Raw genomic sequence first — 71,394 nt, forward strand, 5'->3', positions numbered from 1 at the left:
GTTGTTGAAATCTAATAAAGTCTGGGACTTGGTCGATTTATCGTCAAGACGAAGATCCATTGGAAATAAACGGGTTCTTAAAATTAAATGTAAGACAGATAGGTCAATAGAACATTATAAGACTTGACTAGTAGCGAAAAGCTACACTCAAGAAGAAGGAATTAATTATGAAGATACATTCTTACCAGTTATGAGGATTACTTTAGTTCACCTTATTTTAGCTATATTCGCACATATGGACTTAGAGTTATATCAAATGGATGTTAGAAGTGCATTTCTTAATGGAGAACTAAATGAGGAGATCTATAAGGATCATCCTTTAGGATTTGAGACTAAAAGACAAGAGCGTAATGTTTGCAAGCTTAAAAGATCCATATATGGTTTAAAGCAAGCTTTTAGACAATGAAACATTAAGTTTCATTAAGCTATCCTTAATGATGGTTTTACAATGATGGAAAAAGACCATTGCGTGTATTTAAAACATTATAATAATAGTTTTATAATATTGTCATTATATGTAGAAGACATCTTAATAGCTGGAAATAACAAGGATGATTGAAACTACTAAAAGATGGTTATCATCAAACTTTGAAATGAAAGACATGGGTGAGGCCAGCTATGTTCTTGGTGTGAAAATCATAAGAGATCACTCTAAAAGGCTTTTTAGTTTAACTCATGAGACTTACATTAAAAGAATATGAGAGCACTACCACATGCAAGATAGCAATCCAATGAACACCCCTATTGATAAAAGTTTGAGCTTGAGCCGTGATATGTGTCCCAAAACTCTAGAAAAAAAAAAGTCCAGAGTACCTTATGCCAGTGTCGTCGGTAGTTTGAGGTATGCAATGATATGCTCACGTCCTAATATATGTTATGTCATTGAATTGGTTAGCCAATATCAATCAAACTCTAGTCGGAAACACTAAATGATAATAAAAAGGATTCTACGATATCTAAAACGAACTTTTAATTACATGCTATGTTACCAAGCAAATAAAGATTTACGATTGATTTGTTACTATGATGCTAATTAGGGAGGAGATGTTGACCAATCCAAATCAACTTTGAGATATGCTTTTTTTGCTTAATAATAGTGCAATACTATGGAGGAGTAAGAAACAATCTTGCATAGCCTTATCTACTATGAAGGTTGAGTATGTAGCTTGTTCCGCAGCAACACAAGATACTGTTTGGTTAAAAAGTTTTCTGTATCATTTGAAAATTGTCAAATCAGCATCAGACCTAGTGATAATTTACTAGGATAACACTATTGCAGTAGCTTTGACAAAAGATTCAAAATACCATAGAAAGACCAAACACATCAAGATGAGATATCACTACATTAGAGAAGCAATTACTGAACATGACGTGATCCTAAAACACATTTCTACAAAATCTATGGTTGCAGATCCACTCACAAAACCAATAACAAGGGATGTATTTGTTAGACATGTGAGATCCCTTGGCCTATGTAAAATGTAATTAGCAATATAACTAATTTTAAGGATCATACAAAAGTTTACAATGATTGAATAATGAATAAATGCCATAAGTATATCATGTTATTCGTTGTTTTTTTATGAAATAAATTATGAGTATCGTATAGTATAATTTGTTAAAGTATGTCGATAGACTTAGATTGGCTCACTCACATGAGCAATCACCTCTAGCGCTTGTAAGGTGAGTAAAGATGAGATTATTTGAGTTTTAATGCTCAATAAACAACTTGGGTGTAGTGAGAGCAATTTTAACTCAAAGAAATTATTAAAAAGTCACCTTGGTTGTGACTAAGATGAGGTTTTTAAATAAAAGAATCAACATGAATGAATTCCCACAATTCATGTGTTTATTATGATTGAAGTTGAGTATGAAATTATTCATCTGCCACTAATGATAGTAAGCAAATGAGAATTTCTGATTTGTAGTCTATGTTTTTTTGGCGACAAGACTAAGACTCGTATTATGTATTTCCTCTAACAAGGAGAGCAACGACATACACTATTTATCTTCAGAAAAGAAAAGAGTAAGCTCCACTATAACATGTATTTCATACTACATGTGCTAATGACCATTACAGGAATAAAGAATGGATCCCTACTTCTTTATTATGTGAGTCCTGAAGATCATATCTAAAATTTCAAAACCTTACCCTTTGTGTTTAATTGTGTCATGAGGTGATGTATAAATGATTATTACTTTAGAAGTATATCCTATGGTCATGAAATGATTCAACTTAAAGGGACACTTCTGAGAAAATGACTTAATTCAGATCTGATTGATATGAATGTCGCACGTGTGCGACGTCGTGACAATCGTTCCACCCTCATGTATTGTGTCTATTCGGGCAAATATAGGTTATGCGGTGATCGTTCCACCCTCATGTATTGTGTCTTTTATCACACATGTGCGGAGTCGCCACCTAGTATTTTGGTCACTTGGAACCCTAACTAGTCTCAGAGATCGGGTACGGGGACTGTTGCGTAAAGGAAAGGTATTAACACCCCAAATACGCTCTACGTAAGGTAAGCTGCATTGTTTTATTGTCTGATATATGCTATGATTTTGTCGTATTTCTAATTATTGGTCTGTCTACGGTTTAAGAAAAGTTTTCCTCGGTAAGAAGATCCTTATCTTATCGGGTAAAAATTAATCGTTCTAACATCAACAAAAGAACTATCTTTTTAATATCGGAAATACGTTTTATGTATAAATTCGTAATACCTGATACTAAAACAAAGCAAAATATATTTTTTGGATTTTTGAAATATTGGCCAAGTTCTCGTGACTTTAATAAATTGGTCATTAAAACTAAAATACATGCTAAAACATTTTTGTTTTTTTGAATTTTTGTTGTATGAAAATATGATATGATTTTTTCCTTTGAGAGACTTGGTCGTATGCATGAAACAAAAACATTTTTTTTAATGTTTGGATTAAAACCGGGTATTTTAATACCAGATTTATATTTTTACGGTATAAAAATACAAACCCATATTAAGAAAAATTCAGTAGAAAAATACGCGGGAAAATCACAAACTTTCAAAAAAAATTGAATTTTTTTGGGTTAGGATGGGCCGAACCCGGCCCAAAAGGAAACTGAGCCACTTTCTACAAAATGAAAGCGGCCCAAAAAAGAACCCATTTTCTACAAGGCTGGACTCAGCTCAGCCGTGTGGGCTGGACTGTCCAGCCTAAAGGAACAAATGGCTGGTTACTATGCTGAGCACAGTAACCAGGTAATTATAATTAGCTGGTTACTGTGCGTAGCACAATAATGAGCTAATTATTCTTCATCTTGGCTGCAGAACGTGAATTGCTCACATTCTGCATGCAAATGAAGAGAACAAAGAAGAGGGGACAGAAAATTACCTGGAGTGGCTCACATTCTGCATGGCAGTGGTGTTGCGGCAATGGTACTGCTTCAAACGTTGGAAAGAGAGAGCGAGAGAGATCGAGGTTACTGTTCTTCTCTTCCCTTCTATCCTCCTTCCTTCTTTTCTACCGTGTTTCTCTCATTTCTATCATCTCTGTTTCCTCTCTTTTTTTTTTTCAATCTCCTCTGTTTTATCAGTTCATTTCTCTCTCTGTTTTCGTCTCCTTTGTTGTTCTTTCTTTTCTTTTATTTTTCTCTCTCTGCCTCTCCCCCCTTTATTCTTATCTTCCCTCCTTTTTCTCTATTTTTCAAACCATTTTTGGTCCTCTCTCCCATTCATCCTCCCCTTTTGTTCTATTTGGTTTCCCCCTGTCTCACATTTGTCCCCCCTCTCCTTTTTTTCTTTCCTTTTTCTCCTCTATTTATAGGAGGCCAAGGGAGAGAGAGGAGCTACTTGACACGATCAAAGAGTTGATGTCTTTTCCCAAGTGTAGGAATGTCGAAGTAATAAATAACCCGGCAAGACTGGGGTCGAACCATAGGGAGGTTAACTATATAAACTACAAATAAAGAAATAGATAATAACAGAAAAGGAGTTGAAAAGAGCTTTGAGATGTGATATTGATGTAAGGATTTAAACAAATATAAAACAATTGTCAAGGTTAAAGGATCCACTAATGGTATTTCAAATAAATATAGTATAAACTCTTTTTATTACTCGACTGGAAACCACACACAAAGGAGGTTCCAATCGGATTATAAATTGTTAACATGATTACATTAGTTATCTTATTCGAATAATGCTAATACTTGTAAATGTTGTCAGGTATTCATGATGTTAATTTATGTTAACAACAAATCAAGTTCCTTTCATAGCACATATGTCGGTTATACCATACAGTTGGGCTATGAAAGTGCCAAGTATTTGTTGTACTAAGGGTTATACAACATAAATCTAGATTAACCATTTAACAAGCAAAGTATTAAGAGTGAATAAGATAACAAATACAAAACATGTTAGTATCAAACATTAAAGTCCATGTTGAGTTTATATTATACTTATTCTTACAACATTAGTGTACCCTTATCATCTTGACATGATAAACTTAGCTAAACATGATTAAGAAGAGAAACATAAACAAACTAGATAAGAACATAGTTATGATGAAAAGCATTAACAAGAGATTAATGAGAGCAAAACTTAAATATTACAAAAATACAAAGAAAGAAAGCAAGAATATGATCTTGATTTGAAAACCAAGATGCCTAAATGCATGAAAAATGCCTCCTTTTATAGGCCAAAATTCAGAACTATTGATTTGATGACTAATTATTGAGTGGGTGACCACATCTTGACTTGGTGACAATCCTTATCTTCTTGTCTGAACAAAACATCATTGCTAACATCATAATTTAAACAGATAGTCCCCATGAAAGTTCTGGGAAATTGTCTCAGCTTTCCAAAAAAAAAAAACAAGAATCAGTGCATTTGGACTTCTAGAACTCGAGATATGGGCTGAACACTGAACAATATCTGGGCTGCAGGACAGATTCCGACTTCTCCGTTGATGCTATGATTTGGACTCTCAAACGGCATAATTGAGTCTTGGACTCTCATAAAAGTTTTAGGCGTATGTATTAGCTTTCCATCCATATAAACTAGACCTAAATCCAATTTCTACAACTCCAGTTATGATCCAATAACCGAATAGTGTTTCAGTTTGAATTGAACCATCATCTCTTCTTTAAGCTTAGCCCTCTCTTTGTCTTTTCACTTTCAATAGTTAAATAAATCAATCAATCCTTTGAATTATGTGATAAGCCTGCATTTAAGATGAACATTTACCATAAATTAAAGGTATCTTATATTATTAGACATGTTATTATAAACATGCTCTAGTTAAGGAGTTATTGATACTTCAAGTGCAAAATGATGATACAAAACCTTGATAAAAATAAACTTTTAAGTACCAATCACTACCCTGCCTCTGTCCCATCTTGGAGACAGGGTAGGGTGGCTGAGGCGCCTCTGTGCAGTCGCCTCAGCCGCCCGTAGGGCTCCTCTATCTATTCTTCATCATGAGAGGTGTGGGCAGTACTTACATACAAGTGGGGGGCTCTGTCGGGTTTTTTTTTTGGGTTTTGGGAGAGAGAGGGAGAGGAGCAAATGCAGGGGGACAAAATCTTCTTCTTCACCTGTCCTCTGCGCGTCCAAGGGAAGAAGAAGACTTATGGTATTGTTCAAAACGACACCGTTTACTTCTTTCTTCTTTCTTTTTCTTTCTTTTTTTCTAGTGAAATGCATGAAACGTCGTCGTTTTTACCAAAACGCGCCATTTCATTTAAACCGAAATTGGCACTAAAACACGTCAGATTCCAAATCAGTCCTTCAATTTGCGTGCTTTTTTTTTTTATTTTGATCCTTGGTGTTAGATTTCTTCAATCAAGTCCCTAATTGGTCATTAAACTTCAATATTTATGCAATTAAGCCCTTGATTTGACCAAATCAACTCTAAAAAATTATAATTTGACCCCAAAACTTTAATTTCTTCCAATTAAAGCCCAAATTGACTTAAAAATCAATTTTTCTTGTAATCAAACCCTCCATAAATTCAATTAAACCTTCAATAAAATTTAATTGAGTCCATAAACATCTGATTTTGTACTTTTCTTCCTCAAATCAAATTTTCTTCATCAATAAGGCTCTCACCGATCAACGATATAATATCAAATTCCAATCTTTATATTTTTGAACCTCCTTAACCAAATTCTTACCATTTTCAGGGTGCTCCAACATCCTCTTCTCACTACTATTGTTTTTTTGGATTTTTTTGTTTTTAGTTCGAATATTTTTTTGATTCTTTGAAAGAGAAAAAGTGAATTTGGGGAATAACCCAAAAATAGGTTATGACAATGAATACGAAAAAAGAAGTAATTTTAATTCTACATCTATTACTTGTATTCACCAGTCATGATCATATCACTCAAATAAATTTGATATGGTTTAGAATACTTGTAATTGTAAGGATGGATTGAATATGAAATTCTTGAGGGATTGAATTATATTTAGTCATGTGTAACTAAAAATATTTGGGGTATAGTAGTACACTTTAATGAGTAACTAGTTATGAGGTTGATGTCTCTCCTATATGACCTGTATTAGGTTTCTATATTGGAGCTCCTTTCACTATGTGATTGAGGTCGTACAGTCTGTTAATCTAGTATGAAATTCTTGTGCAAGTTTAAAATATAATGTATTAGATAGATCCAGTCTTTCATGGGCAAGTGAAAGATGTTGGTTATTGGGTTAGGCTGGGTCCGCCTATAAGGAATGAGCCTGGTCCAAATGTTTAGAGGAGTTATTAGAAGAAGTAACTGCTTCCTCTACTTATATATATAGAGACATAATCTATTAAAGAAAAAAAAGTTTTACTTTGAAAAAAAAAAAGTTTTTCTCTTTTTTCTTTTCTCACCTTTCATTTTTTACTCATAAAATTAACTTGATAAGATTTATAAAAGTATTTGTACCGTGATAATATTACTTTGATACTAGTAATTAAAATAACACTAAAATAATTGATCATGTATCAAAAGGCGAATTAAGTTTTCTTAAGATCTACAATCAGACTCCACATGTTTGTTGTCAGCTTCCATCTTGATGACATACACGTTTTCCCCCGGACCATGTTGCCGTTGGATTCATTAAGTTTGTCACTGCATTGAACAGGATCAGAATTCTTAATCTTGAGCTGCTTAGCATTAGTTTCTTTAGTCCGAGGTGTGAGTTTCGAGCCCCTGTGCTTCTTTGCATTTAGGCTTGCAACTCTAATAAGAGAAGGTTTACGGGACAATGAAGCTCGTGGGGACGCTAGTCCTCTAGCAACACCACTGACTGATCTTCTAGGAGAAAATGAAGCCCTTGGGGATGCTTGTACTTTCTTTGCAGCTATTTTGGAGGTCCCTTACTCTGTTTGATATTGATGTCACTATTCCTTCTGCCACCTAAAACTCTTGAAGCATCAGGAGAAGACAATTTTGGATTTTACTTGCTGATCTGGATCCATATTTTCCAGGGATAGGTTTCCTCGAATCCAAAAAAAAAAAAAAGTTTAGCCGACGAGTTCAGTTCTTTAGATTTTGACAACACTTGTTTCAGAGAGACCTTCGGTTTTTCAGAAGATGATGCTAAATCCTGCATCGTGATGCTTGGGGGTGACTTGACCTCTGAATTCTTCTTCCTCCCAACGGCTGAAGTCTTCGTCTTTGTCTGAATTTCACTTAATCCTGAACCTTGGATGCCAACGGATTTAGGTGATGACTTGACCTCTGAACTCCCCGCAGCTGATGTCTTCTTCCTCGTCCAAGTTTCACTTGACCCTGAATCTTGGCTGTCAGCTGATTTAGTCGACCCTTCCTGTGTCATTGTTTTTTTATTGACCAGAACTCTTCTTGAAACAGGACTTTTCCCATCGAATGATTTTGTCAGAGACAACACAACTGATGAATTTTTCTTAGCCAGAACTTCTCTCAACATTGAGCTTCGGCTGTCAAAAGACTTTGCTAATAAACCTGTTGGCTTCATCCTCTTAGCCAGGACTTCTGTGAACAGATGAGTTTGGCTAAAAACTGATTTGGTTGACACTTCTCGCTTGATGATCTCGGGACTATTACTTGGAAATGGGGCTAGGCTTGGCCTTCAACCACTGATGTCCTCTTTTCCTCTGTCGGAGACTGCCAAACTTTGGTCATCTGGGGGTTTCTTTATTATCCTTGTTGGAAATGGACACCTTGCCTTCTTCTCGAATCGAATGCATGTTGCCTCCCGTATTTACAAAATCATAACCTGAATAATTTTCTTTCTTATCTCCTGTTAAAATAAAAAAAATTATAAAAAATAATTAATAGCAAACACTCTCCTCCTCTTGAATCACCTCCATCAACCTCAGCAATTGTTGGGGTCACTGCCAGACTGATGCTCTGCTCAGCCATAGATAGGACACATACAGATGAAGAGAACAAAAGCTACAACCCTGCAAACCAAACACATCTAGTTATGATCGATGGTGGTTTATGAATAATGCACCATGCAGAAAAGAATTTCCTGATATCACAGTGAGTGAAAAACTTCGAGGTGGGGAAATCTCAATCTTCAACCCTGAAAAGCGAACAACAGTCCATTTACCTTTTATCAGTATAAATCTCTTGTAAACCATGGAAAAATGTTATCGAAATCCCACATGAATAGTGAAGCCAAATGGAATAATATAATAATAATAATTTTACGAATTTCAAGTAATTGGATGAATTTTAAGATAAGGATTGATTTTATGATGAAATTCCATCCTTGGATAATGGCATTTCTGCTTGTCTCTCTCGCTGCATAATAAAGCATTCTTGGCGAGAAATAATAATAAAAGGTTAGGAGACAATGTCACCTAAAAACCTACTTTTCATCACCAAAACAAACATATAGGCGGTGATCGTTTATCACCTATCTATTTATTATGTATGTTATCGTCATTCAATATAGAAATTTAAGTTTATTCTCGCTGTTTGTTCACTAAAAAATAGTTTTTTTTAGAAAATAAATTTTTTTAAAAATAAATTTCTGAAAAGTAAAATTATTTTGTAATATTTAATAGTGTCGTAAAAAATAAGTTGGGAAACACTTTTCAATGTTTGGTTATGTCATTGAAAATGAGCTGAAAAATAATTTATTAATGTTTTTTTTTTTAATTTATTAAAATAATAAGTAACAAATCTTACAAATTAAAAGGTTGAATGAGAATGAAATTGGAAAAAATAATATAATTTCATAAATGATCTCAAATAAAATAAATAACAATCAAAATAATAGAGATCAAATCTAACAGATAAAAAAGTTGAAAGATGATGAAATTAAAATAATTATAATTATAATTTCATAAATTATTTTAAATTAAATAATTAACAATCAAAAGAATGCGGATCAAATTTGATAGATAAAAAATTTAATTAAAAAAATAATAAGAGAAAAGCAAATAACAATTATAAAAATAAGAACCAAAGTTAATTAAAAAAATAATAAGAGAAAAGCAAATAACAATTATAAAAATAAGAACCAAAGTTAATATAAAAATCAAATTAAATCAAATTCTATAGGATGAAATTGAAAAAAAAAAGATTCAAAACAAAATATATAGCAATTAAAAGTTTGAGGACCAAATTTGATATAATCAACAAATAATAAGACATTTCTAAATTTTTCACAACTTCTGAAAAATATTTTCCGTCCAAAATAAAAGGAAAATACTTTTCTGAAAACTAAACGGATTTTTTTTAACTAGAAAGTATTTTCTATTAACTAATTTTTCTAACTATAACTAAACATTGAAAAGTTTAAAAAGTTATTTAAAAAAAATTACTTTTCTTGAGAATTAAACTAATTTATGGATGTGTCAAATCTCAACTCTAAGCTTTCTTCAATATTATATAATGTGTCACTAAACTCCTACGTTACATCTTATCCATTATACTAATTTATGGTGTGACAAATCTCAACTCTAAGCTTTCTTCAATATTATTATATAATGTGTTACTAAACTCCTACGTCACATCTTATCCATTATTCTTTGTTCCAAGTTTAACATAAGGTATTGATTATTACTTCTAACAATACTTGTTATTTTCTTTAACAATGAATCTCTTCAAGTAAGTTTGTGTGTCAGTCAAGATTATATTTTTTTTTAAGATGTTTGGTGAAGTATACCGTATTAACTATATAGGTATTAATACCATGTTTATTTTTGTATTTTAAAAATGTATTTTTAAATAATTTTTGTTGTTGTTTTTATACGTTTTAATATGCTGATATCAAAAATAATTTTTTAAAAATAAAAAAATATTATTTTAATATATTTTAAATAATTATTATCATACTTATAGACAAAAATAACTATGGTGCTCAGGTCACAAATTTTGTGAAGGAAACAAAAGAAATTTTACTCTCCTTTCGAAGCAAAAGCAAGAAATTCTTTTGCAATTGTGTAAAGGGTGAGTTAGTAACTTGAAAAAGACTAGTTGTACAGGCAACATATTGGCTCAAAGCTAGACCATTATGCTTATCATCCAGGCTAGCCATCAAGATAAAGCTCTCCTTTGGCTTTATAATCTGGTTGCTTTCTACTCGAACTCATGAATTTCTTCCCTTAATGGAAAACACACAATCTGTAAAGTATTCCCTTTTTCTATATAAAGACAAGTAATTCAATCAATCTAGAGTATTATCTATAGTTAATTCATCAAGATTTATGGAAATATTGTGATACATGAGATTTCAGATTTCATGATGGCAGGACAAATCAATCACGATACATCCTAATTGATCAAGCTCCAATATATTCTGGTTCATACAGTAACTAGCTTAGTTCTTGTTTGTTGGCTAGCTGCTTCAGAGAAAGAAAGGAACAAGTTTTACAGGCTTAAAGGCCGAAGCCCTTAATTCCTTCGTGGGGGAAAAGCAATGTTTGATGAATGATTTCTGAGATGAGATGGGCAAGGATGAAAAAGAGGTGAGTATTGCTTCTCTCATGGTCCCCCATGTTCTAAGATTCAGAGCATCTTCTTTTAGTGTTCATCTCTCTCGCTCTACCCCATGAAATGCTTATTCATGTTGATCAATGAGTGCTTTGTGCCCTTGTGAGAATGGGATTTCAATCTCGACATGGTTTTTTTTTTTTTAATAATTGTGGGTGTCCAACCAGTTTACGTGCAATTTGATTAATCCCCTGAAGCCCTGAAGTTAACGATCAAGTGAGTTTCAAGTAGTCCTGAGATTTGTGGCACTCAAATTAGTGATTTTTATGAAGCAAACTCAAAGTCTAGCCAGTTGAGCTACACTTCTCAGGATTATTTCGACATTGTTTTTTTTTTTTTATTAACGTGGGTGTTCGGGTCAGCTTGTGCGTATCTCGACTAATCTCACAAACCCTAAAATTAATAACCATGTAAGTTTTCAGTGGTTCTAAAATTATAAAACTTGAATAAATGATTTTTAGATAACAAATCTATAACTTAATCAGTTAAGCTATATTTCTTGGTGATAATTTAAGATGGTTTTAGTTGATAAGAAGATGACCCTCCACCCGCAATATAATTTATTAGGATGAGCACTGCTTGTTTTCAATGTTTCAACGTACCTGCCCTTTGCCTCGAGTCATCTCCTCTTTCGGGGAGTGTTGGACCCATAAATATATATATATATATTGGCAAAATTTGTATGCAATTCAACAACTAGAAAATTATGGGTGTCTTTGGTTTCAATCAAACCAGTCATTTGAAGGCTTAAATTAGTCTCACTGTTCCATGAATATATCTCTCTCTACTTGTATCAACTAGTATTGTCATTGTTAGAAAACTCGAGCCTCAGCCAATGAGCTATAGCTCTCAATCAATTGTCACTAGATATAGTCCTTAAGCAGAAGAAACCCCTTAGGGTTTCCGGTAACTAATAACCATTCATTTGCTTAAATGGCAAGATAAAGCCGTAGAAAACAAATAAAACCTGTTTGATGGAGGAATGATCTGCTTTTAATGGTATAAAGCACTCCAAGAACAAGGCTACTTCGACACTACAACCTTTTGAATCTCGTATCATTTACAACATCTAAAGCTAGGGACATCAAATCTATGTATTTTATGCTAGGGCAATGATGATTTATCAAACACTGCATATACATGTGTGTAAATTTATGGTAGCGAAACTCATTGGCTAAATTTATCTGTCATGCATGCTGTCTTCTTCCGGCCTGAGACAGTCTTCTTCACTGCTCCCACCGAGACCAAGAACTGATCAAGAGATGATAAGGTCTTCATGTCATCCGGTGGGAAGTAACTCGCCGCCTTCCCCATAATTGATGTAAATAGAAGAGAAAGTGAAGGCCGAGTAACATATCGCTCTCCCAAGAGGTCATCTAGGAATGCAAACGCGGCTAAAAATTCAGACCTGCCTGTGTTAATTGGAGCAAGGAATTATCCTCTTGAATTTCCAGTCTCGGACAATACTATTAATCCAATCCCTGATCTGCGATTTTAACAAGCAAGAAATATGTCATAATATAGAAAAAGCTGATCACACTGAAGTTCAAAAAACTTGGGCTGGCTCTATGCGCTCTAGAAGGTTGATAATTCAGATGTGTTCATCATATGTTTACCTTTTGGTTTGATAGTACCAATCACGGCATACTATAACCAGGCAGATTGATGGTCTGTAGTTGTTTTCACCTTTTAGGCCTGTATAATCACAGCATACCATAACCAGGCAGAGTGATAGTCAGTAGTTCTCACTTTTTAGGTCTATATAATCATCTCAGCCCAGCTATGAGAGCTCTAACATTCCATCAAAGTCGTTTCTTTACCTTTTCAGGAACTTTGCATCCAACTGTTGGTTTTCATATATGTAGGCAACGTAAACAGAGACATAGATGTTACATCTCCTTTAACAGGTTCAACAGGAATAGTCATTTTGCATCTCCTACTTCATGTATCATATGCTGCTGTAGAGTTGAGGACAAAAAAATCAATTATAACTTATGGCAAGGATCCACCATTTTGCTATCTATCGGTAAAAGTGGTGTTATTGGGTCGTCCATAAAAGACTGATCAGTTTTGCCCCTATTACTCGGTGACCCATTACCAGACTTGACAATGCAATCAATGGCATATGGCACTGTCCTTGAATGCCCTCACAATACTGAACAAAAACAGGTAACAAAAGGACATTTCTTATGCTACAGAAACAAACTAAAATCCACACACCTCAAATCCTTCATTGCAACAAATAAGACTAACATTATCTTGTTAAAGAGTAAAAAGGTAAACGAGAAAGAACCTGAATACACTCCTTCGTTGGAGCAAGGGGTGCGTGGAGCCATAATCCTCCAGATTTGAGTTTGATGACTGTCATTCGAATGTTAGTTGACACGCTGCTGAAGCCTAATGCTTGCTCTTGTTCGAATAGCCATATACAACCCTTCACAGCCTAAAGACATAAAACAGAAGATAACAGACCTTCTAGCTACAGTTTACATTAGCATACAAAAGAATTGTGCCTTTTACAATACTTATGTTTTCCATGCATATCAAATACAACTCTTTCTCTACTAATTGGAGTAGTTTAATCAGAACAAAGAATATTTCTTTTTTTCTAGACTGATGGCATTTCCCCAAGTGGGGTTTAAAATGAGGACCTCATTTTGAAGGAACTGCTGCTCCACGAATTCATCTAGAGATGCTTCCCATTTTATCAAGGCATATGACACTGAAACGGAACAATTTACTCAACATATTATCCATCTCTCAGGCTGAAGTCTTTGGTCTCATATTCAGTCATGGAATGGAACTCCAGTATTCAGGGGTTCTATGATCCAGATTGCATTATCCATATATGTTTATTGGTTTCCAGTTCCAAATGCAGAATTTATAAATTCATGAAATTTTAATTCTACAAAGTGATTTTATATTAAAGTTTTTGAAAGAATGAGACAAACTCAAACAGGGTAGAACCCAAAGGCTCTACAAGGAAAAGAAATTGCTAGAAAAAGCATCCTTCTTTGAAGCTGTTAATATACCTGCCATTCTTCTGGGCTATTTCAAATACAAGATTTTCGAAGTTTATCAATAAAGAACTTCCATAATTTTCTAATGGTATGTAAAGAAGTAGCAAAGTTCAACCATAAATTGAAATTGAAACAGCTTTCCTTATAAAGCATTGAATTAAGTAGCTGAACAAAGTTAAGAAGTCCTGTGTTTCTTTATATAAAAGACATTTATTGGAGACCTCCTAAAGTATAAGTTCTTTATATTTTCCTTTACAAAAACTTTCAGTATTAGGAAAACATATTAACTAAGAAGAAGGTTCCAAATGCCCAATCCACTTCACTGTTTGATGTAAATGTGAAGTGCAAAACACCTGCTAGAACGATGGTTTACCTGATTATAGTTAGCAATGTGCAGCAATGCAGAATAAAGTATAAGCCCGCCAAGCAAGCAAGAACATCAACCACCTCTAACTTGCACATCAAGAATTAAAAAGCAGAAACAAGATCATACATCAAACAGTGACTTTACAGGTACATAAATTTTGTGAGATGGCAAGTACAACAGACTGGGAGTGATAAAACTTGAAAACAGACAAGTTTTGTCAATACACACAGCAAAGGACATATGTGCACAAGTATATTAAAGTCATAATTATCAAAACTTAAGCCATTCTCCATTATTCTTGAACAAAATCCTTAACAACCAAGCTGAAGATAGAGAAAGTTACCTCAGTCCTTATAGTGCGCCTATTAAGGAAAGGACCAAGAGGGAAAGGAAACCCTGTAAAGTTCAGATAAAACCTGCCACCGCCGCCACCACTGTTGGTGCAGGTGCTGGTTGAGGTGTTGCTTGGAGCAGCAATCACCAAGCTGAACTTGTCTGTTCTTTCCCTTCTGGACTTTAACTGAGAAGAAACATCCTTCAGGGGCCCACCAAGAAAACTAGAATTTAAGACTTTTAAAGAGGATGGTTTCTGCAGGGTTTTGGATTTAGGGCAAGAAATGGTTAGGGCTACTGCCATTTTTGTTGAAACAGTGGAAATTTTTTATCAGGCCATGGTTGTTCTTAAAGGTTGTGGTGGGGTGTCCATAATGTTAAACAGAATCCAGAGTTGGAACTTCCCCGGCCATGTATGCGTTGGATTTTCTGGGGATTTATTGTGGATGGGAAAAGACAAGGATCAAAATAGTATTTTCTGTAGCAAATTAAGACCTTAATTTAGGAGGGTTACCCCCCAAATAAATCAGAGCTAAGAATGCAGGCAATGCTGTAGCATCGAATCCTGATCAGCCATAATTTGGCACTAGGTTCACCATGTGTTCCCACAGATAGCATCCACTCCACACTAGCATGGCAATTTTTAAGACAACTCTATGCGCACGAAGCATAACCAAGAGCAGATACCCAGTGACTGCTTGATGACAACCAATTCTACACTGAAAGCTCATGTTCTACAGTTTCTTTTCAAGCCAAAGCGAACCAAGTTGCTTGCACCAACATGATAGGTAAAGAACCGGTCCACTACAAACAAAACCTTGACCTGTTCAGAAGTAACATCTGGGAAATGGATAAAAACCTATTTCAACTGTATTCCCAGAAGAGCTTCAGATATCCAAAAAGCATTCGGCTGGAATAGTATTTCCACACAGAAGACTGAAATGAAATAACTCTGGTTTTTATCACTTTGTTTCAAAACCCATCATAAAACAAAAAATTCCCAGTTAGACACAAATCGAATAGAACCATAATAAAGATACAACCGAGAAATCAAGCTTTTGGGTGATAGCCCTCACACTTTACTAATATTTCAGATACTTACAAGAGCATTGCACATCCATAAGGAAACAACTTCGGTGGGACCATTATTACCACCGAACCCCATTGTCACTACAAACAGCCCTAACACCAGCAAAATCCTACAAGAGCAGAAGAGCTTCTAACCATGGAAGATATGGGGGATAGTGGGACCGAGGAGCTTTGATGCCAACGAATGTAGTCTTGGAGACTGGAAAGTCGTTGAATTACCAAGTTCACGTCACCAAGAAAAAGATGTGCGACTTTCTAGGTGCAAACTTCTATTCACAATGGTTACAGATTACGACACTAAATTGCATATCAAGTGATGATTTCTCTCACAAGCCAATCCAAACTAGGATAAGCAAAGTAAAGAATGAGAAATGATGGGAGGGCAAACAGAACAGTGATAAGAATGTACAGGGCCAAAATGCTTGCACTGGCAGGTATTACATATAAGATGATCAAAAGGAATATGATGACCAATGGGAACTTTGCTGTCAGACTAACAAAGAAAGCCAGTGATTTCTGAAGGGAAGAATGTATTCTCTCCACATTGAGGTAACTGTTGACATGATTATGATCATGGTGTGTCCCTGATGGTTCAGAGTGATGAATATAGTGTCCTCTCCTGATGTTACCACGGCTTACCCGACTTCCATGAGCTAAATTACTGTCTGATGACCAGTGCGGTTGGTGATCTTCACAGAAGGTGCCAGGAGACTTGTCTCTGTCACCATTCTTGCTCTCAACCATCCAAAGTAGAAAATAATTCTTGCGAGGAAATTTGAGGTTCCCTCTATAAACAAAGCGGAAAGATGATAAATTGCACCACGGGCAAGAAATAAAGAGAGGAAGCCGAATAGGTAATGTGGGGAATTTCACTACAGCCCATTGAAGCCCTAGGACGCAATTTTTGCAAAGAGTATGGCCACACCATAAAACATAAGGCACATTTTCCACAATATTGAAGGATTCCCAGCATATTGGGCACTCTAGAGCTTCTTCTCTGCTAAAAGAAGATGCCTCATCGTCTGAGTATTCTGATGGGACTTGAGTAGGCTTTGTAGAATTGTTCATACTAACACTTCCAGCTAGGCAATTGGATGCAAAATTCAACATTTTGATTGGTGACAAATGACTATGCAAACAACATCACTTTCAATGGTTGTAGAAGCTGAACCATACAAGGAGTGACATTAACCATATATTCATACTGGATTGTCTTCTCTTGCTAATAATTTCCGAGTATTTCACCTGGAAGGAAAAATAAGAATCAGAATGACAACCAAACTAAATTACATGTAATTTAGGCTGCCAGCTTCAGTTTGGCATACATTTTCTACTTGAACTGCAATCTGATTATGTATAATAGAGAGATCTAGCTTTTAATCTTGTATGTCAAAGCAGATAATATCATGGTTTCATCATAATAAGCTAAAATCTCCAAAAAGGAGAAAGCTAATTAGAAAGAAACAGGATAAGGGGTTAGTAATCCAAAATGAAAAAGAGGATGATGAAAAATTGACTTCATGGTGTCAGAGCTTCTAAACAGAACACCATTTCTCGTAATCTCAAGTGAAAACTAGAAAAGAAAGGCTAAAATGACCCAAAAAATAAGCGCATGTTTGCCAATATAAAAATTGTCAGGATTGATTACTTGAGCAAACATGCTGCTCTTTCATTGTTTCCCATTTAGACAAATACATTCACTGGTTAACCTTCAATGTTATTTGAGCAAGCTGCATCCTTAAATCAATTTGCATTCTCTGCATGCAATGCCAGCTAGCTAGCAGCTACAGTTCACAAAGCAGAAGCAGAAGTTTGTACAACAAACAGTGACCATGACACATACCAATAAACTGAACAAGATGTATATTTGCAAATTCTAATGCCAAACTATCAATCATTACCCAGAGAAGTTAATTATCCCAAAAATTCTTATCTTAGACCATCAAATCTAGATGTTATCCATTTATTAGATATGTGAACAGCTGAGAACTCACCTTCATGCACAAGCAAACATCCTTTTGCTACCCTAACTGAGCCCTATACTTTCAATCTCTGCATGATGGATCATGAAACCAATTAAGGTATTAAGTCAAACTTGCAAACAAAGATCACAGTTATGCAGTTGCGAAGATTGAACCATAAAACTTGTTTTCTAGTGTATCTAACAAATACAAATTCTTATCTTCCACCAACTTCAGCGCTGCAAGGGATGTGAATGTAGAGAGAGCTGATTCAATAATTGCAACAACTTTCTACCACACCAGTCCTCATTTTGCATCCAAGTTTGCTTATGAATGTTAACTTGAACGCATATGTGCTTACTCGCGCACGAGCTGGCGTGTGGGGACATTTTTTGTTTCCCAGAACCATGCATTTATGTTTGTTCATCTTTGCCAAGAGAACAATCCCTTCAAACGATGATATTTAGAATGAAATAATAGACCAACAATCTGAAATAAATCAAATACTACCCTCCCTTCAGACTCAACCTCAAAATCACCCATATAACACAAATTAAAACTCGAATAAATGCTTCCTAAGCCTTCGATTCAACAGTGCCAGACTAAATCCACTCCTAACAAAAACCGTAACGAATTTTCAGCTAACGTTAACCCCAAAAACATTAAAAAAAAACAACTCTAAATTCTTAGTTCTTTAACCTTTAGTAGATTCAACAAACAACAAGGAGCAAGAAAATTCAACAACTAATAGTAGATTGAGAGAAAACAAACAAAGCCCACTTCTTTTTTATCCTTAAAGAAACATTCCTGGCATTCAAAGAAGTAAAATAAAATAAAATAAACAACTGATCCATGAAAATCCAAGCTTGATGTAATTCTATAATTAAAAAAAAAGAACAACTTTGAACACCAATCAGGAAAAGAAAGAAAGAAAGAAGTTCGGTACGCACCTTACCAGTTTATGAAGAAGGGAATTTTAAGAGAGATTCTTGATAAATGATGAGAGGGAAGGAACAAAAACTAAGAGGGTTCTGTTAAAGACGTGCATTTCTTTCTCCCTCTGTTTTGTTTATTTGAAGGAGAAGAGGAAGCAATAGACAATTTTTTGGAATTTAAGCCGAGTAGAGATCAAACTAGAAGGCCACTACGTCCAGTAAGGTTTTAATCTGCTCTATATGTGACTGGTGTCGGTCATCTTCGTGACTGTTGAGGTAGCTGAGAAATCAAGTTGAAATTGAGTTGTGATATTTTTTTTTTAATTTTTTTATTTAAAATTAATATTTTTAAAATATTTTGATATGTTAATATTAAAAATAATTTTAAAAATTAAAAAAATATATATTATTTTTATATATTTCTTATAAAAAAAATATTTTGAAAAGCAATCGTTATTATATTTTCAAACATTACCTAAATATATGGTGAATAATGTTTTTCGAAATATTTTTTTATTTGAAAAAATATCAAAATAATATATATTTTTTATTTTAAAAAAATTTATTTTTAATATTAATATATTAAAAAAATTAAAAAATAATTTCAAACTAAAAACAAAAATTAAAAAATATAATGCAATTACAATCTCAAACATAAAAATGAGTATTTATAACAAGTAAGTGGAGGGGAAAAATTAATAATCCAAATATGTTAGATTACTATTATAGTATACTCTCAATTTTTAATTTTGTGTTTTTGGAGAGTAAATTTTATCTTCCATACAATTTTTATTATTATTATTATTATTATTATTATTATTATTATTTATTTCTGTGCTGCTGTTTTCTATCTCAAAATATACACTAAATAATTTGTTATTCATCTCTCATCACTCTTAATTATTTTCTATCATTAACTCTTAACTCTTTAATTTATTAACACACCAAAACATTTTCAAAAACTAACTTTTATGTTTTTAAAAATTACTTTCGTAAGAATTTATCTCCATTTTCTTAATCCCATACCAAACGACACCTTATTTTAGTAAGTACCCGTGTTCATTCATGATTTCTTTTTAACCAATTTTTTGTAACTTACTTTTAGAATGAAAGCATAATTATTTTATTAATATTAAAAAAATTACAACACAAATCATTACCCTCACTTGAAGGTAAGATTTATATTTTAGATAATTAGTTAATTTTTTAGTTTTGAAATTCTGATCCATTTCCTCTTGAGATGGCTGGTGCCTGGTGTTTATTACTCGTAAACAAATTTTATTTGGTGAATTTGAAGTTTCTCTAATGGTTAAGTTAATGATTTTTGAGAGAAAATACAATAATTTTACAAAGATATACACTAGAAATAAATATCTAGTAGAGAATAGAGATTTTGAACCTTTTATTTAAATGATTTATGTTTTATTTATAGCCCATGAGTCTTTTTATGGAGATGAAGGATTAAAGTGTAATATTGCCCAGATAGTATTTGTTGGGTTTCCCTAATATCATACATAGAGCAGAAACTATGAAATAGAATTATTCACCCCTAGGATCTTGTTAGATAGATCTAGAGTTGTTTAGGGATTTATTATCTAAAGATGTGATCTTCTTCGACTTTGAATAATTCCTTAAAGGTTGGGTTGTAACAAACTATAAGTTGTCCAATTATCCAGCCTCTAACGGTAATCCACACGACCCACCCGTGAAAAATCTCATAAATCTCTATTTAGAATAGAGGGATTGTTATGAGAGTGTTAACTCTAATTTTGTGTTTGCATAGTTTTTCTATCTAATAGACAATCACTCCTCTTTTTTCACTTACAAAATAATAAACTTAGCTTTATATTTATAAGGAATCTTAAAAACCCTATAAATGATAAAATATCTATTTACCCCTTAAATAATATCCATATATTATTTTAGGATAATTTTATAAATTTAATCAATTAAGTCCTTACTTGATTTTTCTAGGTCTAGAAATATAATCCATGTATCAATTATATTCTAATCTTTAATTTCTAAAATATATTTTAATCAAATCATACTTAATTAAATCATCACAGTTTAATTTCCGACTAAAGGTTCTTAATGTGTGTGACCTATTAGGTTTCTAATATGTTGATCCAAATATAAAATATAATTAAAATTAAATAAATTAAACAATTTAATTTATTATCAATTGATTAATTTATATTTGAAGATCAGGTGCATCGTGCAACATGTCATGACCTCCAAATATTAGAAAAGTCATTAATGGTTTGACTTAACCTTTCAGTGACTAGTTTCTCAATGTAATCAATATCCTTTCATCAATTATGTTTTGATTTAATATAAAGCATGCCATGTTAAACAATATTTGTTCTCTACATAATAGTCATTGATCGTTTGAATAAGATTTGAAAGTCTTTTCAAATCACGTTCCACCTTTGCCAAATATTTATTAGTTAGTATTATTTGAGAATACATGGATCATTTTTCGTAATTCACCTAAAATGATGAATTATCTTTTAATCACTCAAATACCTTCATATAGTCCATGTTACATCCAATATCTGACCTTTTATTACCTCGATTAAGATAACATGTAGCAGGATCTAAGTATAATATTCTCTATATAAGATGACTTAGTGATCTTAAGTCTAAGGATCACTTACACAACCATCATATGAGCCTTTCCATAAATATAGGTGATTTCTCCATATAAAATTATCATACGGGTTAGTTCATTGTATATGTTTTATAACAAGGACTCACATATTAGTTCTAGATATCCCTTATACCTCAACTTATGAGAACAAACTGCTTTTGTCCTTTGAAATTTATCTTACTCTAGATTCATTAATCTAATATTATATGAATATTAAAGATAAATTAAACTTTTATTAATAAAAAATATGTATTTACATTAATATAATAATTCCACATGTAACCAACCGATTGGCTACATGGCATATTAAATTAAAAATATCTCACTTGTACTAAAGTTAATCACTCATGTATCTTGTCGCGTGGCGATGTCGAAATGATGCGCTTTAAAGAGCCTCTTAAGAGGTGTTATATTGGGAAAAGAAAGAGTTTTTGGTCTAATCATAAAATTATGATTAAGGTTCAGGAGTCGTCACCTAGTATTATGATTATTAAGAAACTTATAGTATGCGAGAGTCTGGGTAGGGGACTGGTTGTGCAAGGGGAAGATGTATCACCCTAGTGCACCCTACATGAGATAAGATAGATTATTGTTTGATTATTTTTCTAAGTTAAGTTTCTATTCGTTTGTCTTTTTCTAAGATCTAAGGTAGGTTTTCCTTAATGAGAAAGTCTCTACCTTATTTGGTGAAGTCCTAACCGTTCTAAAATTCAAATTTTAGCATTGTATTTATTTTACACTTTGTATCTTTAATACCTGAGGGTGTACTCTACTGTGTAGTTTTACACCCCCAAATATTAAAGTCTACATTTAAACCCTAATATAAAATATATAAAATGATTGGTGAAGGGTTTTTGATATTTTGACCAAATCCTAATGGATAACCATAAATTGGTTACGATATCCATTTTTTTTGTATTTTTAAAACATAAGAAAGATGTTTTGTTTTTTGTTTTTAATAAAAATATTCTAGGAAAACTTTTAGTATTTGGCCGTATGCATGAAAACAAAATATTTTTTATTTTTTTGAAAGAGGAAATTAATTTAAAAAGTTTTGAGATTTTTTCAATTTGTTTTGCAATTTTTTTAGAAACATTTCGGAGAAAATCAAGTATTTTAATACTGAATTTGTACCTTACATTATAAATATATAACCCAATATTACGCAAAATTAGTAGAAAACATGCGAGAAAATCACAAATTTTTTGAAAGGACTTTTAATTTTTTTTTGAATTTTTTTGTTTTTTTTATAATATATAATATAATATTATTATTATTATTAAATATATGGGCTAGGCCTGACCCAGTCAACTGGATCGCACCCAGTCGGGTCTGGTTGGGTCGACTAACGGCCTAACAAACCTTGCCCTCTTTTATTTTATCAGGTCCAGCCCAGGCCCGCGTGGTTGCTGGCCCCACCCAACAACCATGCAATTATCTAGTCATTGCATGATTTTCTAGATTAGGGAGGGGGGGAAATAGGAGGAGGAGGAGGCAATGTTACCTTACTTGGCCAGAGGCAAACGGTTGCTGGAGTCGTTCCTGGTGTTGCAGGAAAGATCGGAGGGTGGTTGGTATTGGTGCTGGCAGCGCCGACGCGGCGAAAGAAGAGGAAGAAGAGGTGGTGGGGGGAAGAAAAAATGGAAACAAGGGAAAAGACTGATTTGTTTTTTCCAAACTTTGGCTTCTAATTTCTCCTCTCTTAAGCTATAAAATCTACCTCTATTTATAAAGGGTGGAAGAGGGACATTTTGTCTCATATGGTGTCAAATCTTCGCCTTTGATTCAACCTAGAAGGATCCTAATTGTCAGTTCAAAGTGGCAATCATGGACTGTCAGATTTGTTGTAGGAAAGGGCTGGTCGGGTTGACCACTTCAGGGCGGTGCCATAATTACTGTGGTGTTAATATGCCAGAACGAACCACAATGGGGTGTACTGAGATGTCAGGCCATTGTTTGCATGTAATTTTTATCTATTTTGGTGGAGAGATGAAGCATTAACGTCTTGGGTAGGAAGCCACTCGAGAAGCTTTCAGTGAAAAGCTGAAGAAGAAGATGAATAGCCAACCCCAAAACGACGTAGTTTTGATAAAGTTCATTTTAATTCTTCGATTTCTGATTTCGCTCAATTAAACTCCTGATCAACTTCAAACTTTTAATTTTGTTCAATTTTGCCCCTAACAAACTTCAATTTCAACCCTGAATTTTAGCGCCTTTTTTGTTTTGGTCATTAGTTTTGGATTTCTTCAACTTAACCCCTAATTAACCATTAATCTTTCAAATCTCTTCAATTTCACCCCTGATTTCAGCCAATTAGGTCCCTTGTGTTTGACGCCTTTTTTCAAAATGATCTTTGGCTGTGAATTTCTTTAATTTAGCCCTTAATTAACCCTAAAACTCTAATTTTCTTGCAATTTTACCCATGATTTCAATCAATTGACTTAGTAAAAATTAAATTTAGTCTCTTAAAATTCTAATCTTCTCAATTAACCTCAAATTGAGCTCCCAAACTTAATTTTCCACCAATTAAGCCCTTAAATAAATTAATTTGACTCATTTAAAGTATAATTAAGCCCTTGCACCTAATTAAATCCTTCAATTGGACCTAAATTAATTCTTAAATATAATTAAACTTTAATTTGACTCATGATTAAATCAAATTGGCCTATTAAAAATCTAATTATGTCTTTAGACTTAATTTTTATGCAGATTCGTCCAATAATCACGTAACTTGACTTTAAATTTGCATTGCCTCTTCAGTTTTAGGTAAAATGGGTTACAATTAGGCTCTCAATTCCATCCAAAATTGCAGCCTAATTTTTTTCTACATATGAAATCCTTTCAGCTTGCTTTTGCCAAAATGCTAGTCTTTATTTTATTTTTTGATTTATTTGGAAAGAAAAAGGTGAATTTGGGGAATAACTCAGAAATGGATTATAACAGTTGCCTCCTTTTTACAATGCTTACGATAGAAAGTCACGTTAGAGACTTTAGATAGTAAGCTTTGTAAAGAAAAAAAAAGAATGGTGATAATGGATTTCCAGATCAAGAAATGGTCTATTGTAATGGACGACCTGCATAAGTGAAAAATGAAAGATTTTCAAAGTGATGAAAGATATGAAGATTTTTCAAAGTAGTCTTATTATAATGGGCGACCTGCCTAGGTGAAAAACACAAAGATTTTTCAAAATGATCTTATTATAATGGGTGACTTGCTTAGGTGAAAAATGCAAAGAGTTTTTAGGTGGTGAAAAACGCGAATAATTTTTCAAAGTGATTTTATTGTAATAGGCGACCTGTCTAGAAGGAAAATGCGAAGATTTTTCGAGTGGTGAAAAATGTGATTTACCTGGTGAAAGGATTTGGTCAGAGATACCTTGAAGGGACGACAAGATAAAACTCAAAAGCGTATTATGTAGGATATGAGAGCTCAAATGAGCACTTAAAGGGAAAAAAGATAGGGCTCAAAGGCACATTATCTAAGGGATGAGGGCTTAAAGACACACTTAAAAGAAGAGGATAGGGCTTGAAGGTGCACTATTTGAGAGATGGAGACTTAAAGGCACACTTAAGAAGAGATATGATATAGAGATAGGGCTAGCGCACTATCTGAGAAGCGAGGGCTAGAAAAAATGTTCGGAAAGAAAGATAAGATAGGGTTAGAAAGCATATTATCTAAGAAGTGATGGCTCAAAGGTGTGCTCGAAAGGAGGTAGGGTTTGAAAACACACTACTTGAGAGATGATGACTCAAAGGTGCATTCGAAATGAGATAAGGTTAGAAAATGAACTATCTAAGAGATAAGAACACAAAGACGCACTCAAAATGAGGTAAGGTTAGAAAACGCACTAGTCGAGAGATGAGGGCTCAAAGGCGTACTTGAAATGAAGAAGGTTGGGCTTGAAGGCGCATTATTTGAGGGATGAGAGCTTAAAGATGCACTCAAAACAAGGCAGGGTTAAAAAACACAATACCTAGGAGATGAGGGCCCAAAGACGGGCTCGAAAGAGATTTGCTGGCGAGACACTGGTTTGTCAAAGATTAAAGTAATGCATTATGATCAATATGCATGTATACTCACCTAAGAAATATAGGTCCCTTTTCTTCATTGACTTTCCTCATTCTTGAAAGTTTAAGTCTTTATAGTAAGCTTCGATGGCTTTTTCGCTTTTGCTTATTCAAGTCACAACTTGTGATCTTGATCTCTAAAAGGTATGGTACAAATATTTATCTCAAAGGTTGCCAACTCTACCCTACATTTTCTATTTTCTTAGAAAGAAAATCATGGAGCCCGTCTTATTATGTGTTTTTTGGATTGCCCCCCAGCTTGATCATACTCCCAAATGTTTCATTTGAATTTTCTTTGGGGACAAGACCGTGTGAAATAAGATTTGGTTATTTACAACGAGTTGTTTTCATGAAGAATTTTTAGAATTTCAAAGCTATTCTAAACACAAAAACCATTTTTTATGTCGGTTTAAAGCAAACTTGTTCTGAAAAAAATTCAAATGATTCCTATGGACAGGTCTTAATAAGTGTTGAAAATTTTTGTTTTACTTTTAATAAAAATGTAAAGTGACATTTTGTTGGTCAAAGAAGTTCAAACTTCAATTTGAGGGTTTCAGAGGACCAATCTTCAAAGCATCAATTTTATTTGTATATGTAATGGAGCTTGTTTCGCATAAGGAAACATTACCTACCGATCCAGATGGCCTCTTTGATCAGATAGGGCTTGATTGGGCATATAACGTAGGCTTTGACTATTAGCTACGAAGAAAAAGGATATTTATAAGCTCAAAAGATGTTTAATGGATTTCAAGACTAAGAATTACCATTGCTTATTTCTATACATTTTAGTCCTTCGAATTGATTTGCAAAATGGTTTATCGTGCCCTCTAGTGTCAGGCTTGGGCTTTTTCTCTTTGTTTTCTTCATTTAGTTTTGAGCATCATCATATTAGTTATTTTTTTGGTATGCTCAAACCTTTTGGACCCTTTAGATTCTTTCATGTCTTCCATCTTTGTTTGGGCACTTTTTATTCATTGAGGATATTTTTTCCTATTTCTCACACTTGCCCTCTAATATAGGGTGTGATCCTAGTCAGAGTTATTTTTCAACAAAGACTTACTAGGCTCAATGGGGACTGTAAATGATTTTTTATCTTGTGAAAGGATTGTCAAAGATAGCCCTTCCTTATTTCAAACGCATGCATTCATAATTGGTAAACTTTGCTTTTATTTCATGCAAATATGCAAAATGGTTTCTCATTATCCATTCAGCTAAAACTTAGCTTTGAAGCCATCTTATGGTCCTTGGGTTACTGTTGCAATGTTGCGGTCACACAAATTAATTACCTTAACTTAAGTAAACAAGATAATATAGAGCAAGCAAGGGGTCAATCCCACAAGGAAGTTTTAGTTCTGATTTTTATGCTAGATGTTATGCAATTTGGGGGGTTTTGAGATTATCTAGAATATAGCAGAATTAAACAATCAAGTAAAATTAAAAAAATCAGAAAACTAACAAGAAAATAAACCTTGGTTTCAAGTAAACATCCACTTACATAAATTAAAACCGATCATTGAAACGAAACATCAATTTATATTTTGAATCTTTATCTTTTCTTAACATTGGTTAGTTAACATATCCATCGTATAACTAACCCAACCATTAAATAACTACAGTGTCTGCACTAGTAATTTAATTCAATGGCAGCCTTAAAAACTAGATAAGTTGTTTAATCAAGAAAACATAACTGTTCGTGGTCCATGTTTGATTTGATCGAAAGTTTTCCCTAAGATTAATAACATAGATCCGCTACGATTATTAAACTCAGTTGCTTCACAAGTTTATATACCACAACTTTGATTTTGATAGCAAATTTAGCAATAGATTGTTTACAATAATAACTTAGAGTCCGCTCTAACAATTAAAATAAACAATAATAGGAAATAAACATAGAAAAACAAACATATTCATCATATAAATTGAAAGGAAAAGGTAAAATAAATCTCAAAGCTCTTGAAACCCGAAGGTTTATGTGTTCTTGCAACTAAGAAAAAGAGTTTAGCCTTACATGTCTATTGAACAGCTAATCAAAAAGAAAGAAGAAATGTATCATTTCAGGTTTATGGAGGAAAGGGTGTGTTTTTCTTCTCTTCTGGCCGCCCCTTTCTTTCCTTTCTCTCTTTCTTTTTATATCCTAGAAAACCCTAATCTCTTTCCTATAAAATATTCCTTTTCTAAGTAGACAATTTACACTTAAGTGTTTCAATAACTATTTTCATAAAAAAGAGAAATAGCATTGCATAAAATCTTCAAGCTTTAACTTTTAACTTAGAGAAGCTAAATTGCTGAAATAAAGACTCAGATATTGGTTTGGATGCTTTGAGAAGTACTTTGGACTTGTTTCTTCACAAAACTTGTCTACTGACAGAATTCATGTGTCATCTTAGAAAAATCATATATCTTTCATATGAGATCTTTTTCCTCTAAAATTTGATAGGCTGATAGGTCTTCAAGTCAAAAATCCAAAAAAATTAAGTTTGCATCAAATTAACTTCTGTAGCTCAAAATATTCAAGTCAGAATGGTCAAAGGTCAACACTAGCAGAATGCGAGATTTATCTTTGAAAGCTACCATTTTTATGTTATTTCTCTTTTTATATAGTTTTTGAAGAAAAAGGAAACGCACCAAAAAATTCTTGGTGCAGTGGTTTCATGAGTAAAGGATATGCTCGTATAAGTGTGTTATTTGTGTGAAATAACAAAAATAAAGGCACATCATGAATAAAAGAGAACACATAATCTTATTAAAAAGGAAGGACTCATTTGACAAAGAAAGTTTTGTTGCAATATGAGCCTAGATTACCGACAAGACTAAAACAGGTAGAAACATAACGAAATCAAAATAACTTTGCAAGCATGATCAGACAGAGGTAGTTATTTTTTTGGACACAATGAGAACATGCTCTTTTTTCCAACTCTCGTACACTTCCCCTTCGACCAACCTCCCTACAAAAACTCTTGCAGGAATCTCATCAATGGTATGGACAAAAAACCAAAGACACCCCTTTAAATTCAAGTCCTTAAGAATTCATGTTGCCTTCTTCGTACCATGTTCTTACCATCGGTGTTTTTGCCAAGCATTTCTCTTCTAATGCATTTACTTATCTACTACCTGAAGTATGATTGGGTAGAGGGTTCGTACTCACATTTGAAGTTTCTTTGAATGTTATCCACCCAACTTTAATTAACTGCATGAGCTTCTTCTTGAAGGCATTGCATGTATGAATGTTATGTCCTGCAGCGCCAGCATGGTATGAAGCAGGTGAAGTCAGGTTTGTACCAGTTGGGGTAAGGTGGCTACGAAGTGTCAGGGATTTGGGAGCTACATGCCTTGTGCTCAGCAGCTTCTGGTATATCTCATTTAAGGGTAGTGGTAATGGAGGTAGTTGTTTCTGAACCCTTTGAAAACTCTTAATTTGGTTTTTGATTTGAGACTTAGGTTTTCTAGCAGAAACTAAAAGGTTGAAATTGATGTTGGCAATTTAGGGTAGTGTGTGGTAGTTTTGGAATTGGTTTTTCCTACCCCTATAATCATTTTCAATATGGTCGACCTCCCTCATTTTTCCTTCGAAGCCTTTTTTCTTCATGGGTGCAGAGATTCTACAACTCTTTACTCCTTGCTTTATACGTTCAGCCATTGCCACAATGTTAGTAAATTGTTGCGTTGAACTACTCATCACATGCTCGTAGTATGATGCCTTAAGTGTATTGGCAATTAGAGTGATCATTTCTTTGTCCAAAAGTGGGGGATGCACTTGACCAGCTAAATCTCTCCATCTCTAGGCATACTTCCTTATGCTTTCTTTATCCTTTTTTTCTATATTAGACAAGTTGGTTCTATCGAGAGCAATTTTAATGTTGTACTTGTACTGCTTGACAAATGCATCTACAAGATCTTTTCATCTCCTGATCTTGGTGTTGTCCAATCTCATGTACTAGCTCAATGTTGCCCTACTTAAACTATCCTGAAAAATACATCAGTAGTTTCTCATCATGTACTACTTCTGTCATTTTATTACAGTAGGATTTGAGATGAATGATGGGGAACTATGTTATAGTATATTTGATAAATTTAGGAACACGTAACTTCTTTGGCACCACCATATTTAGAACCAAACACATCTCTACAGTCTCTACTAGGTCATACAAGTCTACCCCTTCAACTGGCTTCCAGCGCTTCCATCTTATCTTTATCAATATCATCATATGACTTTGTCTCGTGGGACTCGTTGGTGAATGCATCTAGAACTACAGGGGATGGCGTTGATGTTTCTGATTGAACAAATGTTGGATTGTATTCGGGCTCCTAACCTTATTCCCCAATTATTTCTTCGAGTTGAGCTGTTGTTGGGGCTAAGAAAAGGTGACGGGTCGATTGGAAGGACCTTTACTAGAGGCATTTCTAAGTGCTTGCTTGAGTAAGATAGTAAGGTCACGCTAACTTTTAGAGACTCCAACTCTTCTTGAAAATAAGCGTCACGATGACCACGCTCTTCATCTTCCATATTTCTCAGTTGAAGTTAGGTGTTGTAAACTTTTTGAGAACCTATATTTCAACCTGATGCATGTATATATGTTATTTATAATGAATGAATGTATGCATATGAATGAAAATATGTGTCCATGCACATTAGATATAAATGGTGAAAACCCATGCAAAATGAATATTTAGGGAGTCCATACTCTAAGGGATGGTTCTAGGCCATTATATAAGGGTAAGCTTTCTACCTGGTCTCAAAAGGTCTATGAACTGCCTAGTGACAACCTTACGTAAAGGCAGTATAGGGGTTTACAGAGAATGGTTAAGGGCATAGTGTGACCACTATTACCGAGTAAACATTCAGTTCATAGTTAGATGTTTCACAAATCTGAACCCCCACTGAAAGTCATAAGGTAGAACGTTATTCCCCACCTAACCTAGAATTACGTTTTTTTGCAAATTAAAATGCATGAGGGCATTAATCCATACCTGACATCCTTATGCATGAACATGAAGTAAAAATGCATGCTAAAACAGTAAAAATATGAGCTAAATTTAAACAGACCAAAACAAACAAACAAGCAAAACTTAGTCTGGTCAGACAAGGTGTTTCCCAGTGGAGTTGCCATCCTGTCGTGGGGCAACGTTGAAATGGCGTGCTTTAAGATGCCTCTTAAGAGGTGTTGTGTTGGGAAAAGAAAGAGTTTTGGATCTAATCATAAAATTATGATTAAGGTTCAGGAGTCGTCACCTAATAATATGGTTACTAGGAAATCTATAGTCTATGAGAGTCTAGGTAAGAGACTGGTTGTGCAAGGAGAAGATGCATCACCCCTAATGCACCCTACCTGAGGTAAGTTGCATTGTTCTTTGATTATTTATCTAAGTCAAGTTTCTATTCGTTAGTCTTTTTCTAACGTCTAAGGTATGTCTCTCTTTATGAGAAAGTCTCTACCTTATTAGGTGAAGTCCTAACCATTCTAAAGTTCAAATTTTAGCATCGTACTTATTTTGTATTTTGTATCTTTAATACCTGAAAGTGTACTATATGGTGTAGTTTTACAACCCCAAATATTAAAGTTTACATCTAAACCTTGATATAAAATGAACATAATGATTAGTGAAGGGTTTTTGACATTATGGCCAAATCCTTATGGATAACTATAAACTGGTCACAATATCTATTTTTTTTTTGTAATTTTAAAACATAAGAAAGATGCAAAAAAAAAATTTATAAAAAAAATGCTTGGAAAACTTTTAAGATTTGGTTGTATACATGAAAACAAAATATTTTTTGTTTTTTGAAAGAGGAAATTAATTTAAAAACATTTTGAGATTTTTTTGAATTTTTTTAGAAACATTTCAGAGAAAACCAGGTATTTTAATATCCAATATGTACCTTACAGTGTAAATACAACCCAATATTATGCAAAATTAGTATAAAAACATGGGAGAAATCACAAATTTTTTTAAAGGACTTTAACAATTTTTTTAATTTTTTGGTATTTTATATAATAAATAATATTATAGTATTATATTATTATTATTCTTATTATTATTATTAAATATATGGGTTGGGCCTGGCCCAGTCAACCGGGTCAACCCCAGCCTGGTCTGGTTGGGCTGACTGGCGACCCAACAGACCATACCCTCTCTTTTTTTTCTGGGGTGGACCTGGCCCAGCCTTTTGGGCGAGGTCTAGTCCAGGCCTGCATGGTTGCTGGGCTACAATGGTTGCTGGAGTCATTCCTAGTGTTGTTGGAGTTGTTCCTGATTTTTATCTTTTAGAAAATATGCTTGAAAAAAAAACCTTTTAGGATGTGGTCGTATGCAAAACAACACCTTTTTTTTAATGAAAATCTTTTTTTTCATTTTTTTATATTTTTTTGTTTTTGAAATTTCGGAGAAAAACAAGTATTTTTAATATTAGATCCTTATCTTATAATGTAAGTCTACAACTCGATATTATGCAAAATTATTGGAAAAACATGTGAGGGGGCCCACAAATATTTTTAAAATGACCTTCAGAATTTTTGGAATTTTTTTGTTTTTTAATTATTATGATAAAATTATTATATTATTATTAAATATTTTGGGTTGGGCTGGCCTAACCATCTAGGTCAAACTCAGCTGGGCTAGGTTGACTGGCAACCCAACATGCTTATTTTTTTTTTATTTTTCTTTGGTTAGGCCAGACCCAGCCCAACCATTTGGGCTGAGCTGACATAGGTCCAACCCAACACAACTTAGTCACTAGCCCAACCTAGTGACTACGTTGCATGAACAATGTAACATGAATTATAATTCATGTTCCACTGTTTACATGTAGTGGAATAGAAGATGTCGAAAAGAGAAGAAGAGATGGGGAGGCTTACTTGGTATAGAAGGAGCTGCTGGTTCAGGAAGTCGACGTGAAGCTGTGGCGATGTTCATGGAGGAGTCAATATTGTTGTTGTTGTTGTTGTTGGTGATGGTGTTGGTGCTGGAGAAGGAAGAAACTGAAATGGTGGTGACTATCTGTCTACTGGAGCTGTTGCTGTTGTTGTTGCTATGTAGGAAGAAGAAGCAGTTGATGGAGAGGGAGAAGTATGGTGGCTCTGATGAAGGAATTGGTGGTTGGCGTTGGCTGTGAGGGGAAAAGAAACCTTCAACTAGGAGAAAGAAAAGGAAGTTGGCAGAGGAGAGAGAGATTCTTGCAGTGGCTCCTCCTGATGTGAGGTGGTCGATTGGTGGTTATAGTGACTTATGGTGGATAAGACAGTGATGATGATGGTTGGTGGTTGAAACGACGGAGAGAAAGGGAAAGAATAATGATAGAAAAATTAAGGGGATTGATTTTTTTTCAATTTTTGCACCTGATTTTCTTTATGCTTAAGCCATGAAATCCACCCCTATTTATAGGGGTGGAAGATGGATATTTTGTCTTTAATAGTGCCAAATTTTGGCTCTTGATTCAACTAGGAAGGATCCTAACCATTGGCTCAAAGTGGCCATCATGGTCTAACAAAGTTACTGCAGGAAGGGGCTGGTTGGGTTGGTTACTTTGGGGCTGTGCCACGGCCGCTGTGGCGTCAATCGGCTAGAACAAACCACATTGGGGTATAGTCAGATGTCAGGTCATCGCTTATGTGCAAGTTTTGCCAAAATTGGTGGAGAGATGAAGCATTAAATGCCTTGGGAATGTGGCCCCCTAAACAGCCTTTTCGGGTGAAAACCTGAAGAAGAAGATAAACAATTAACCCAAAACGGTGCTATTTTGGTAAAGTTCATTTTGGTCCTTCGATTCATGATTTTTATCAATTACACCCTTGATTGACTTCAAACTTTCAAGTTTGTTCAATTTTACCCCTCACGAACTCCAATTTCAGCCCCGAATTTCAGTGCCTTTTTCATTTTGGTCTTTGGTCTTGGATTTATACAATTTGACCCTCAATTGACCATTCAACTTTCAATTTTCTTCAATTTCACCTCTGATTTCAATCAATTGAGTTCCTTGAGTTCGACGTCTTTTTCAAAATGGTCCTTGGCTGTAAATTTCTTCAATTTAGCCCTTAATTGACCCTAAAACTTTGATTTTCTTGCAATTTTACCCCTGATTTGAATCAATTGACTCTGTAAAAATTAAATTTGGTCTTCTAAAATTCTAATCTTCTCAATTAAGTCCAAAGTGAGCTCCTAAACTTAATTTTTCACCAATTAAGTCCTAATAAAATTAATTTGACCCATTTAAAGTACAATGTAGTCTTTACACCTAATTAAATCCTTTAATTGAACCCAAATTAATTTTTAAACACAATTAATCTTTAATTTGGCCCATAATTAAATTAAATTGGCTTATTAAAAATCTAATTATGTCCTTAAACTTAATTGTTATGCAAGTTCGTTCAATAATCATGTAACTTGACCTTAAATTTGTATTGTCTCTCCAGTTTTGAGTAAAACAAGGTACAATTTAAATCTTAGATTCTTTCATACTAAGCTATTTTAGCATCTAATCTATACGCATGGATTGAGATAATTTAAGCAACCTTCTATATTTATCTCCATAGATCTTTATATTCAATATATAGGTTGCTTCTTCCAATTTCTTTATGGATAAATTCTTGGACAACCAAAACTTTACTAATTAAAGTAAAGATATGTTTGCTAAATGTATAATTTATATATAATATTAGGAAAACACTACTATTCTCACTAACCTTTTGTAAACACAAAGTTTATCCATATTTTTAATGAAATCAAATATGTTGATTATACCATCAAAATTGGATATTCTTACGCCTTAAAGCTTGCATAGTATATTTATACTTTTCCTTAATGTTAGTCTTTTTAAAAAAACCCACTTAGATCCATTGAGTTTTATTCATTCAGGTGGATCAACCAAGTTTCAAACTTAGTTAGTATATGAAGTCCATAACTTCAAGTCATTTTTTAGAAAAAAAATATCATATATTACTTCCAAGTAATTGGTAGGCTAATCAATTATGAGCAATATGTCATTCACAATTTTCATGAGAAGTTCTTATCTCATTGATGCATGATTTATAGAGATTTTATGTTTCTTAAGGTTCAAGCTAAACCATTCAATGTTTTAGCCTTGTGAATATATTTCATCTAGATGTAATGTTCTAAGAGATGTAGATAATTTCATTCTCTTTTAGGAATTTGACTAAAATTCAATTTAGTCCTTTATCTTTTATTTGCATCCCTAATTGACTTCAACTTTTAATTTTATGTGATTTTACCCTTGTCAAACTCAAATATCAACCCTGAAGTTCAGCGTCTTTTTATTTTGATCATTGATTGTAAATTTATGCAAATGATCTTCAATTAACCATTTAACTTCTAATTTGCTTCAATTTCACCCTTTTTTCCAACCAAATTAAGGGCATGTTTGGGATTGTAATAGCGGTTGCGGTTAAAAGTGTTTTTCGCTTAAAATGCATCAAGATGATGTCTTTTCATATTTTTAAAATTATTTTTGATATCAACGCATCAAAACAATTCAAAAACACTAAAAAAATATTAATTTTAAGCAAAAAAAAAATTTCAAAGTTTTTGGAACGCAGGTTCCAAACGGGCCCTAAGTCCTCGAAGTTTAGCGTCTTTTTCAAAAAGATCATTGGTTGTGAATTTATTTAATTTGACCTTTAATTGACACTAAACTTTGACTTTCTTGCAATTGTATCCCTAATTTCAATCAATTGACTTTGTAAGAATTAAGTTTGGTCCTTTAAAATTTCAATATTCTCGATTAAGCCCAAATTGAGTTTTCAAACTTAATTTTTCATCAATTAAGTTCCTAATAAAATTAATTTGACCCATTAAAAGTATAATTAAATCCTTGCACCTAATGTAATCTTTTAATTTGACCAAAACTAATCCTTAAACATAATTAAACTTTTAATTTAGCCCATGATTAAATCAAATTGGCCTATTGAAAATCTAATTAAGTCCATTTACTTAATTTTTTTATGCAAATTCATCCAATAATCATTTAATTTGACATTGAATTTGCATTTTCTCTTTAATCTTGGGTATAATGGGGTACGATTAATCTTTTAATTTTGTCCAAAACTCTAGCTTGATTCTTTTATACATTTGAAACCCTTCTTATCCTACTTTTGCCAAGTTGCTAGTTTTTGTTATTTTTATTTTTATTTTTTAAAAGAAAAAGGGTAAATTTGAGGGGGGAACCCAAAAATAGGTTATGACAACGTCTAAGCCCTTCTTCACAAAAATGAAAGATATTTCTTTTAAGAAATGAATCCTTAATAGCTAAATCTTCACTTGCTTTGCATCTTAGACTTGTTAATGAATTTTTTCATTCAATTACATATGCATAGTGATATGATATTCATATAAAACATGTTTAAACTTAATTTCATCTAAACTAGTCTATTCTTTATTTAATTGTTATCATCAAAATACAAAATATTATAAATATTAATATGTGACCTATAGGTTAACATGTGTTACCTAGAGCTTTGTTTTTTTTTTTTTTTTTACTTTTTCCAATTTAGTTTTTTTATGATGATTTTTACTTTTGGATTAAATATAAGCATCAAATATTTTTCGTGCTTTGTTCCAATTTGTTTTTTAAATCGGGCCGGCCTAAGCCACAGATTTCCTAGGTCACAAGTCAACTCGTTAGAGCGAGCATAACTATAAAATAATATATTTTAATTTTAATTTTTGATTTTGTTTTTATTTTTTTCAAATTGAGTCCCCAAACTCTCACTGAGGCGAGCATCAAATATTTATCTAAAACAAAAAATCCAATTAAAAAATCATTCCTTATATAAAAACATCATCACTATAAATAAATAATCTAATAATATGAATTCATCCACTTTGTTTACTTCTTCATCATACACACTATCATTCATTGTCTTTTATCCAACAATATTTTTCTCTTTGAAAACGTGAAGAAGCTTAAGGGTGTGTTCAACAATAGAAAATAATTTTCTAGTTTTCTTTTCTTTTTAAGTTTTTCTTTTTCAACAAAAAATTAAAAAAATGTGTTCATTGAAGTTTTTCTTTTTCCTTGTTCAAGTGGGTGGCTTGCTTGCTTTAACATGTGGTAGCCCAAGGGCTTTACAATAAACAAATAACAGACAGACTTCATGATATTAGGACCAAACTGGAAAATCCTTAGACCCTCAACCAAACCCAGCTCCCTCCATGGTCTCCTCAGCTTCTCCTTTTTGCCATCCTTGAATTCATCCACCCGCAGAATTTGTCTTACAAAAATGCAAGCCATCTTCTATGTCTAAACAAATGCAAATTTCAGTACCAATAAGAGCCCCAACATGGGTCTCAACAAGAAGGATCTTTCAACAAAAATTACAAGACCTTCACAAATGTACAAACTTAAACCACATAAAACAAGTTCATGCCCAAATCCTCAAACAAAATCTCCACCAAGACCTTTATGTAGCGCCCAAGTTAATTTCAGCTTTCTCTCTTTCTCAAGAAATGACTTTAGCTATTAATGTTTTCAAACAAATCCCTGACCCTAATGTCCACTTGTATAATACTTTTATAAGAGCCTGCGTGCAAAATTCCCATTCTTTACTGGCTTTTGAAACTTTCTTTGAAATGCAAAGGAATGGGCTTTTTGCTGATAATTTTACGTACCCTTTTCTTTTAAAGGCTTGTGATGGACAGTCTTGGTTGCCTCTTGTGAAAATGATACATAACCATTTGGAGAAATATGGGTTTTTTCAGGATTTGTTTGTGCCCAATTCACTTATTGATAGTTACTGTAAATGTGGTTTGTTGGGTGTGAAGTCTGCAATGAGGTTGTTTAAGGTGATGGATGAAAGAGATGTGGTTTCTTGGAATTCTATGATTAGAGGGTTATTGAAAGTAGGGGAGTTGAGTGAAGCTTGCAAACTGTTTGATGAAATGCCCATGAAAGATGCTGTTAGTTGGAATACAATACTGGATGGGTATGTGAAGGCAGGAGAGATGAATAAAGCGTTTGGATTGTTTGAGAGCATGCCAGAGAGGAATGTGGTGTCGTGGTCGACGATGGTTTCCGGTTATTGTAAAGCAGGAGATATGGAAATGGCTAGAATGTTGTTTGATAGAATGCCGGTCAAGAATTTGGTTTCTTGGACTATAATTGTATCTGGCTACGCTGTAAAGGGGCTAGCAAAGGACGCCATAAGATCGTTTGAGCAAATGGAGGAGGCCGGTTTGAAGCCTGATGATGGCACAATTATTAGCATATTGGCTTCTTGTGCAGAGTCTGGTCTCCTTGGTTTAGGGAAGAGAGTTCATACTTCTATTGAGAGGATTAGGTACAAGTGCAGTGTTAATGTGTCTAATGCATTGGTTGACATGTATGCAAAGTGTGGTCAGGTGGACAGGGCGCTAAGCGTGTTCAATGGGATGTCAAAAAAAGATTTGGTCTCATGGAATTGCATGCTCCAAGGGTTAGCCATGCATGGGCACGGTGAGAAAGCGCTACAGCTCTTTTCTATAATGAGGCAAGAAGGGTTCAGGCCTGATAAAGTTACATTGGTTGCTGTTTTGTGTGCTTGTGTTCATGCAGGCTTTGTCGATGAGGGAATTCGATACTTTAATAATATGGAGAGGGATTATGGCATTGTTCCCCACATTGAGCATTATGGTTGCATGGTGGACCTTTTGGGTCGTGGAGGTCGTCTTAAAGAAGCTTATAGGCTTGTGCAAAGCATGCCAGTAGAACCAAATGTTGTTATTTGGGGTACCCTTTTGGGGGCCTGTAGAATGCATAATGCTGTGGGACTTGCAGAGGAGGTACTAGATTGCTTGTTTAAGCTGGAACCATCAGATCCTGGTAATTACTCTCTGTTGTCAAATATTTTTGCATCTGCGGGAGACTGGAGCAGTGTTGCCAATGTAAGGCTGCAAATGAAAAACTTTGGAATACAGAAACCATCAGGGGCTAGTTCCATTGAGGTGGATGATGAGGTCCATGAATTTACAGTATTTGATAAATCACACCCGAAATCAGATAAAATTTATCAAATGATTAACAGATTGGGTCTGGACCTGAAGCGAGTTCACGTTGTCCCAAAGGTATACCTGTAGGGGTTGGTTGTCTTTGGCTCAACTGGAAGCATTGCTAAACAACTGCATTCATTTCCTCATTTGAAGCGTAGGAAACACTGTTTTGGGGATGCACAAAATGCATAATGCTGTGGCCTGTAGGAGTTGTAGAGGAGATACTAGATTCCATGATAACGTTGGAACCATCAGATCTGGATGATCTCTTTGCCAGATATTTTTGTCTCTGCAGGTGATCAGAACTGTGTTTCCAATGCATCGGTGGAAGCTATGCTTCACCAATGAGGTCTGTCAATTTACTTGTATTTTGGAAATGTGAATCATAGAAAACTTATCGTGATTCAGAGATTTATCAGACCCTAAAGGGAGTCAGCTAGTTCCATCATGTACCTGCAGAAGTAGATGGGCTTTATGTTTAGATGGATTCTTTGCTAAACTGTAGCAATGTTTTCTAATCTTGGTACATATGCAAGACTTGTTCAAACTATTACTGTGATCTTTTAACCACATTTCTATATGAATGTCTATCATCTTTGATGCAAGATACTGACCTTTTGCTGTTATGCTGATACTCATCTTGGCTAGGACAATAGTGACGTCTTGGATAGCCCATGTGTAAGCACGGGGACTTAGTAGCAAGAGTGTTCATTGTTACAAAAAAAGTATTGAAGGAAAAACTATGCAAGATTACCCGCCCCAAAATCCTGCTTAAATAAAACCACAACCAAGCTTAAACAAAACCTATCAACTTTGGATGTAATGTTGTTTTTGTTCTGGCATAAAAACTTAACTAGTACAGTTAGATTTAGAAATCTTTGAAAGAGAGAAGATCTCAAAGAAAAGGAATTAAAGATAGAAACACCAATATTAGAAATGTAGGAAAATCAGCTGAGCAATTGCAGTGTGCATTGACAATAAACCCATACAACTTCTCATGCCATACTAAGAAAATAATCCTTATGATTTGTTCCCAAACAAATTCAGCAGTATGATGACATCAAGGAAGGTGAACACCATCCTGGTGTCAGGTTACTCTGGCTATAAAGCAGGAAAAGCAGGTCCTGCCTCAAACAGGCTGTGAACTTGCCTAGAATGTAGGAGCTTTTTGGAAACTCCGATGGATGTTTAAAGATGAGCATTGCTGAAGCCTGCATGACCAGAGCTTGGTAGCAGGCAATGTCAAGCCTCCATCGAACTCTACCAGGAAGAGTTGAAGAAAGTAGCCCAGGAAGAGTTGAAGAAAGTAGTGATTGCAGTTCAGAATGAAGATAATGGTAAGGAAAATAATAAACAGTAGTTCCAGGTAAGCTTGCAACTTTATCTGAAAAATATTCTTGGACCTTTTATGGGATAGTGTTAACATGTTTATTCAAATGACCTTATCCTATGAAGGCTATTACATTTTCTATCCCAGTCAAATGACTTGTTTTTATTTATAGTACAAATGACCTTATCCTATAAAGTCTATTACATTTTCTATCTCAGTCAAGTGTTGCTATGTTTTTGTGATGCTATCTTTTGCCATTTAGGGTATTCTTGAAATGTTAATTAACTGGTAAAATTTAAATATAGATTTACAAATTGAGACTGTGATTGGTTGAATGCTTCTTGAAGTGCATGCTGTTTTGGTCCTACCAATATAGCATTTCAGAGAGTGAAATATGATTGGCTGATTGCTTGGCTTTGAGATGCAGTTTTTTGAGATAGATATATCGTGTTTTTCTTCCTGATATGTTTTTCCTGTATTTTGTGCTTTGCCATAAAGAATTAGTTTGCTAGCCTGGTGTTCTTTTCCTTTTACTTCCAAGCTCTATCAGAACTGTAACATCTAAATAGTTATTGCATTGTTGCTTCAGTTCAAATCCTGTGTTGTTATTTTGGTATTGACAATCACAAACTAACATCCATAAACTTTTTACTGAATTTTGAATCTGAACATTATTCGCACTGCACATAATATAAGATTGATGAGTTTTAGAATTAAACACAAAACTACACACATCTTAAACACCAGCTTAATTTGTAAATGGAATCTTTTACATGGGTAAATTAGGATATACAGGATCACCTATTTTTGGGCTGAGGTTTAAATGGTTAAAAAATCGAACCTTGAATTTAAATTTGATTTCATATTTCAGGCCAATAATTAGGTTAACTGAAACAAGCCTGATGTTTATGAAGGATTGATGTACAGTGTTCACATGTTTATGAAGGATTTAACATGCCAAAGTTAACTTAGCCACGAAATCGCTTGAATGTACAGGTTGGCATGCTACTTGTGAACCCTTATGCCTTGTCACATGTGGAAAATAAAGATGGCAATAGGAGCACTTTTAGCACTCAAGAGATTACAAATGCAAGCTATAAAACTAGTCAGGCATTTTTTTAATCATGTTTGTTTCTTTGGATTGATGACCAAATTAAGGGTTTGTAAAGCGTATAATGCATCTGTTGCTGCTGATTTTTGGTGCAATATTAGGTACTGAACTGATTTATAGAAGAAAAAAAAAACTAAATTAGATAATGCAACTCATTCTTATCTGGGATTGTGGGGAACTTTCTATCTCATTCACATATCAGATTCTGGCCCCATCAGATGGATTTGAACTTCTCTCTAGTGTATATAATTATTATAATTATTTTTTTCACATGGTTGATGATTTAAGATTTTTCAATGACAGATTCATTTAGAGCTTTATTAAGTTGTTTGCTGTGTTTGCAGGAATGGGAACTGAATTTCTGTATAAGATGCTTTTAGTTCCATTATGTACTAAGGAGGACCCGAGGTTTTACAGATTTGAATGAACCTTTCCAGGTTGAGGAAGAATATGGTGGCAAGGTTACCTTCTCTAAAGAGGATATACAAGGGCGGGAATCATCTGCAAATTCATGCTCCTTCGAATGTTTGGCAAAGGTAGTTTCTCAAAGAACCCTGTAAAGAACAGGATGAGGGAATCAGCCAATGTAATCTGAATTTAGATAATGAATGGAGAAAGGCAGACAAACTTTTTAACCTTAATGCTGGTAAGGACTTATTTAGCAACACTTTTTAGAGTGTTTTTTCTGTTGATATCAGCCAATGATGCTCCTTTTTATTGGATGTGCAAAGTTTTGAAAGCATGTTATGTACAATTGAATGCGCTTGCATGTGGTGTGTGTGCATACACGTTCCCAACATTATTAATTTTCAACTGATAGTTTGATCCTTTCTTTCAGGCCAAACAAGCACAAGACTCTCAGTAGAAGATTGCTACACCTCAAATCACTTGGCAGAATGACACAAGAAGGAATAAAAGAGAACATTAGCAGCAAGAAGATATGTTAGCAGACTGCAACATGAAGGCTTGAAGATGAAGAAGTAGGGAACGCGTGAGCCAGGGGTCATGCCAGTTAATTAGTTAGAGTTAGTTGATCATTGTAGCCGTATATAAAGAACAATTGTATTCCTTGTATGGCAATAAGAAAATACAGAAGATTATTCTCAATTCTCTGTTCTCTCTTCTTTCGGTTCTTTCTCAAATTCTGTTCTCTCTTCTTTCTCAATCTTGTTAAGCTGGGCTTAACATTTTAATGGAGAATATTTGCCTACACAAAAACCCAGGGAAACCATTTTCAACCACAAGAGGTGCTTCAAGTTCACTGCTCAACAGATAACTGGCTGGAAACATGACACATCAGTACTGGAAAACCTACAAAAAGTCCCACTAACCCAAATGATCGTCCAGGTGTAGCTTTCACGTCAGTTGTGCTGTTTATGCCATGTGTAAAGAGTCGTATCCATTGGCCCCTACCTAGCTAGAAAGAAACATCAGAGACTCAACTTGGTTGGAATTGGATGGGACTGATCAGATCACCTTGTGGTTCAGATTAAACCTCACATTTGGATCATTCTCTATTATCCAATTCCAATATCATATTCATTTGGTGGTACACCAAGAAAGAATTAAGAAGAAGAAGAAAGAAAGAGAGCATGGAAGTCTGCTTTCTCACCTCAAACTCCTTCACCAAGACCTTGGAACTTATCCCTTCAATCAAAGCTAGAGTTTTCTCATATCCCAAGAGAAGTTCTAATGCATTTCAGAGCAAAAGAGTTGCTCTCTCCACTTCCATAACATGTAAGTGCACCTCTTCATGCATATCTTTGTTGTCAGTTTTTTTTCTTTTCTTTTCCATTACCTTGATTCACTTCATCTTGATCTAATTTTGTTGGGAATTCATTGATCCCTTGATTCTTTTAAGATATCTTTGTTATAAGTTATGATCATGTGTAGTTTAATCAATAACTTTGTATGTTGATGCCAGGTCGCCACATGCCACCACCATCACCATCTGCTGATGACTGTCGGCCTTTACTTGAAGCTGACTGGAGATCGTTTAGAGCAAGATTGGTTGCCAATGAACAAGCACTGAGGCCCACTGAACCTTCCTCAACAGCAGACCCTGATATTGTTGTGGATCAGCAGCCACCACAAATCACAATTGGGGACAAATGGGCTCATACCATCCATGAACCTGAGAAAGGTTGCCTGCTGATTGCCACAGAAAAGCTTGACGGGGTCCACATTTTCGAACGGACGGTCATCCTTCTCTTGTCAACTGGGCCAGGGAGCCCATATGGCATCATACTCAACCGGCCGTCCCTCATGTCGATCAAGGAAATGAGATCAACGGCGCTTGATGTCGCCGGGGCGTTCTCCAATAGGCCATTGTTCTTTGGCGGGCCATTAGAGGAAGGGTTGTTTCTAGTCAGTCCAGAGAGGGGTTATGATAACGATAGGGTGGCCGAGAGTGGGGTTTTCGAAGAAGTGATGAAGGGAGTGTACTATGGGACTAGAGAGAGTGCTGGTTGCGCAGCTGAAATGGCGAGGAGGAATGTAGTTGGGCTCGGCGATTTCAGGTTCTTTGATGGATATTGTGGGTGGGAGAAGGGGCAATTGAAAGAGGAAATACAAGCTGGTTATTGGGCTGTAGCAGCTTGTAGCCCAAGTGTGATTGGTCTTAACAAGGAAGGGACTCTTGGGCTTCGGGAGGAGGTTCTCTGGCTTATGGGCCTAAAAAATGTCTGCTGAAAGAACTTGTCTGAATTGGGCATATAAGCTTGTAAATGGGACTCCCAAAATCACAATAGGATTATTTCATTTTTATTCCAAGATGCTCCTTCTGTTCCACAAATGTCAAATATTTATTGGAGACTGATATATGACCAATCAAAACCAGAGTTTTAAGAACAATAGCTTGACTTCATTTCTTAAATATAAAAATCACAATTGTAGCTAATCCAATTTAATTGTTTGGTGGGAAATTAATGTAAGGCTTTCGTAGATTTGAATAGTATTTATTATTATGCGTATCATAAATAAATAAATAAAGATATGGTGGCTAATAAGCCACTTGTCAAGGAAAAAAAATTATATATAAAAAAGATTGAAAACAATCACTGTTAATATTGAAGAATGAAGATAAAAATAAAAAAAAAAGAGTCGCAAATAGTTATATTGCAGAAAAAAAAATAATGTTGATAAATCACATGTAAAGTAATAAATAGATAAAGTGTAAAGTTAAAAAAAAAATTATTTTTAAAAATTACTAAATAATAAATGAATAAGGATAAGAATAAAAAGAAGGGTGAAAAAAAAATCAAGTAAAGTGATAAATAGAATAAATGTAAAGTGATAAACACCCATTGGACAGGCAGAGGGTGAAGATTCGATATTGGTGTCTTTTTTATATTATTCAATGCAAAAGACCATTGAATAGTCGCTAGGCGACCATGAGGAATGCTTGATGAGCCAATAGCGATTAAACAACTCTCTTCAGTTAACCTACATGAGTATTTAAAAATGAGATTGTAATTGTTTTTTAAAGTATATTTTATTTGAAAATATATTAAAATAATATTTTTTATTTTTTAAAATTATTTTTAACATCACCACATTAAAATAATTTAAATATACTAAAATATATTAATTTAAAATAAAATAAATAGCATTTAATGAGCAGGACGGCTCATTATCATTTAATTTAACTATGAATTGAGGTTCTTCTCAGATTCCCGTGCTTCCTTGCTTCTTCCTTCTGCTTACAGACCTCCGAGTTTAAAATACAAAATGACTTTGAACTTCTAGCGATGAAACCACGCTCCATTTCCAAGATGGAGCAATAAATTAAAAATAATTCAGCCGAATTAACTTGTTACACTCGAAATCTAAATTATAACATTAAAATAATATTATAAAAAAATATGAAAAATATAAAGCTTTATTTCTCAAATAACATATTATTAAAAGATAATTTTTAAAAAAAAGTTATTGGAGGGTAAAATTAAAAAAATTCAATTAAAAATAACAAAAAAATAAATAGTTAACCCGAATCAACTTGATAATCCCTCGATATAGATTATGAGATTATGACAACCCTGAAAAAAAAAATTTTAAAAAATCATAAAGTTTAATTTTATAATAGTTTAATGTTAAAAGATGAAATCAAACAAAAATCAATTAGAAAAAACACTCTAAAAAAATAATTCAAGTCAACTTGTTAGATGATCAATCTAAATTATGAAATTAAGATAAATTCATAGAAAATAATAAAAAAAATAAAAAGTTAAAATTATAAAAAAAGAGTTAAATATATGAGATATGATTTTGATATATAACTCAATAAAAAAATAAAAAAAATTATAAATTTTAATTTTTAAAATAATACATTAAGAAATTAAATTAAGAAAAAAACACGTAAATAGTGTTTTGTGAAAGGGATTTAGCCACGTAATTTTGAGTTTTTGTTAATAATAATAATAATAATGTATTTACTTACGTGTACCCAGAAAGCATGAAAGGTAGAGAGGATCTAGTAAAAGAGAAAACAAATGCCCCGCCCCCCCGAATCTAAGATATTATCAATAAAAATAAATAAATAGTAATAAGAAAATAAAAAAACACTGAAACAGAAGTATATTACAATAATAATGGGAGACCACAAGGTTGACAAATTCGAAGTCATTGTTTCTTTGAGAAAGGGAGAAAAAGAAGAAAAAAGGAAGATCTCTCTCTCATTCTTATCTGGGATTGTGGGGATCTTTCTATCTTACTAGCCCTAGCAGATTTGAGCTTCTGTCTAGTATATATAATAATTCATTATTCTTTTTTCTATTGATTGTGATTTAAGATTTTTCAATGACATTACAAAGGCACCTACCTCCTTTTGTATTTTGCTTCAACTGGGAATTTTTGATATAGTTGCAGTTGAGTTTCAAGGGTTTTCTTTGAATTTGAGCTCAAGTTTTGTTATGGGGTGCTGGCGGATGCTGCCATATATAAGGTAAATGTTCTTGTTTGTTGTTTTAATGGATGATTGATTTGGCTGTTTGTTGGTCTCTCTTTTATGCTTTAACCTTAATCCATATACTAATCACGGTCAACTTCCAGTTATTTAAACATGTGTGCATGGCTGTTGTCATGTCGGTCTCTCATTATCTTCCCTTATTCTTTTCTTATTTGTTAGTGGAGGAATATAACCGATTGCTTTTCTTTCCTTGATTATCACAGCTGGAATCACAGGCTTCTGTTTGGAAGATCTTAAAGAAAACTGGAGTTCAGATTATCAATAATGCAGGAATGCTGGTCTACTGGAATTTCAAGTAAGAATTGGCAAGAGTTTCCAGTGCCATCAGTATTTGTTGATCGTTGAAGTTAATAACATTAATTGCAATAGTATTAAGAGATTTATTAGCGTATTTTGTAGTGGTAAGGGTTCTCTGTTCCATTTTTTAGCCATTATATGGTCATGTATAGCTATGAAGCATTACAGTCAGTTTACCTTCGAAATGGGTGTCGAATGTCAATTGAAACTTTCACAGTTCTCATGTTTTGTTTAGATAAGACTTTCCTTATCTCCCTTCCTTACTAAATACACTTGTATTGCCTTTTGTATCAACACAGTGTTTCTTTAAAGCTTGGAAAATGCATTTCCTCAACAACAGGGATAAATGAATTACTTTTGGTGCTGTTTCTAATTTATTTTCTAAACTTCTTTCAGTACATTGGCTGGCCTATTTCGCCCTACTGTAACATAAATTATGGCAGGCTCTAATGGATCAGCTCACTTAAAGACACTCAGCATGCAAAACACATTTGGAACATTGGCTGTGACTCTTACAACTACTGTACAATAGATTGGACTTGAAGACACTCAGCATGCAAGACCCATTGGTACATTGGATATGACTCTTACAACTACTGTACAATAGACCGGCTCACTTAAAGACACTCAGCATAATATCTGGCTCGGAACACTTGCAACTAGGGAGAAGCTCTCGACGGACAGGTATCTCCGTGGCCTTCTAAGCTGTTGCCTTCATGCTTCTTGCAAACATATTAGGAGTGCATCTTTATTTTTGTTTGACTATGGAATATAATCTCTCTCCATAATGTATTATATATGGAGATAAATTGTTTTTCATTGACTTTATTTATGGACCAGATTTGTCAAGATTTATTCATAATGTGCTAGTTCGTTTCTAGATTGAGCGATGAAGGGGTCTTTTCCTTATGTGGAATATTTACTACAATGTTGATTGGAATTCAATTTCACCAGCGAAACTGAGCATGACATTCGTGTACGAGGAAATAATATGATAATGCAGCTTGTATAACATGGTGGTGGTTCTTTCTATGTATCAGGATTGATGAATGAGGATTTATGTGCTGCAACAAATTCTTTTTTCAATGCAACCATACAATATACATGTTACAATATGCAATGAGTTTTATTTGTCAGAATCATGGCCATGATCCTCATCCTGCAGCTTCTTTCCTGTAACAAAAATATATAGTGTGGGCTAGTAAATCTTTTTCATTTGTGATAGAAGAAAAAGAGATATCCTTCATATCAGGGTTGGTAGGTTTATTTGGAGTTTTTATTAAGTTGTTTCAGGTGTTTGCAGAAATGGGAACTGAATTTCTGTATAAGATGCATATACCGGGTTATCATTCTACAAGGGATCTGGATGACAGTAGTGGGGATGTTAGATGGCCTTCACATCATGAAAACAAGGCCTTTGGGCAGTACCATGACATGCTTGCTGCAAAGCCAGAAATAGATAGATACTCTGGATATGACAAGGAACACTTGAGGCAAACCATACTGAGGCATGAAAACACATTCAAACATCAGGTATGTTTTATCTCCTCTTTATATTGTTGAGCTATAAAATTGGATTTTTACACTTTCTGACCGAGTTCATGAAATATAGTGTAAAAATGCCCTTATTTTGCATAAATAATTGAAATTCGATTGAGCATAAAATAATGTTTATGTTTATGGAAATTTGATTATGCAGGTCCATGAACTGCACCGGCTTCACAAAATACAAATGGACATAATGAATGAAGTCCGGAGCAAACAATCAGTCATATGCCTTGATCATGTGGGAACATTGCAATCAAATCCTTTTGCCTTTCCACATGAAGGAGACCGAAGGAGGTGTCACAATCCCAGTTTAGGGGCTATGAATTGTCATATACCATCTGCCTCAGGTGCTGATAGTGTCCAATCACATTTTGGTTCCATTAATGTGCAGAACATGCAATCCGGATGTGGCTCAACACACGATGGTTCCAGGCTTAAGGATGAATACAAGCACAAGAAGCTTCAGAGGAGATTATTTGACCTTGAACTGCCTGGTGACAAATACATAAATGATGAAGATGACGCACGCGGGGCATTTGTAGGGTCAGGGGTGGAAACTCACCCTCCAAATTGGAATTGTAACGTTACTTATGAGAAAAATTGCAATATGTCCACCCCAAGTAGTGTGTACTCTGGCTGCAATGGTGATGCTTTTAGTTCCATTACACACTTAAGGAGGACCCCAGGTTTTACAGATTTGAATGAACCTTTCAAGGTTGAGGAAGCACATGGTACAATTTCTTTTGATACTCTAGGCAAGGCTACCTATTCTAAAGAGGAGATACAGGGGCGGGATTTATCTGCAAATTCATCCCCAGGCTTCCAATGTTTGGCCAAGGAAGTTTCTCAAAGACATAAAGAAAAGGATGAGGGAATCAGCCAATGTAATCAGCATTTAGATAAAGAATGGGGAAATAAAGGCCGACCACCTCTTAACTTCAACCCTGGTAAGGACTTGTTAAGCAAGCCACTTTAGAGTGTTTTTTTTGGTTGATATCAGCCAATGATATTGTTTTTTTTGGATGTGCAAATTTGTATCGGTCACTACTTTACAAGTAGCCGAGTAGCTATGTTTTTTTATTCAAAATCATTGCTTCACTATTTTTTGTAGCGTGTTTATCATCTTTTGTTGATAAATGGGTGAATTGATTTTCTTACTTTAAATCCAATGCAACTCAATTCTTTTGAAATTCTTAAATATAGCAAATCAGTTAATCTGTGGAATTTTTTTTGGAAATGAATTATTAAAAATAATAAGTTGGAAGGAAAAAGAGTTACTGATTTTCTGGGCATAACCATTTTGTTATTAGACATCCAAAAGCATCAAAGTACTTCTAAGGCAATGGCTCTTCCGAGATTTACATGAATTTTCAGAAACCTATGAGTCCCTGTTCTGAAAGTTCTGAGAAATGTATAAGAAACTTCTCATTGTTATTGATTCCGTACGCATTTTAAGGAATGTCTTTTACTTTCTTATAACAAAGGCAAAAGAAGACTGCATATTTTGTACACTTGAATGTGCTTGCATGTGAAGGTGTGTGTGCTTATTTGTTCACAGATACTGAGTTAACATTATGGTATTTTAAAGTTATTTACTTTCTAAGATTACATCATATTCTTCTTTGTGACTGAAGCTTAAAATCTTCAACATTAATTTTTCTTTTCCTTTAGGTGGTTCAGAATATAAGAGGCACAATTGAAAATTCTCGCAATAAGCTTGTTGCTGTATAGTACTAATTCAGTTTCAACTGATGGTTTGATCTTTTTTTCAGGCCATATAAGCACCAGAACTTTCAATAGAACTTTTTATGGAGAATATTTGCCTACACAAAGTGAATCATTGCATGTTGGCTGCACGAAAGCCCATGAGCCTGATCAGAATAAACCAGAACAATTGAGAAAGAAGACAATTTTTGGTGTAGAAATCTCTGATAGAAATCATGATGCATCTGTTATGTTTTCAGATACACTTCTGCAGCCACCTGCTCCTCCATCTAATGTAGTCAATTCCGAGTCATCCTCCATTTCATCTTGGAAGAAGCCTCCAGCTAGCTCAAGACGGAATGCAATATATGTTCAGGGAAACCCTTGCTTTAATACCTTTCCTGAATCAAATAAGAGTTCAGCAACATTGATTCATTGCCGTGAAGTTTCTACAGATTGGTCGATTGTTAATGAAAAAGTGGATTTTGTTCCAGGTCCTGGAGTTGAATTATCCTATAAAAATGACCTCTGCTTTGTTTCTCAGTTGCAGTCCAAGGAAAAACGAGTTTACCATGCATCAGCTGGTCACTCAAATGGTCACAGTGCTAGTTATTCAGCTTCTGAACTAGCTCCTCAGCATAGGCCTCCAAATAACCCAAGGGGTTCAGGCTGGCTGGATAATATAAAATCTGCAGAGGAAGTAAACCTCAATGCAGTACTTCCAAAAGGTTGCCCAAATGAAGCAATTTCTGATTCAAATCTTATTTCCATTGGTATTCAAAGGAAGGAAGAAATTCCACTAGGAGGGTTATCTTGGCTGAGAGCTATTTCACCTTGTGAAGGAAATTCTTCTGTTGAAATGCCCGACTCTCAAAAGGTGAATTTGGATTCCTTGCAAAGAAAATATGCTGAGCTTTTTGCTTGCGATTCTGGAACAATGAAGGGCCTCAATCAAAACTTTATCCAGGATTCATCATCAGCAACAACTGCGCATGATGCCAAAGACAGAAGAATAGGAGGTGACTGTTCAAGCAATAGGAAGATTCTTGGTGTTCCCATTTTTGAAAAGCACATGTCCAAGGATCAGCCTTCTGCCAGCTCTGGCCTGAAGCCTAGTTGTTGTGTTTCAGAGACTAATGATGCTAGCTTTATCAAAGGTGGGTTACTTCGTACTGATCTGAATCAGGATCCTATGGAATCGGAATCCGTGGAGACCCAAAACACAAAGATTTTAAATGCGGAAAGGCATTCAGTTGATTGTAGAGCTGGCTTAAGACACCCAATTGATTTGAATGTGAGTGTGACTGAAGAAGAGGCTCAAGTGAGTATTTGTTCTCCAAGAACCAAGGATGAGATTGCAATTGAGATAGATTTGGAGGCGCCAGTTGTCCTTGAAAATGAAATAGACATTATATCTGGTGGTGAATTTCTAGAGAGTAAATTTAAAGAACCATTTCAGTCAATAACTGATGAATCCAAGGACTTTCGTGGAGGCTTTTTGATGGCTGCAGCTGAGGCTTTAGTTTCTATCTCATCTTCTGGTGCGTGCAAGTTTCAAGACGATGCTCCATGCCATGACTCACTACAGTGGTTCACAGAGATAGTTTCTTCGTATGAAGGTTACATTGAGAATGATGTAGGATCCATTTCAGTGCACGAGAATATTACTGATTGTGAAGATCCAAAATCAGATGTGGTTGATTTTTTTGAGTATATGACCTTAAATTTAACTGAAACTGTGGTAGAAGAGCATAATTTTGAGCCAATGGTTTTGGAAAGCATAAAAGATGAAACATCATTGCCAAGACGTCCTCGGAGAGGTCAGGCCAGGAGAGGAAAGCATCGGAAGGACTTTCGAAGAGATGTACTTCCTGGTCTTGTCTGTTTGTCTAGGAATGATGTGACTGAGGATCTTCAGATGATTGAAGGGCTAATCACAGCAACCGGTGGCACTTGGCGGTCAGGTTTGTCACAGAGAAATTCTCCTAAAAGAAAGGCAGGAAGGGGGAGAAAGCGTGCAGCCCCAGCTGCTGCCTCTCCAATAGTAACAGCAGTGAGTCTACCGCAAACTCAGCAACCTGATTGTGGAGAACTGGGACTTGAGGTAACAGGATGGGGAAAGAGGACAAGGCGTCCTCCACGACAGAGATATCCCATTAATAACACTTAACCACAACAAACTAGAGAGCAAGTCATTTAGATTTCAGAAAGGAATTGTCATGCAGCCTGTCAAATTTTCATGCCAGGGAGATTCATATTGCGTGCATGCCTTATTTTCTGAGTCCTTGATTTGGTATGCTTCACTCTTCAGTTTATTGGTGAGCTTGTTTTACTGATGATAAAATAAGTGATACTGGTCTCTACTGACATAAAATGAACGTGTTACTTGTTAGTGTGTAATGTTACTAGACATGGTTAGCCTTTGAGTTCTCAAATTCAGAGAGTGAAAATGTGTTCTTTTGTCTTGCATTGTTCTTTCTGTTGTGCGTGACTTCCATAACTTGTATGTTATCTGCTTCCTTAAATGACATGTTGTGAGTAAAAAAAAACAGAAAACTCTGTTTAATATATATATGTGCACAGTAGACTCCGAACGTGGCCTGAAATCTCCTATGTAAGCCAGCGGTCTTAACAAAATTACCATTATCAGGGCTCTGTTAGGTGGCTTGCCCTACACTCGATAATAATACATATTCAAAGGTCTTGGTCTTGTACCCCTTAATCTACTTGTTGATGCTCTTCATGTTTCCTTCCAAAATGAAGAAATGGACTCTAATTTTATTTACTTTCTCTCTGTTTTTTTTCCTCAACAGTTGACAACGTCCTCCATGCTTACTTTCGGAGTTAATTGTATTTTTATTCTTAATTAATAATTAGAAATAAGCTTTAATTCACTCTAAGAAAGTAAAAACAAAAACAAGCACTCTTGAAAAAAAAAAAAAAAAACCCTCTAGTTTTACCCTTTTCCATTTACAATGTTTTGAAACATGCTCCGCACCCCTCAAGCGCCGTCGTTTTTGCATCTCCAACTGACAGACAAACGAGAAATACGGGGACCCCTTTGGCGGTAAATTTAAAAGTTAGTTGTTGGACCTACGAACAACTGACAGATACACATGAATGCACACTAAAACTGTCTGTCAAGATTGGGTACCCATTTCGGTTCTCCGAGTTTTAGTGTGCATTCATGTGTATCGGTGTGCATATGCGTACTTTGGTTTGATTTCTAACTGTGTTTGGGAAATTTGGAAGAAAGGGTAAGGAATAGAAATTATAAGAAGATGGAAGTGAAGGAAAGGGAATGTGCGGTAATATTCTCCTCTTATCTGAATTTGTAAGCGTGATAATGGGAATTAAATAATTTTTTCTTAGAGTGAAGGTATATATATAGACTATAGGAAAGTCTTTACAAACGTTGTTAACCGAGTAGTAGATGTCAAAAGGTTTCTTTCCCTTCCACTTTCCTCTATTTACAAGTTCTGTTCTTTCCCAAATTGATTTAAATTACTGCAACTTAAAATAGGGAATGCTAGAGTGTTAAGAAATTTTTTAACAGTATAACATATTGTACATGTGGAAAACGAATTTAATACAAGTGTTAGTAGCATTATAACATGTGAATTCTGTAAAGCATGTATTTTTCAATGTTGATATTTATTTTATGAACTTTACGTTGAAAATTCTGCTAGGTGTGACTACTTTGATATATGTGGAGAGCTTTTGTTCATGGGGAGAATGAAGGTGAAGTACCATGAGAAGCAGCGGAGGCTGGTTCTTTGGTGGTTTCTGCATGTGGGTTTGATCTAGTTTGGATGAATTGCGTTTGATGTTTACTTGTAGGCAATGGCTGGCCTTTCTGTACCAAACCAACTTGAGGCTAGGTGAGCTTGATGTCAGAGAAAAGGATCTTTGGGAATTATAAGACTTATGAATCAGCAGTTTTAGGTGAGCTTGATGTGGAAAGGTAGCAGGAGCTGAGGCGGTCAAGACCCCAAAGAGCAAGGCCTAAAGGTAAGACCATCCTCCAAAAGAAAGCTTATTGAAGTTTATCTTTAATACTTTATGGAATTGTTTCCTTTTGTGTAAAAGGGTAAATTTTATTGAAGAGAAAAGGATTAAAAGACACAACAGAGAGGATAAGACATCCTCCAAAAGAAGGATGAAAAATCATTATAAAAATTCAGACCAATCCCACTGATTGTAATTTTTCTTGTGAATCAATGATGCTGTATGTTGCATGGCTGCACATGATTCCATGATGTATCTGTTTGTACAGATTATCAATAAGTTCGAATCTAAATTGCGCAAATCCTGCTCCTAGCTAGTGGTCGCACTTTACACTGGGATAATATGCTATTCTGCACTGCACTGCATGTTTAATACTGTGATGCAGTCACTTTAACAAGTCTTGTCAATGATAACCATTAATTTTAATTGTTCATTGTTCTTCTTTATGTTTTCGAACTTCAAATTAAGTTATCTTATTTTCTTTGGGAAAATCATAACAAATGATGAGAGATTAGTCATTCTAGGTCCTGGTTAGAATACTCAGGTGTGACACAGAATGAGTTGTAGTATCACTCGTTTTAGGGTGAAGCTTGTTGCAAGTATATATTTCGACTAATTGATGTTGGAATTTAATTTCTTTGGACTAGCTCTTGGGTAGAAATGCAAATGGGAGGTGGTTTCTCGTAACATTTTCTTCATTCTTTAGCTTTGGTTGGTTCAGGAAGAAGGATCGCTCTTAGGATGAGGTGAGAAGTGCTTCGTTCAAGATGTAATTTGTTTGATGCGTTTTGGTTATGAGTGTTGTAGGAAAAGCTGACAACTGAAGCCCCTGATCAGTAATAAATTGACAAGTTCATCTGTTGAAACTTTTTTGTTTGAAAAAAAAGAAAAAGAAAACCCAAAACAAAAGGGGGGAGTTTATGCTTCCTTGAAATTATTCTAGCTTTGATGTGATTGTGGCATGGTTGGATTTGGTTTCTCTTTAATTTTGCGTTTTTATTTATCTGGACACAGACAAATCAAGATACAAAACATAGATACAGGATATTCTCGTAACTTCAGAACTTCCCCCACATGTTGATGAGTTCAGACAATCCTTTGTTAGAACACCCACCAACTCCCACTGTTTTCCTCGCTTCTTCTTTGATGCCCAATGCCTGAATTCTTAATGATTCATTCCCCATAATTTCTCCAATCTTTTCTGCAATTTCTGCTCTATTCACTATCATCTCCTCACCCCATCCCCAACTCTTCACCCAGGTCCCTAGTCCAATCCTCTCCACAATATCTGCGTTGACTTTCTGGTCCCCATGTTGGGGCCAAGCTAAGATCTTCACTCCATGCCATGCAGCCTCCATCACTGAATTCCAACCACAATGACTGAAAAATCCTCCGACTGCTGGGTGGCTTAATACATCCTCCTGGTTTACCCAATTCCTAACAACTAATCCCTTTTCTTTCATCCTCTCCATCAATTCATCTCCAATTACCCCTTCCAATCCTTCATTATCTTCTCTGTCAACTTTTTTATCCTTCACCACCCAGATAAACCTGCTACCACTCCTTACCAGCCCTTCACCTAACTCTCTGACTTGATCCCTCGACAAAGCAGTCCTACTACCAAAGCTAACATACACAACTGATCCAGCTGGTTGATCATCAAGCCAAGTTAGCTGTAACTGGCTCTTCTCAAAATCACATGGTGGGAGTGGTCCAATGGCGACAACTGAAGGTAGCCTTTCCAGGAGTAGTTGGCAATCATTTAGCTTTCTGAGTGATTCTTGCTCAAAACTTTCGAACGTGTTAACTAGAATTCCACTTGATTCTGCGACTTTTCTACTATCCTCTATGAAACTGGTCTTTAGGATATTATTGCCTTTTTTCAGAAGTGGTGGGGGAATCCATGATTTGGGCATCAATTCCAGGCCCCGAATCTTGATGACATCCATCTCATCTAATTCATCCATAGCTTTTGAGTCGGCTAAAGTGGGGTAACATAGAAAAAATGTCAGCATTTTAGCAGATGATGTGAAGAGAACATAATTAGGAAGGCTAATAGCTTCAGTGATGGGAGTAACCGTCGAAGCCAAGCTCATGTCCGTGATAAAAACAGAAAGGGGTGGATTTAGTGCAGACAGAAGTGGGGAAAGAAGGCGAGAGGAGTTCTTGATGAGTTGGAAATGTTCGAAAAAAGGGTCATCCGAAGGGTTGTCAAGTGGAAGGAGATGAAACTGCTGGTGCTTGATTTGAGGAAAGGAAGCAAATAACTGAGATAAAGCTTGTGACTCAGAGAGTGAGACTGTTGGGTGTGGGATGATGAAGGTGACTTGGACATTTTGGAGTGTGAGTGAAGCAGCAAGTCTAAGGAAGGGCGTGAGATGGCCCATGCCAGCACTTGGGAGGAGAGCTACATGAGCAAGTTTGCGGTCACCAGAACTTGGCATTCTTCCTTTGTTCTGTAAATGAATTTGCCTTTGCCTTGTTTTGGTGGAGCTTATTCTACTTGTATAAGAAAAGAAGAGCTGCTTGAGCATGTATTTAAATATGTCGGTAGATGCTTGTTGACATGGTTTGTGGTGAATTCCGTAGCCAGCAAAAGCGTTGAAGGGAGTTGGTACATGCGGTCGCAAGCACTCAATATTGGAAGGAGCAACAGCCAGACACGTTATTTATTATTGCTGCAACTGCAAGTCTGCAACTCCATACAAGTTTGAATTGAAACGAATCTTTTATTTTAGAATGAAACATTACAAATACGAATACAAAATAAATTAAATAACACCACCCTTCACTATTTATTTACTACAGTCACATCTATAAATGAACTGTAGATCGTTATAGTACATCCATGATGGAAATGTAAAAAATACAATTTGGTCCCTCCATTACAATTAAAAAATTATGGAATATTCTACTGGCATATAGTGAATATTCTGTCGGTATTTTTCTATCCCAACAGAATACCATCTTTGAAAACTTTTTCATTGAAGTTTTCTCTCCCGTCGATATTGTAAAATACTGATAAAATATTTCATTCATCATTTTCATTTTTGTTTTTGTTTTGTTTTGTTCGTTACGATTCTTAAGCTAAAAATTTCTCTCAATAAACCTATAACTACAACAAAAAAAACAACTTTAAAAATTAAAAAAATCGACAAAGATTTAAGATCTATAAGGAACTTTTCATCTAAATAATGCTAAATAGATTACGCAAACCTATGAGTTTTTATGTTTGGAAGATTCAAGTAGAAAATTCATATAAATAATGCACAATAATAAAATAGACATAATCTTATACACAAATATTTATGTTTTAAAGAAGTGGAAATGAAGCGATACATTGAAGTAACTCAATAAAAACAAATAACATCATGAGATATAAAAGTTACATAGAGATGTCGCCCTTCCATTCTACTATCCGTTTGCTTGAAATGGGCTCCATTAAAGAAGGAATGCTTGATGCAAACCTCATGATCATGTGATCACAGAACCAACAATGAAGATGATAACTTCCCAAAAAACGCTGAATAATCAGGTTTGGTTGAACCTTTACCTAGAGTTAATTTGTAATTAAGAATCAAAGGTATTGGATGATTGTGAATGACGACGCTACAAGGTTAGTTATACCTTGATAAGTCGGATTTACTCTTTGTCCCTGCAAAAAAGAAGAAGTTTGCTCAAGCAAAACTGAATTTCTTTAATGTCTAAAGATTGCCCAAAATCGTAGCAAAATAAAACATAATATAGTTCTAGAATAATAACCATAGTAGTCCTATATTGGGCTGCAAACCAATGGTCCTTAACTCAAACTCAGTTAAACACAAGCCTAATGCCTAAAACAAGCTTAAACATTGATTTTAGGCCAAAATAAACCCAACAAAAATAAAATTGTTAAAACTAAAATATAATTATCCTAAATATTAATTAAAACAATAAAAAAACCTTAAGAAATATTCAGATTAGTATAAGTTATCAAAACAAACCCCAAAACCTATCTCTTTGTATTGGATCCCTTGTAGCCAAATCTGAAACTTGTAGAAGAATGAGTATCCCCTTGTGCCGTTCATTAATCATTTTTCCTTGCTTGAAAGATGTTTTTAATGCTAAAGTTTCTTTTTTTTTTCCAACTATTATAAAAAAAGGAAAAATGACTGAAATATCTTATTTAAATAGCCTCCCATAATTTCCTTTTTGAATAAGCAAGTCCTATAAAATAAGGAAAATAATAAAAAAAGAATCTCAAGCATCTTTACCACCACATGCATTCCATAATGGATATGGAATTCTTGCAAACTATGGATAATAGTTGTTGTCATAAATGTCTCCTTGTTTGACATGAAATCCTTGTAGAAGAGGTAAGCCAATATCTACCATACATGTTTCCAAGCGCATTAAGGAATCCTTATATTGACTGGAATCTATAATACACAAGGAAACAATGTTACTTCAATTTTCACACAATATTAACAGATTTCAGTCTTGACTTCAAACACATCGTTCTCTCTTGTTCGAATGAATTAGCAAGCCTATCACATATCATTGGAAAGGTACAAATGTCTATTTTCCAACCTAATCAGAATCTTAGCAGAATTCCTTCTGTAGCTTTAGATATAGTCCAAAAAGTAGACGAAGTTCCAGATAAATTTGACAAGATTTGTCTAGCAAATTCGACCCTCTAAAATAACCCCTTAACAAAAACTGAATGACCTAATTTTTAACCCAATGTATAACATGTCTAGAAACTCTTGTAAAGATCTCAGCCCGATCCAACAATCGAGTTGAAAGTTATAATTGATAGTGTAAAACTAGACAATAGAAAATTTTATGCCAAAATTTGAATCTGACCTTATTTGGATCATATTAATGCTCAATCTATTATCCTCAGTAGTTGAGCCATCCAAATACATATAAGGAAACAATGAACACAATTAAAAAATTAAAACATACTATTAAACACAAATTCAATTATTTATTAAAAATGAATTACAATTAACCTATTAACTCAAAATACATCATCACTTAACCACAACAATTATCACTAGTAGCACCAATATCACTATTACCACTCCACAACCACACCACTATCGACCACACCACCACCACTATATTCTTTATCAATGTCGCACGTAGCGCGCACGACGTGGAAGGATGTCAAGGAGTCGCCACCTGGTTGTTTAGTTTAGGGTCATTAGGAGACCAGAGTGTACTGATCTTATTTGAAATTTCAGGGTAAGTGATTGATTGTTGTTAAAGATTGTATTAGCACCCCCAACGCATCTTACCTGAGATAAGTTATATTATGTGGTTTGAATGTGGTTTAAAAGTATTGATGAGTTCCTAACCAGTGGTCTGTCTATGACTCAGAACAAAGATTTACACTCATGAATTAATCTGACATTTTGAATTTATTATGTGCTCGTATGCTTAAATAAATTCTTATAGGAAGAATTCATGTAGGTGCCCTGACAAGGGTTCATCTATCCTGGGAGGTGAAAATGTTTTTCACAACCCATATATTATGATGAAAAATACTCCGAATTAAAATTGGTTAGTATCCAAAATAATTTTGAAAAATTTCTAGTCAACTTTTGGTTCTTAAATACCAGCCTTCTTGTAGGTCCAACATTTATATCATAATGTTGACCATTAATTTTCAGGAATTAAAATTTTTAAGGTTATTGAAATATTGTTCAAATCCCTAAGGAATTTTACAAACTTATTGTAAATTCTAAAAATGTAAAAAAAACTCTTTATCAAAACAAATCAAAACCTAGAAAAACGAAGAACATGAAGAACTCCGAAGAACATTCAACATAAACCCAACAACATGGATTTCAAATCAGACCAGATATGGACAAACGAAGGACACAAACATGTTAGAAATCATGCAAGGATCAATAATCTAGCATTCATGCATTTCAATTATCACTCAAAAACCACGATTTTGTCAAAATAGGTTTCAGTTCAAAACTAAAACCTTAGGATTAAAACCTACTGAAAATATGTTATTGATGCAAATAAACCCTAGATTATTGACTAATCAAGTTGCCCGAAGGGTTCTATTTAAAGAATTGAACCAAAGCTAGTCCAAATTATAGGGTTGAGACAATGTTTTTTTCCAAGAACACGAAGAACACTACTCAGCAAACCCAGAAATTAAGATCAAGCTGCCAAACCTGGAAAATGGTCTTTTATGCCTCTAAAACATGTTTTCTTAGTTCCAATAAACCACATTACCATAACTAAGAATGTTTGAATTAAAAGAACTAATAAACAACATCAAATCATCAAAATCATGCAAGAGATACCAAATCCAAAAACTATCAACTTAAAATAGTTTACATGTTCATTAAATATGGATTCAAAATTAGTTTTCTAAACTCATTTTGGTCATGAACAGACTAAGAAAATCCAGGATGAACATCATTGCTTCAACCACATTGCTTAAGTTAAACTAAAACAACATTATTTTATCAAGAAGAAACAATTTAAATAGAAGACTTTACTACATCTAAAACATCCAAAAGAGCTTTTTAAAAAAAGAATCAGACTATAATATTAACAAAAAGGGCAACTATAACACTATTTGCCAAGCATTCCAAACTTTAGCAGGCCACATGGACTCCATTTTTAGATTAGAAAACAATACCTGCAAGCTCTTAGAGTAGCTACTACCCTCTTTGCTTTTCTTTTTCAAATCTTGCTTCCACAAGCTTGTTGCCCTTTCAAAACTTAAGAAATTCGTGTGCTAGGCTCTTAAATCTTCACACATAGAGTTCCTTTATCAATATTTTCTCCATCTTTTTCTCCTTTTTTCTCTGATTTTCTAAGGGGGTATTTATAGTGTCTTGCTAGGGTTTTCGATGGATTCAAACATAGATTGATCAAAGCTTAGCCCTTTCATCAAAATGAGAGGGTTTTGGAGTATGTTTTATAGTTGTGAGCTCTGTACTTATGCTGGTTTTACAATGGTGGTTTTACAACAAATTTGGTTTTTGGAGGTTTTGGTGGTTTTCCAAACTTGGAGATCAAAGAGCTAGTTTCTAGCCTTTTGATCTTGAGAGAAACTTGACTAACCTTTGATAAGAACCCACTAAGAAAGATTGAAATGTGGACACACAAATAAGATTAGTGATTTTGCAAAATGTGTATCATAATCATCAACGACCAAGTTACGTATTTTCAAGGCTTTGTTGGAGCAACTCTGATGTACACATCATCAGAGACCACCTGATCTTGATAGAGGAGAAGCATATCTTTTGTTTGGATCTATCCTTGCTCATTTTAAAAGTCTGTAGCTCTACATTCATTTGTTTGAAAGTGGTTTTCTTCAGCTGCTCTACCACGCTATACTCATTGTGCTTCATCAGCTTTAGGAATTCACCGACTTCCTCCTCATTCATAGGTTTGTTTATTTCCATATCTTTGATGACATCTACAACCTCTTTGGCTTTTGGCTTTTTGTTGTCTTTCTAGTTTTTCAAGCATAAAACATCTGCCACTTTGAGTTAGTCCATCAATCTCGGTCTGAAACACAGGAGCAAGACCCTTAATATTGGGAGAATTTTGTAATTGTAAGGCAATGCATTATAGTTCCCATTGTAGGTAATGACATGCCTTATCAAGATGAGCTTCGACGGACCGCTCTCGGTGTGTTGAAGCCTACACATCTCTGCTTTCTTCTTTTGAAAACTTATCATGCCTAAGACATCATCCTTTTCCTCCTCTATTTGTAACAAACCACAAATCATCATTTATATCACCTTTTAGTTAAACTTTTCATATTTATTGATGTTATATCCCCTTTCTCAGTGGAACCTACAAAACCTGTCATTGTTTCTTGAACCTGATTCATTTTTTATTGGTAAACACTTATCCATGGTTACCTTTAAAACCTTCTTTCTTTCTTCTAAACTCTATAACATTTACTTCTCCACTACTAGAAGCATGATTAGTAAGATCACTCCATTTCTTGACCTTTGTGCTATCCAAGGTCATGTACTAGCTTAACACAGAACCAGTTAAGCTGTTTTGGAAGAAATGGATGGGCAACTTCTTGTTGTGTATGACTTCTATCATTTTGTTGTAGTATAACCTCAAGTGTGTCTTAAGGCATTCTAGTACCGTGTATTTGAAAAATTCTGTCACCTTAAACTTCTTGGACACCACTACATTTGGTACCAAACATATCTCAGCTACTCTAACCGGGTCATAGATGACAAATCCCTTAATAACCCTCAATCTTTCCTCACAGGCGACCCACTTATCTTGTTTGGGACGATAAGATGATTTAACCTCGTGAAATCCCTCTATTGTTAGATTTATTATGGCCGACATTTGAGCAGATGTAATCATAATTGGGATGCTCGTTGTTCTTTATGGTCCAGTAGCGGGATTTGCTCAAAGTTTTATGAGTCGAGGATAACCAGAGCTGTTGGAGGCGGTAATATGGTTGACTGCTGACTTAATGTCCCTTCCCTAGACTACACTCGCATGAGTTGCTCGAGTAAGCTAGCCATCTGAGTTATGTTATTCTTAACATCTTCTAGCTCTTTTTGGTAGTGGGCCTCAAGCTGAGCCCTCTCTTCGTTCTTCATTCTTTTGCGAAGCCTAGTATTATAGACTCTGATAGAGGGACCTATATTTCAAGTATGTTCATGCACATTCCATAATTCATAAATGCATATGGATATATGATTATGCATGATGATGTATGTTGGATATGGATTAGCTATACCCCAGGCTGATATATGACCATCATTCTTGTATAAACGTGTAAACCCCTGCAAAAAAAAAGTTGAACTAGTAAATTCCTGGGAGTACTGATTCATTAAATTATATGGATCCCGAGTCCAAATCTTCATAGACCATAAAAGTTTGAATTATCTAATGTTGCAAAAAGAGTTGAATATGCGGAAAAGGAGATGGATAAAACCCATAAAAGACTATGATTATACTATAGAACACCATCCCAGAAAAGTGAACGTGGTAGCTGATGCTCTTAGTCGCAAAACATAAGTGACTCTGAGCAAAACACCAATATGAGAGGAATGAACACGAACAAAGGTGAGGAGATTGGGGGCTCGGTTGAACATGAATTCTGAAGGGGTATTAATAGCAGAGTTAAAGGTACAACCAACGTATGAAGACTATATATTACAAGCATAACAATGAGATAATGAGGTATCAAAGATGAGAAGTATAGTGAATTCCAGAATTGAAACCCACTTTTGAATTGCAGATGATAAAGTGATGATGATGAAACAACGTATGTATGTACCTAACAATGAAATTGTTAAACAAAAGATCTTGCATAAGGCATATGAGTCCAAATTTACAATACATCCCAGTAGTACTTTTAATGTCTCATAAAATTCAATAGATTCATGATATATTGATTATTTATAACATGCCAGAAATGGGGTGATTTGTTTTATATAGTATCATGTTTCATTGATGTATTGCGTAATACCATATATCATTTCAACCATTAAACATCATTAAATGATTCAATACATCACACATACATATAAAATAGCATTACAAAAGGAGACACATTCTCATTGTATTAATAACATGAAGTGTTCATACACGCCATAATCCACGTCCACGACTTTGAAAGTCATCATCATAAATTTTTACAAAAATGCAAAATGACGATTCGTAGCTATTACATAGTTATTATAAAATGCAGGTCGCCTATTTATACTATTACATAATTTATCACAAAATACTTAAGACAGTTTTGAAGCACCATGGCTATGAGATGTCCCTGTTACAAACCAAATTCAATGTAAGTGTATAAACAATTTCTTATAATATAATTGGACAATGGACATATACTTTTAATCGTATTAACAATTTAAATAGGTAGATTCTCATTAATAACTTCCTACTAAGTCTGTCCTTAACATTTTACTTCATATCTTTGTGCGACCTTACACTGCATTATTTTCTTTGATCTATATACAACATCAATCAACAATGCGTATCATGGTTTGGAAACTCTTGTACTTTTGGCATCCTTCCATGAATGATTGTTCTTTCCTGACTATGGTCAATTTGTTTATGATTTTTAAACATTAATTGCAATTATAATTGACAAGTCATTATTTTTAATTTAGCTTATCAATAACTACTTTAAAAAAGCAATTATTGTTATCATTATTAATTAATGCTAATCTCATTCAATCATCCCGATTATCCAACATGGATACCAATAGTATATCATTTTTTTTTAAAAAAATTTGGGATGTGATTTATCATAAATTTTAACTTTAGAATGATTAGGTTTTTAGCCTGATAAGATAAGTATTTCCTTACTGTAAGGGAATTTTCTTGAACCTTAAACAAACCAACAAATAGAAATACGACTTTAGAAAAAAATAATCAATCAACAATGCAGTTTACCATCGGTAGGGTCCACTAGGGGTGATGTATCTTTCTCATGCACAAACTCCTTTACCCAGACTCTCGTAGACCATTAGTATAAGCCCCTAGAAAATGAATGCATGAAATCAAATAAATAAAAAAGAAACCTATTAGTAAAAATACAAAGCTTAGCACAAACCATGAAACATACATAAGTGAGTAAGGAGAAATTAGGGCCTAATATGAGAAAGATAAAAGATGAGAGGACTAAATCGAAAAGGCATGAGCAAGTGAGGGACAAAAAAAAAGGGGAAAAACCCATTAGCCCCAGGATGAAAAGGAGGGTTGATAGTAGAATAAGAGGAAGAAAAAGGAAGAGACACTCTTCTCTTCAGCGCCTCTTCTCAAAGAAAAAGTGGAGAAATCACATGCAAGCAAACACATGAGAGAAAATGAGAGGTTTAAGTGAAGATTTAAACACCAAAAACAAAACAAATTGAGGGAGAAAAAAAGGGGAGGCTAGTGGCAGCAGAAGGGAGGTGAAGAGAGGCCAAAAGATTTGAGGGAGAAGAGGTTTTGAGGAGCAGAAAATACAGCTAGGACAAACCCAAAACCTTCTTAGACCAATTTTTAAGATATTGGATGAGTGTTATACAAAATATTAACTCTTAGATTAGGGTTCATGAAGAATTTTTCTACGGTGGATAGAAGTGAGAATAGAGTGTAAAAAAGGGAGGAGAAGAAGGCTTGATAATGTTAGAAGATATTGAAGAACAAAATGAGTCATGGAAGGCTTGAAGCCGTCGGCCAGACATGATGAAGATGAAGGGGGGCATTTTTTTCATGTTGAATTGTGTATGCATGTTAAATAAACAAGTGTAGGATCATACAAAAGGCCATGATGTGTTGAAACTTGAACATGTGAACAAATTTATGTGGTGCATGCTCTTGTGAAGTTTAATTTTGAATGCGTAAAATATTAAGAATGATCATTTCTAGGAAATAACTTGTTTTGTATACAAAGGATGTTAGAAAGAAGGGAAGAAATGTATGAAAATGATTGTTTGTGTGTTAGGCATACCAAATCAAAAATCAGGACAATGTTGTTAGCTAACTTGTGACAAAAAATTGATCTAGTTAAAGGCAGATTTAAGATATTACCCTTTTTAAAAGTTATGGAATTGGATGTTAAATTTTCAATGGGACTGGAATTACCCAAATCGGAGTTGTAGAACCTTAGATATAGGTAGAAACCTGAAGACAGGTCAGATTGGAAAAATTTGGACATAATGTGCACTAGACCTGAAACTGAAAATTTAGGTTTACAACTGAAAATTTAGGTTTACAACTGAAAAATTTGGGGTAGATGTATTCATAAAAAATGTGGTCCATGGTGTTAACGTTTACAAGAAACAAATCTTACTCCATGTGGAGTTATATAACTCTAGATGGATAAAACACTAGAGAAGTGTCAGACTGTATATTATAAGACAAAATTGTGTGTCATGGTATTTCGACAAATTTAAACTTGTAAATGGGAGAACTGGGTTTTAACCTCTTCATCAAAATTGTGTGTTTGTGACTTAGCTTACTAAATAAATAAACCCCCAAATAAAATCGAGTTCTACAATTCTAGTGGGGAGAGAAACACTAAACAATGTTCTTGTGCATTTTCATGTATTGTTGAACATAATGAGTTTTAATATGAAGCTAAAAGCAATGTTTCTTATATAAAGAATGAATATGTAAATTTTTAAAGAATGTACTGATGGAAAATATTTGTATGGTTTAGGGGGAACACCAAGAACAAGATCTTCTATCGGTAGAGCTCACTCGACTAGAAAAAGAGGTAAGTAAAATCTCGCTTACAACTCATGAAGTTAAATCTAAATTTCAAATTAATTATAAATCCTAAGCATGAAAGTAATGTGGATGAATCTTAATTATGATGTGAAGTTAATGTAATTGAGTTGCTTTTGCAATGAGCGAAAGCCAATGTTGGGATTGTTTTCGAAGTTTTCAAAAACCAATGAATTTAAGTTGCTTTTGTAATGAGCGAAAGCCAATGTTGAGATTGTTTCTGGAGTTTTCAGAAACGAATGAATTTGAGTTGCTTTTGCAATGAGTAAAAACCAATCTTGGGATTGTTTCCAAAGTTTTCAGAAACCGATGAATTTGAGTTGCTGTCGCAATGAGTGAAAACCAATGTTGGGATTGTTTCTAAAGTTTTCAGAAACTGAAGAATGTGAGTTGCTCTCGCAATGAAAGAAAGCCAATGTTGGGGATTATTTCTGAAGTTTCAAAAAACCAATGTAATGAAATCGCCTTCGTAATGAGCAAAACCCAATGTTAGGACCACTATCGAAAATTTTGGAAAAATTATTAAATTGTGGTTGTTCTTGAAATATACGAAAGCTTAATGTCTAGAATGTTTCCACTAGATTGGTAGAAGTAAATAAAGGGAGAGATGAGTTGTTGAAATCATTTATAAAAACTAGTATGGCAAAGTCTCCATAAAATTTCGATGATTAAGCATGTTCTAGTTGTTTTATGGATGCATGTGTAAATGTCAGGTGTATTATCGTGGAAGTATAACCATCATTCATGAAATCTTCTATAAGATTGGATAGGAATAATGTGTACTCTCGTTATCGTTTACACTTAAAAGTGAAGCTATGGTTGAAATACAAAATATGCTTAATTAATCAATGTTGCAGAACCTTCACATATTGGTAGACCAAGTAATTAGGCGATCAACAAACTCCAGGAAATTCAAAACTTCATTGTACATGTAATTAATTTTGTTCCCTAAACTAAAAACTTTCCATTACTTTCCTTTCTTAATGATGTTATCCTATATGTTGTTTTATGTAACAGAGTTCTTAAGTAAATACTTTATGTAAGACGATATTTATGTACCCTCTGTATAAATTTCCATGTGTGTTTAGATTATACTTCTCTCTCTCTCTCTCTTCTCTCTCTCTCTCTCTCTCTATATATATATATATATATATATATATGGTTAAGATAATGTGGAATGAGTTTTAAGACGAATGGTTAATGTGGTTACAAAAATTATGAAATGAAAAAAAATTATCGATAACTTGGTATGTCTTTTTTTAAAAGGAAACTTTGCCAAAATTTCATAAAAATTGACTATAAATAGAGGAATATGATGATGTGTACAAAAACAATTGCCATGAAAATAAGTCACAGACAAAACGCGTACTCGGTTTAAAAATGTGAACTTATTGTTGTAATTCCATATTTAACATCCCATGATAGATGGGGGATGTTACAATTAGGTTTCTTAGTGACTATGAGACTAGGTGGCTACTCCTGGACCATATTAATCATATTTTTATTATTATTTCCCAACACTTCCAAAACCCTTTTTGACCTAGGAGCCATACCCTTCATTCGACACCGTGCATGACACGATATAATGACAACTCCATTAGGAACCTTTTTGGTTAGAGTAAGCTTTGTTGATTGTTATTTGTTTTTTTATGCCCTACTTTATTTGTGCCTCATTTATTTGTTAGTGATTTAATTTTAACATGTATTTTTTTTATATTATTTATGCATAAGTACATCGAATATGGATTTATGCCTCCATGCATTTTAATTATGAGAGGATAAACCTAATTCTAAATTAGGTGGGGGGTTATCGGTCTGCCTCATTACTTTTAGTCGAGGTTCAGATTCGTAAAACATCCAACTATCATCTAAGTTACTTAGATGGAATTGTTATGCGATTCAAGCTGGGCTGGGAACCAGACATCTGATGCAAATCCTAGCAGAATTTAATGGAATTCGTGAACCCAAGATCTATCTAATCCAAGTTTGATGAAAATAGGATGAGCTTATATCACAATGGAAGACTTGCTCCAAGGCAACAAGACTATAAACCAACTCAATCACAACACCTACACCTAGAGACGAGCAAAAGGAGTATAAATTCACAAGAATTATTGGTCAATTCTATGAAGAGTTGAAAGTTCAATCAAGAACCTAGATTGACAACCAAAGGTCAACATAAATCAGAATATTATTAGGCAAAAAAAGTGTTGAAAATTATTCTGAAAAGTATTTATACCCCAAGCCAAAAACCTTAGTTTCCTTAATGGGTCACATATAAATCCAATTTAAATAATAATCAAACCAAGCTAAAACTAGTCCAAAATAATTAAAATAAATAAAATAAACAAGTTTGAAACATAAACAAGTGTTTCCTCAAAAAATAAATAAAGTTTAATAGCCCGACTAATTTAATAAGACAAGTTCAGTTATTTCTGTATTCTGTCTGGTAGCAGCAAAGCCCAACTTCAAACAGATGATTCTCTCTCGTCTTAAATAATTAGAAGGTGTGCCATATTCCGTTGGAAATGTATGGAAGTCTAGTTTCTAGACCAACTGGAATCACCTAACAATTCGACCTGTAGCTCTAGTTAGGATAAAAAAGATAGTGAAAGGTCAAACTGTTCGATTCTTCTCCCAATCCTTGTGTAATGGTCTTGGTTCCACAAACAAGTCCCTATTGAACATGAATAAGATAATAACGGCTTGCTCCTCATTATTTAATATTCTCTTGAAGTTCACCCTAGCCCATGTATTTTGAAGAAGTCCATTGAAGGTCTCTTTGAACCTCTTAGCTCTAAGCCTTATAACTGGACCAACCAGAACCTCCAATGAATCCTTTGGTGCTTGGATCGCATCAACATCTCAAGCTTTTGATCCATATATGGTAGGCTTATTAAATCATCCAGACGAGAGAGAACGATATGTTTAAAGTTGGGTCTAAAATCTTCCAATAAACTAGCGTGAGTCCAACCCATCTTTTCAGGTTTGGATGATGACATGACAACTCATTAATGATGTCACAAGCATCTCGCATGACTAGAAAACCTCTCTAGAAGGTCAAGGTCAATACACAAGTCATTAAAATTATATTAGTTTAAGGAGACCTTAAAGTAATTTGATCAGGAATTAATTATTAACTAGGAAACTTCTTCACCTCCTTAATTCCATAAAAACTAGCCCTAATCTCAAAAAAAGAAAAGAAGAAGAGATCACGTTCAGAATGTACAAGAAGAGAATGAGAGGTTCTATAATATTTTTAGAATTTTTTTTTTATCTTTTTTCATTTTCTAAATTTGAGACAAGTTTAGTTTATAATTTTAAGAAGTTAATACTCTTGGGTTTAAAATTATCATGAGGATTTGTGCTTAAAATTATCTTATTGTGATACATGAATATCTTATATTTTTCTATGATTAAACTTGATAATTGATGACCTTAATTTTATACAATGCGTAACGTATGTTTTTGGTTTTAAATTTATTACTAGCGATTAGTTTATGATAGATTCATGACTAATTAACTTAAGTAGCAGAAATATCTAATTTTCAAACCCATATTTGATTATTTCTTACTTGGAAAACATAATTATTGATTAAATTAACTCTCCATGTATGTTTAATTGTCATGAATCATTTGCATCTATATTGATTTTAATGCTATCATGTAATTAAATATTACATGCTGACACGATCAAAAGATTGATGTCTTCTCCCAAGTGCAGGAGTGTCGAAGTAATAAATAACCTGGCAAGACCGGGGTCAAACCACATAGAGGTTAACTGTATAAACTACAAATAAAAAAATAGATAATAACAGAAAAGAAGTTGAAGAGAGCTTTGAGATGTGATATTGATATAAGGATTAAACAAGGATAAAATAATTATCAAGGTTAGAGGATCCACTAATGGTATTTCAAACAAGTATAGTATAAACTCTTTTTATTACTCAACTGGAAACCACACACAAAGGAGGTTGCAATCGAATTATAAATTATTAACATGATTACATTAGTTATCTTATTCGAATAATGCTAAACTTGTAAATGTTGTCAGGTATTCATGCTTATAACTTATGTTAACAACAAATCAAGTTCCTTTCATAGCACAGGTGTCGGTTATACCATACGGTTGGGCTATGAAAGTGCCAAGTATTTGTTGTACCAAGGGTTATACAACATAAATCTAGATTAACCATTTAACAAGCAAAGTATTAAAAGTGAACAAGATAACAAATACAAAACATGTTAGTATCAAACATTAAAGTCCATGTTGAGTTTATACTATACTTATTCTTACACCATTAGTGTAACCTTTTCACCTTGACATAATAAACTTAGCTAAACATAATGAAAGAGAGAAACATAAATAAAAAAGATAAGAACATAAATAAGATATAAGTTAAATAAGTAAAGGAAAGGAAATGAAAGGCATAAACAAGAGATTAATGAAAGCAAAACTTAAGCATTACAAAAAGAAAGACAACAAGAACATGATCTTGATCTGAAAACCAAGATGTTTAAATGCATGGCAAATGCCTCCTTTTATAGGCCAAAATTCAGAACTATTGATTTGATGACTAATTGTTGAGTGGGTGACCACTTTTTGACTTGGTAACAATCCTTATCTTCTTGTCTGAACAAAACATCATTGCTAACATCAGAATTTGAATAGATAGTCTTCATGAAAGTTCTAGGAAATTGTCTCAGCTTTCCAACAAAACAAGAATCGGTGTATTTGGACTTCTAAAACTCAAGATATGGGCTGAACACTGAACAATGTCTGGGCTGCAAGACAGATTTCGAGTTCTTCGTTGTTGCTACAATTTGAACTTGAAAACGATCCTTTTCAATCTTAGACTCTTCATGAAAGTTTTAGGCCTATGTCTTAGCTTTCTATACATATAAACCAGACCTAAATCCAAGTTCTACAAATCTAGTTATGATCCAATAACCGAATAGTGTTCCAGTTTGGACTGAACCATCATCTTTTTTCTAAGCTTAGCCCTCTCTTTGTCTTTTCAATTTCAGTAGTTAAACTCATCAATCAATTCTTTGATTTATGTGATAGGCCTGCATTTAAGATGAACATTTACCATTAATTACAGGTATCTTATATTATTAGACACGTTATTATAAAACATGCTCTAGTTAAGGAGATATTGATACTTCAAGTGCAAAATAATGATATAAAACCTTGATAAAAATGCACTTTTAAGTACTAATCATATGCTTAATGAAGGTTATTATGTGACTAGGGTTAATTCATATACGAATGCTAGATTAACTAAGAAGTAAGGATAAGTAGAAAAACTTGATGTTTTTCATGATTAATTTATTTATTATCACAAATTAGATTAGAATACATATTTAAATTCAATGATTGATGCTTAATTATCTTTGAGGAATACTTCAAACATTTTTGTTTTTTTTTCTTCTACTTTTTTGAAAATTTACCAAGGGTTTGCATCATATGTGTACATTAAAATCACGACAACATAGTTTTATGAAATAAATCTAATGCTACTGCGAAACTAGTGAAAATAAAATAAAATCCAAATAAAATAAAAAAATACATGAGTGAAAAGTTTTTGATTTTTAAGAATGAAATTTTACTAATTTGAACCTCGTGCTCACGCAACCTATAACAAGATTGACAACGAATCATGAAAAGCCAAAACAGGTATAATAAGAGTATGATACAATGGAAACTTGTCCCAAGACACTAACACTATTGGAATAAAACCCTAACTTTACGCATATCAATTCACGAATGAGAAGTATAAGGAAGACACCACGAAGCTAGTTAATCTTCGATAAGTCAATTTTGTTCATTAGAGAACTAAAGAATCC

At 34.2% G+C, this 71,394-nt stretch overlaps 6 protein-coding genes and 1 long non-coding RNA gene across 21 annotated transcripts; 4 read left to right on the forward strand and 3 right to left on the reverse strand.

Annotated features, from left to right (window-relative positions):
• Positions 1 to 10,523: 10,523 nt before the first annotated feature.
• On the forward strand, positions 10,524 to 12,611 carry LOC112327318 (uncharacterized). The gene is made up of 2 exons (XR_002981537.2): positions 10,524 to 10,926; positions 12,172 to 12,611. It is a non-coding gene; the product is annotated as an uncharacterized LOC112327318 (long non-coding RNA).
• Positions 11,740 to 15,357, reverse strand: LOC7463052 (uncharacterized). 8 transcript variants are annotated; one of them, XR_002981529.2, is made up of 4 exons: positions 14,682 to 15,357; positions 13,245 to 13,394; positions 12,568 to 12,646; positions 11,740 to 12,437 (listed from the first exon to the last, which is right to left on the reverse strand). XR_002981529.2 is itself a non-coding variant. In XM_024599995.2 (3 exons), the coding sequence occupies exons 1-3, from the start codon at positions 14,973 to 14,975 to the stop codon at positions 12,369 to 12,371; spliced, it is 513 nt and encodes a 170-aa protein (XP_024455763.2). In that variant the 5' UTR covers positions 14,976 to 15,357; the 3' UTR covers positions 11,740 to 12,368. The 8 variants fall into 8 exon arrangements, 3 of the variants coding, with proteins under 3 accessions (XP_024455763.2, XP_024455765.2, XP_024455764.2); XR_008059092.1 differs by having other exon boundaries at positions 12,568 to 12,906; XR_002981528.2 differs by having other exon boundaries at positions 12,568 to 12,909.
• A 251-nt stretch (positions 15,358 to 15,608) lies between these two features.
• Positions 15,609 to 18,927, reverse strand: LOC7463053 (uncharacterized). Of its 4 annotated transcripts, none has more exons than XM_006384256.3 (3): positions 18,677 to 18,927; positions 17,755 to 17,812; positions 15,609 to 17,005 (listed from the first exon to the last, which is right to left on the reverse strand). In XM_006384256.3, the coding sequence occupies exon 3, from the start codon at positions 16,868 to 16,870 to the stop codon at positions 16,070 to 16,072; it is 801 nt and encodes a 266-aa protein (XP_006384318.1). In that variant the 5' UTR covers positions 16,871 to 17,005; positions 17,755 to 17,812; positions 18,677 to 18,927; the 3' UTR covers positions 15,609 to 16,069. The 4 variants fall into 4 exon arrangements, with proteins under 4 accessions (XP_006384318.1, XP_024455761.1, XP_006384317.1 ...); XM_024599993.2 differs by having other exon boundaries at positions 18,672 to 18,927; XM_006384255.3 differs by lacking the exon at positions 17,755 to 17,812.
• Positions 18,928 to 36,448: 17,521 nt separating this feature from the next.
• LOC112323215 (pentatricopeptide repeat-containing protein At3g29230) lies at positions 36,449 to 38,929 on the forward strand. Of its 2 annotated transcripts, XM_024600005.2 has the most exons (2): positions 36,449 to 37,816; positions 37,916 to 38,929. In XM_024600005.2, the coding sequence occupies exons 1-2, from the start codon at positions 36,622 to 36,624 to the stop codon at positions 38,434 to 38,436; spliced, it is 1,716 nt and encodes a 571-aa protein (XP_024455773.2). In that variant the 5' UTR covers positions 36,449 to 36,621; the 3' UTR covers positions 38,437 to 38,929. The 2 variants fall into 2 exon arrangements, with proteins under 2 accessions (XP_024455773.2, XP_024455771.2); XM_024600003.2 differs by having other exon boundaries at positions 36,450 to 38,929.
• A 3,319-nt stretch (positions 38,930 to 42,248) lies between these two features.
• On the forward strand, positions 42,249 to 43,643 carry LOC7472617 (uncharacterized). Its single transcript, XM_002305342.4, has 2 exons — positions 42,249 to 42,527; positions 42,715 to 43,643. The coding sequence occupies exons 1-2, from the start codon at positions 42,383 to 42,385 to the stop codon at positions 43,479 to 43,481; spliced, it is 912 nt and encodes a 303-aa protein (XP_002305378.1). The 5' UTR covers positions 42,249 to 42,382; the 3' UTR covers positions 43,482 to 43,643.
• A 1,741-nt stretch (positions 43,644 to 45,384) lies between these two features.
• LOC7472618 (uncharacterized) lies at positions 45,385 to 51,774 on the forward strand. Of its 4 annotated transcripts, none has more exons than XM_024599449.2 (6): positions 45,385 to 45,732; positions 45,960 to 46,051; positions 46,450 to 46,737; positions 47,338 to 47,586; positions 47,753 to 48,548; positions 49,374 to 51,774. In XM_024599449.2, exons 4-6 carry the CDS (start codon positions 47,359 to 47,361, stop codon positions 51,473 to 51,475), a joined length of 3,126 nt encoding a protein of 1,041 aa, XP_024455217.1. In that variant the 5' UTR covers positions 45,385 to 45,732; positions 45,960 to 46,051; positions 46,450 to 46,737; positions 47,338 to 47,358; the 3' UTR covers positions 51,476 to 51,774. The 4 variants fall into 4 exon arrangements, with proteins under 4 accessions (XP_024455217.1, XP_024455216.1, XP_002305379.1 ...); XM_024599448.2 differs by having other exon boundaries at positions 47,347 to 47,586; XM_002305343.4 differs by having other exon boundaries at positions 47,357 to 47,586.
• A 2,509-nt stretch (positions 51,775 to 54,283) lies between these two features.
• LOC7472619 (UDP-glycosyltransferase 708G1) lies at positions 54,284 to 56,018 on the reverse strand. The gene has a single exon (XM_002306010.4). The coding sequence runs from the start codon at positions 55,845 to 55,847 to the stop codon at positions 54,372 to 54,374; it is 1,476 nt and encodes a 491-aa protein (XP_002306046.4). The 5' UTR covers positions 55,848 to 56,018; the 3' UTR covers positions 54,284 to 54,371.
• Between the last annotated feature and the right edge of the window lie 15,376 nt (positions 56,019 to 71,394).

This window comes from Populus trichocarpa, chromosome 4 (assembly GCF_000002775.5).
Source record: "Populus trichocarpa isolate Nisqually-1 chromosome 4, P.trichocarpa_v4.1, whole genome shotgun sequence".
NCBI lineage: Eukaryota > Viridiplantae > Streptophyta > Magnoliopsida > Malpighiales > Salicaceae > Populus > Populus trichocarpa.

Coding starts and splice junctions, on each gene's coding strand:
- LOC7463052 (XM_024599995.2), bottom strand. CDS start 14,975: ATGGCAGTAGCCCTAACCATTTCTTGCCCTAAATCCAAAACCCTGCAG. Junction 13,395..14,681: donor GGCGCACTATAAGGACTGAG/GTAACTTTCTCT, acceptor TTATGTCTTTAG/GCTGTGAAGGGTTGTATATG. Junction 12,438..13,244: donor CAACGAAGGAGTGTATTCAG/GTTCTTTCTCGT, acceptor TTAAAATCGCAG/ATCAGGGATTGGATTAATAG.
- LOC7463053 (XM_006384255.3), bottom strand. CDS start 16,870: ATGTTGAATTTTGCATCCAATTGCCTAGCTGGAAGTGTTAGTATGAAC.
- LOC112323215 (XM_024600003.2), top strand. CDS start 36,622: ATGTCTAAACAAATGCAAATTTCAGTACCAATAAGAGCCCCAACATGG.
- LOC7472617 (XM_002305342.4), top strand. CDS start 42,383: ATGGAAGTCTGCTTTCTCACCTCAAACTCCTTCACCAAGACCTTGGAA. Junction 42,528..42,714: donor TCTCTCCACTTCCATAACAT/GTAAGTGCACCT, acceptor TGTTGATGCCAG/GTCGCCACATGCCACCACCA.
- LOC7472618 (XM_024599449.2), top strand. CDS start 47,359: ATGGGAACTGAATTTCTGTATAAGATGCATATACCGGGTTATCATTCT. Junction 47,587..47,752: donor AAAACACATTCAAACATCAG/GTATGTTTTATC, acceptor TTGATTATGCAG/GTCCATGAACTGCACCGGCT. Junction 48,549..49,373: donor ACCTCTTAACTTCAACCCTG/GTAAGGACTTGT, acceptor TCTTTTTTTCAG/GCCATATAAGCACCAGAACT.
- LOC7472619 (XM_002306010.4), bottom strand. CDS start 55,847: ATGCTCAAGCAGCTCTTCTTTTCTTATACAAGTAGAATAAGCTCCACC.